Raw genomic sequence first — 72089 nt, forward strand, 5'->3', positions numbered from 1 at the left:
TGTGAATACTTCCTATAGCTCTTAAATATTTCAATAGTTGCAATCAATTAGGGAATCTATTAATATTTTCTATTGTCAACTCTATCACGTCATAAATATATATTGCTTCTCAAGGTGAAATAATAAAAAAGACCATTTAAGGAATGATACTTTCCTCTAAATCCTAGCCTTTTTAACAGTGGCATAAAACTAGTACATCTGCAATAACTTCACTAATATGGTCAAGCACTGACATCTATGGGCAAAAATAAGCAGACGAGGTTTGGTTAACTTATAAATGCACTTATGATTTTTTTTAGTGGCTCTAATTTGAATATTAACACTTATTTAGAAACCAATGTTAGGGATAGTTTGGTTAAGTTATGTACGGCCACAGGAGACTATTTAAAATCTTTAGCCCTAAAAACTGAAGTTAAGAGTTAAAAGAGGCCTAAATAGCTTTTATTATTTTCCTTCATAAGATTACAAATCAGAGAGAAAGCCAGTGTTGTTGTTCCAAAGAAACACATCTGGTTTCAGATTTGGAGAACTTTATTTACTAATTTGCCAAAAGGTTAGTGAAGCTTAGCAAATACGTGGTATTCTTAACTTTAAAAAAAAAGAAGAAAAGAAAAAGTGTCTTAAATTTTCAAGCATATTAGATCGCAGTTTCATATATTTTGTACACTTTCATGAGCTTTTCCTTGTCTTTACTCAATCCTTTTTTCTCCAAGCTCCTCCCCCACGAAGCATTACCTCCTTGACTCTTATCCAGAGACTTCTCCTCAGTATTTTGTAACTTTAAGACAATGATGAATTGTCAAGATGCCATTATACTAGCAAGAGTCTGGGTGTAACATCACTGATTTATGTATTCAACAAATACCTTTTAAATGTCGCTATATACTATAAACTGTTTTAGGTTCTGAGATTCAAAAGTAAACAATACAGACAAAAATCCCAGTCTACCTGGAGTTTTCCATTCAAGTAGTATGAGAAAATAAACAGAAAAAAAATGAAATAAATGGCATAATAGGCCAAGCGGTGATCAGTGCTATTTCACGTATGGAGAAAATAATACAGGGAAGGAAGACAATGGTAATTAGGTGGGAGACAGGCTTCAGTGTGCTCACCGTGCTAAATGTAGTTGTCAGGTTAAGGCCTCACTTGATATTTGAGCAAACCAGGTGAGGCAGTAAATCATGAAGATTGCTAGGGAAGGAATGTCCAGCAAGAAGGGAAAGCAAATGTAAAGAGGCTGAAGAAGAAGGGGGCTCGTAAAGTGGAAAAGCAGCAGAGAGGTGACGAATGTAGCTTGTGGGGGGGGTGGCAAGTGGAAAGTTGTGTAATAGGAGACAATGTCAGAGAGGTGACAGGGGGAGAAATTCTGTAGGGACCTTCAGCTCACTCTAGCACATAGCTTTAATTCTGAGTGAGATGGAAAGCCATGGGAAGGACTGACTAGAGGAGTGATATGGTTGACTTACTTTTTCAAAAGATCACCAGGAACCAGATTGAGAATAGACAGCAGAAGCAAGGGAGATCACACAAAGAAAACTGCGGGAATCTGTGGGGAGCTTCAAACAGGATGGTGGTGATGGAAATGAGGGAGTAAAAATAGGGGGGTGAGTATATCTTGGAAGGAGAATCTTGGACTTGGTAACTGAATGGAAGAGCGTTGTGAAAGAAAAAAAAAAGAGTCAAAGGAAAGTCTACAAAGCCAAAATTATTCCTTCTCCACAAGTACCAGAAAAAACCCTAATGAGAAAGCTAGGGATTGTTCTTTCCTTATTTGCACTTAAATATGTGATAGATTCACAGTCACAGAGTCTGATAACATTCTGAAATCAAGGGCATTGAATTACTTCTTTCATAAGATATCCTTGGTCATGGTTGCTGCCAATGAAAAATCTATTATTATCTTTCCAGGTATATATCAGACACATAACAAAACACATCATTTCAATTTATGGTAATACTGGAGTATTAAATTGTTCCCTGTGAGCATTTACTAAATCTGTTTTCCAAAGTTCCTTCCTCAAGTAACAAGACATTTATCATTAGAACTCCAGTTCCATTTGACTATAAAAATACAATTAATAATACTTCCAGCAAAACATAATATGACTGCTTAATTAATCAGAGTATCAGTGCTATACCCAGATTTAGATTATGAAAGGAGTATAGACATTCAATGGTGACACATTTTAATTCAATAATATCTGTAATTTGGACACTTGATTTGTTTCAAAGACATTCTGTTGGCCAAGTTACCTGATAGCCACCTCTGCAACAATTATGAGATCTGGATATGTAATCAGCAGCTCCACATGAAGAGACTCTGGGTGGCACACTCTAATTTCCTTGTATTTCCTACAACTCAATTTGTCTATCTAAAAGTGGCCGTAAATCCTCTTGCAAGCTATTATTCTCTCCACCACTATATCCAGAACTTTTTAGGAAAGTTCTAAAAAAATTCCATCCTTCAAAACATTTTCCTAAAGTTTTTGGCAAAAAAAATTTGCATTCAAATACCTATTTCTTTACTATCCCCCTTGTACGTTTTCTTTACAACATTGTTTCTTAAGTTCGCTCCTTGCACTTTTTGATCACTGTATTCATTTTAACTTCATGCACTTAAATTATTCAATTCCAAGTGCAGTTATCTTGGAAATAAAAGTCCTTTATAAATACAATCTATTACTGTGTAGCGTAACTCAAAATGTAGGTAGTTCCATTTAAAACTCTACTTTGTGTGTGCTTGTATGCGTGTGTGTGTGCACATGCATTCTTATCAGGAGCTTTAAAATTTTCTTCTTTTCTTGGTTCTGACCTTCCATTTTCAATATCCTTTGCTTCTCACTGGATTGTGAATGTGCCCTTTCCCTATGTCTGAAAATCTTTCAACCTTCACCATTCATTCTAAGAATCAGCAATATGTTATGTTTTTATAGAACCTTTCTTCCAGGGAACAGAGAGTGTTTCATATATATTACCACATTCATCCTTAAAATTTCTCTCACAACACCCATAGCCCCGGCTAAACTATGTCTCGGTTGAAACCTCAATCCGTATCTTTAGTTCTTCCTCCCTTGACTGCTTTTCCTATAAACTCTGTAAATCACATTTTCAGAATCTTGCATCTGTAGAAAATAAGCATAATTCTATCACTCAAATGACTTTTCTTTCTAACCTTGTTCTTAGGATTCACCATCTTTATTTCAAAACTTTACCATCATCTTCCCGGTAGGCATTAGGTTACTAAGGTCTCACTACTTCTCTCTGGAATTTCTCTCCTCCCTCAGGAAAGTGAAATACGCTGTTGATAACATGTTGTATCTGCTCTTTTCTCAACTATGTCACTTCTCTTTAAATTACAGTTGTGTCACTTTTAAATTTCTTTTTTTTTTTAAAAGATTTTATTTATTTATTTGACACAGAGAAAGCAAGAGAGCACAAGCAGGGGAAGCGGCAAGCAGACAGAGAGGGAGAAACAGGCTTCCTGCTGACCAGGGACCCAGATGCAGGGCTCGCTCCCAGGACCCCAGGATCATGACCTGAGCTAAAGGCAGACGCTTAACCAACTGAGCCACCTAGGCGTCCTTAAATTTATTTTCTACTCATGATTAGAAGTCATATTCTAAGTTTTATTTGGTTTTTAGGTATATACTGAATTCATGTTTTAAAACGCTGGTCCCTTGCTAGTAAGAGCTAGAATTTGTTAATGTTTACTGTGAAGTAGTCACTTTGCTAAATGCCCAGGCAGATTGCCTTGTTTAATCCTTAAGATAGGCATAAGAGCTCAGTACTACTTTCTATAGATTAATGATAGAAAAACTAAGGTTATATATATATATATATACACACACACGTGTGTGTGTGTGTGTGTGTGTGTACTCTAAGTGGCTGAACATACTGAAATAGCCAAAACATACCACCAATTATCTCTCTACATTGTCTCTGTACAATTAATTATCTTAGATTGAAAGTTTTAAAAAACAGCAATATTACTTTTCTCAGAATTCATCAATTATCTATAAAACCCTGTATTTGAGGACTAAGTCTGGGCTCAAACTGGTCCAGAAAACCAATCTAAAATCTGACTATTTACTTAGATAAGATTACCAGTACTCAAATGTAAACATTTTTTCAGACTTAAAATAAGCCATTATCTTTAATCAGGCTTAAAATAATTAATTACTTTTAACATGTATTTTTAAATGAGCAAAACCATTAGAACTTAAGAGGAAAGAAATATCCTATAGAAGGTATGTATTTTTATGTCCTGAGCTATCCAGTTCCCTGTTTTGTTTTGTTTTTCTTAGTGAAATTGTTTACTTATGTTAGTTAAAGCTAGTCTGTTACAAATGGTCTACTTCATTACATGGCATTGGCTTTTCCCTTTGACTTCTTAATTCTGAGGACTTAATCAGCATTTCATATGCACTGGTTTCTTTTCCTGCTCATTTCTCTTCAGTCATCTTAGGGACATCAGAACCATGTTAAGGACACAGACATTGAGACAAAAGCAAAAATTAATCTACCTTTAAGGATTGTTTGGGAAAAGCTAATGGTTGTGCTAAGTATTTTCTTTTACAGGTCTATCATATTTCAAATACTACACACATAAGTCATATTTAACAGAGTAAACAAAAATGCCAAACGAACTACCAAATAAAGGAATATGAATATATTCCCCCAGCAGTGTAATTCTTAAATAATATTACTTAATTTGAGGGTATCTGAGAAAGGAAAGAAAGAGCTAATTATTTGAACTAAAACACCAAAAGATCAAGACTAAAAATATGACAAACCAAACTAATCTGTTTAGTTTTTTGGGTTTTGTTTTGTTTTGTTTTGTTTTGAGAGAGAGAGACTGGGAGGGGACGGGGCAGGAGTAGAGGGAGAGAGACTCTCAAGCAGGTTCCACCCCACTGTGGAGCCCATTGCAGGGCTCGATCTCATGACCCTGAGTTCGTGACTCTGACTAAGATCATGACCTGAGCCGAAATCAAGAGTCGGACGCTTAACTGACTGAGCCACCCAGGCGCCCCCCTATTTAGTTTTTTGATGTAATGTTAGTGTTACAACAGATTCCACAGTATTACAACATCATCTTCCATAAATTAATCATCAGTGCCTCTAAATCCTTGAATAGGAGGGCATTAAAAATAATCTCACCACAATAGATATTTTATTGATACAAAAAAGATCCAAATGATTTGGCAGATGGTTATTTTTTCCTCTCTCTCACTTCAAGTGCATCTTTCCAATTTTAGGCTGATTTCTTTTAAAAAAAATTACTACGGTGTGACAATTTCCCTTCAAGTCTACTTGATTTGACAAAGATGGTATTTATGCATTAAAAATTATTTCCTGATTAGCTGGAATCATAAAAAGAGTATGTAGCTTTTAAGCTTTTAAATGTCCTTCGGATAAGCTTTGAATCATTGACACTAAAGACGAGCCATGCAGATGTCAAATAAAAGATAAATTTTCCATGCAAACATGTATACCATATGAAAGCCATGCAAATGCTGCTTTCAGAAGAAGAAAAAAGACTTGTTTTTGTTTTGTTTTCTCAAATTAAGTTCTTTCCTCAGAGCACAATTGCAAAGTAAAGATTTACATATTTTTGACTGAAAATATAATTTACATGTCACAAGGTAAGTGACTTCACAATGTGAAGATTTCAGGACACTGACAGTTTTAGGTACCAGGTTATTAAAAAAAGACACGCAGATAGCCAAGGTTATTGTTGAACTTGATTTACTATACACCGGATAGAAATATCACCCAAATCCTTCACACTAAAACTAACTAAAATCTAAATACCTTGAGTATGGAATGGATTCAATGGTGTTTAGATAGTAAACTTGACCTCAAAAATAATGCAGTTATATGAAGGTTGTGTAGGAAAAAAAAAAAAAAAAAAATATATATATATATATATATATATATATGATAAGGAATATGTCAATATAGAAAAGTTGAGAAAAAAATCATCTAAAAGAAGCACAGATTCTTCCCTCCATCCTGTCAACAAAAAAGGAATCAAGAGGACAAGAAGGAGAGCGTTTTCCTCTGCATTTCATTTATGTAAGTATAAAGAGATTTAACGTTTGTTACATAAATGAATGTTAAAGATTATAATGATGGCATTTAAAGAAAAAAATGCCAAATATTAGATCCTATTCATCAAACTCAGCAAGTTTAGAATCATAAAAAGAAAAACTTTTACTAGCTATTCATTTAGTAACATTTGCACAAAATAATGTATTGTCACAGATTGTCAGTGAACTGACACTGTGCCAAGTAGCCTTTGATTCAAACTTGTAAAAGAGTGAGATGAACAAAGGATATCAGACTCCACAGGGAGAAAAAAAAAGAGACAAGACATAGGATCATAGAACCCATAGAATTTTAAAGCTAGACAGAATGAAAAAACTATCTCATCCTTCTCCTATATCCTATATCTCTTTAGAAAAGCAAATAGAACAAGTAATAATAAGACTTTACTCAAGGGCTGATTACCATGCTCTAAAGTAATGATTATATAAATAAAGAAAATGTAAGATGTTATATATAGTACACAAAAGCATATTGAATATAAAAATTACTCCTTCTATAGTTGTATTTATAGAGTTGAAATAACTCAGGCAGAACTTGAAATATCCTTACAAGTACTACTTTTACAATGTCTAAAGTTTAAAGATATATTTAAATTATTTAAATATTTAAAGTATTTTCACTATTCTTCAACTATTTATTTTAAAAATAATTTTTTTTTAAAATGTATGCTCATACCATCTTGAATAAAATTATGTCTTATGAAATATTTCACTTTTTTCAAGATAGTTTACACATTTTTAATTTGGAATTTAGGGAGATTTTGGTAGTCAGTGTGCACTTTCCAAACTCAAGAAGTAGTGTCACTCTATTTGTACATTTGCTAGTGTATGATTCACACTAGTATATATATGCATGATAGTGGTTAGTAACACGCTCTAAAATTTATGACATCAAATGCCAACAGTTCTTTTCCTTTGTTTGTTTGTTTCCTTTGTCTATAATATTTATCATATTGTAAAATGTCAATAAATATTAATATTTCCACCATATATCTGCTTTTTAAAGAATTCAACACCTTAGTATTTATAGATATTGTCAAAATACAGTATTATCTATAAAGCATAGTCATTAAACTTAAAAATGTCAAGTATGCCTTTGGGTTATTAAGGGGACACTACAATTTTCCATTCGATTTGAAAATAAATCAAGCAGCCACAGCATTCTCAAAGTAACACTATTAATTACTTCTGCTAATTACCTCTGAGCCGAATGAATGCTTTTGGGGAAGGAGTAAAACAGTCTCCTACGTGGATTGATTTGAGAGACATCACAGAATCTCACCCTTTATCAGCCTGCCTCTAACTTTCCCCTCCTTGGGGCTAGACTCTGACCTTCCCAGAACAGCAAAATCTGTCAGAACTTTTGTGCTGAACTCAAGTCTCTTCTGGACCTTCTGCAACATTGTCCTCTCCCAAGATTAATCTTCTAGCAGAAATAAAGGAAGAAAGGTATTTCTTTTTTTTTTTTTTTAAAGATGTTGTTTATTTATTTGAGAGAGAGAGAATGAGAGAGAGAGCACATGAGAGGGGGGAGGGTCAGAGGGAGAAGCAGACTCCCTGCCGAGCAGGGGGCCCGATGCGGGACTCGATCCAGGGACTCCAGGATCATGACCTGAGCCGAAGGCAGTCGCTTAACCAACTGAGCCACCCAGGCGCCCCAAGAAAGGTATTTCTTAAAGAAGAGACACTCCTGTAGCAAACATAATTTATTTCCCAATTTTGACTAAGTTAGTGTTGTCTTTACTGGTGAGTTTTATCATTCAGGAGACATTCTCGGACATAAACTGATCGTGATTCATTACTATCTTAGCTGCTCAAGCTTAGAAGAAAAATTATATATTGAAAGAATAGGAATTTTTTGTTCAACAATTTTTTTGGAAAAGGAATTTTGAAAATGTTCCTCCCAAGAGCTAATACAGACCCTTAATTCCCTGTCATAATCACCAGAAAGAGGTGAAGGTCATTTTCACTTAAAGGTAAATGGAAGAGAGAAACAATGTTTTAACATAGTCATGGTGTCCATCTATACACCAATAAACTGGAGCGCCTGAGTGACTCAGTTGGGTAAGTGTCCAACTCTTGGTTTCAACTCAGGTTCGTGATCTCCAGTTGTGGGATTGAGCCCCACATCCAGCTCTGTGGTCAGTGAGGAGTCTGCTCCAGATTCTCTCCCCTTTCCCCTCCCCCATGCTCTCACTCTCTGTCTTTCAAATAAATAAATAAATAAATAAATAAATAAATAAATAAATAGTACAACAAACTTTTTAACATGAAAACTCATTTTCAACATTTTTATCAATTTAGTTTCAAAATGTTTTCTAGGAAAATGAGTCTCAATTTCATATATAAAACATACATATTTTACTTTTGCTGCCTCCTATAGATTATTTAAAAATAAGAAAGCCCAAGCATACAGAATTTGGTATTTGGAAAAAATTTCACACGATACTTTGCTGAGGCTGATTATGCGTGTGATTTGCCAAAATGAGATAAACACCTGGGTATTCACCAAAATTTGCCTCAATCTTTTTATTTTTATATTTTTAAGAATGGATTCATTAAAAGAAGACATTGTGGTTTAGTAAGAAAAGCATGAGATTTGGGGGCTGATCACTATTGAGTAAACGTCTCACTCTGCTGGTGATCAGTTATAAGAATTGAGACTACTTACCTGATCTATTGGAAAGGGGTCATCTTAGCTATTTCATAGGGCACCCACATGGATAAAACTGATTTTTGAACATAAAATTTCTGCTACAAAGCCTGACAAACAGCAGACAGTTAATAATTGGCAGTTTCCTTTCCATTTCATTTTTTACTAGAGCTTTATAAAGTAGTAGTTTTAACTCTTTGTTATACAATATATCCCTTATTATAATGCTAACAGGGTTTACATTCATGTATCGGTCACTGAATTATTCTGCTTAAGCTATGTACTAAGGTCAAAGTTGAGGCTAGTGTAGTCCTTATGGAGAGAGCCATCTGGTATATTCTTTACAAGAGCAGTAGATTGCTCTGATAACTGCAAAATCAAAACAGTGCACTGAGGACCTAAGCCTGCTAGGGAATCAGGTAGCAGACTGTGAGAGTTCTAATCCCAACTATGCCATCCTGGTAAGATTACTCAGCTCTCCATGCCTCAGTTTCCTTACCTAAAAAAAATGGTGATAAAGGGGAGCTGTTGGAGGATGCTCAATTGAACCACACCTGTGGTTGCTGGGAGGTGGGAAGCATTTGAGTATAGGGAAGATAGGGTGGACAAATAATGAGGTATATCACAGCAATTAGAAGCAAAGAACACATAGCAACCTGGATGTATCTTTTAAAAAAAGCACAATGCTGGATGAAAGGTATTAAGAAACAGAATTAATATATAACACAACACTATTTAAAATACATGCATACAAAATAGCAATATACATTTTGCTGGAATAGATGTACATGAAATGTTTCATATCACAATGGTTATATGGGAGGTTGAGCATCAGAGGAGAGTATATAGTAGAAACTCAGTAAATGCTAATTCTCTAGCCCAAACCATAAAATAAATGTAAAGAAAAATGTGTGTGTAAGAGAGTGTGTTGTAATAAAAGCTCTTTCTGATAAGAAAAACATTTGCAGTTTAAAACAAGGGCTACAAACAGAGGACTAAAAACTTCATCGGGACATATTTATGATTTACTACATTGTTAATTTAATTTCCTACTGCCACATTAGCAGTTTCAGAAAAAAATGAGAACGGGAAATAGCATGAGTGGAAACAAAGCAAATTTAGGATTAGCTAATTGACTAAAAATATTGAAAAAAGCTTTTTCAGCTTGGCTGATTTTAATTAATTATTTGTATGCTTTTAAATCTGGCTAGCAAAAAAAAAATCATAAAGGCTAATTACAATGCTCAAGGATTTACAAAGATTTTAATCTCTATGTCATTTATAAAGCCTGCAATTAGCATATTTTCAAAGAATAGACTTGTATAGCAGGTAATATTATGATGACTCCGTCTTTAATTCAGTTGATTAAATATCTAGTTTTAAACTGAAGTCTCACATAATGAAGAAAACTCCTAATATTTAAGTTTTAAGCTAAGGAGTCACATCTTTAAAACAGGTATATTAAATTTGGTTAATAAAATCAAGTTAATATTCATAACAAAATTATTGTATTCTGTTAGATTTAGATTTCTATTGAACCCATTTTTCTACCAAGCAGTTATTCAGAAGAGGAAAGAACAATACACCTTGATTTTCCAAAAGAAATAAACTCTTTAAAACTGTCTGTCAACATGAAACCACCAATTTAATTACTTTCCTCATTCTCAAGAATATAAAATGATCTAATTTATAATTAGTGTTGTTATGACAAGTGCCTAATAAACTTATAATGATTTGACATAAGGACTGAATTTTCATTGGAACTAGTGGAAAGTTTTATGAGTTGGGGCTTTTCTAATCCCCAAGCATATTGATGAAATCCAAGTCTAATAAAAAATCATCCTGATCTTTGCAGTTTTCTAATTATAACTTTGGGTACTAAACACTAAAAGTATAAATAAATAATGAAGTTATTGACTCTTTATCAAAAGGAGCAAATCCTTATTGATTTTATTTTTATGCCTTGTTACTGCTTTTTTATGAATTATAATATAAACATGAAAATAAATTGAGAGATGTACAGTATAGCTGTACAATTAGTATAAATCAAACTATTTTCTCATATACCCTACCTACACACACTGATATAATAACAAGAGCCCCGATCTGAGGATAAGAATATGCTTTTGAATGTAAATTCTTCGTTTTCAATACTTGGAACAAATCCTTCATTTTGAGTAGCACATTATATTACTTTAGAATGGAAAATTTGATTCCAAGAAACAACCAAAACACAAACCCACACCCACACATTCAGATTATAGCAAGTAAATGTTTTGTAAAGTCTCATTTTTGAAAAGGAATTGAATGCAGGTTTTTCTTACAATGTCCTTGTAATCACACAACATGTTCCCAGGAAATTAAAAGTGGAACAGCTAATCCAATATCCTGCCCCTTGCAGGGGTCTACAACTGATGCTTCCAGGGAAATTGACATTCCCCTCAGATTCCTATGTAGGTAACAGCCAGAACATTATATTTGCTTCCTTTAGAACCTGAGGTGATCCATTTGAATATAAAAACATGACATTCAAATACATTAGATCAATCATAAATTTTCTATCAGCTGAAGAAAACTCTCTCATGGCAAGACAGTAATCAAATAGTTATTCCAAATCTCAGAATATTTTTTCACGTCTCTAAACCAATATTTCCTTCAAATGCCACACAAAAGATCTCTTAAAAAGAAATTGGTAAAATTGCCATTCTAGTCAATAGTACATATGCTTTTAATTTTTTCGCCAAATATTTTTCTATTCTGAGTTTAAGTTCATAATGATTCAGGTACTATCTATGTAACCAATAAATATTATTTTCAAACAAACTTGCAATTGGAATTTTTTTTTGTAATGATTTTTTCTACTCCTTTATTCATTGTCCCCTCCATTTTGCATCTCTAAATCAAGTGTCTTCAGGGCATTTCCTGGTTTCCCAGGGTCTCCCACCAATGCCATACTCCCCGCCCAGGGTCCCCCACCAGAAGACACCACTCAGACCCCCAGCACACTCTCTAAATTTCACTACCTATTGTGCTGGTTGTTTCATCTTCTAGACCTACTGTCCCTCCATAGGGTATAAGGAATGATTGGCTAGTTGATCTAATAAGTCGTCTTAAACTAAGTTTTCAATAATTGCAGTAATTTTCTCTATCAAAATAAGTGTTGTCTAAATGCATTGTGGCATTGTGAATTGTATCCTGGATCAGAAAAAGGCAAGCAGTGGGAAACCAGATGAAATCTAAATAAACTTTGGAGTACAGTTAACACTAATACACCAATGCTGGTTTCTTAGTTTTGATAAACATACCAGCATAGTTTAATATGTTAAAGGAGAAAGAGCAGAATGGATGAGGAGTCTCTATGAAGTCTGTATTATCTTTGCAATGTCTCTGTAAAACTAAAATTAGTCCAAAATAAATTACTTAAAAAACAAGTGTTGCATTTTAAAATAAGACTTCAGTGGATGAACAAACATAAAGAATAAAGAAGATGGAAATTTCAGGTATAATGATGGCTGCTGCAAAGAGAGAAATGAAGGTGACTCACTCCTCACTTTACCTTTGCATAAGGGTTGGCTGTGAAGGAAACTGCATTCCTTTGCATGACATCTGGTCAGGACAAGGCATAATCTCAGATCTACTTTTCAGAAAGATGAATCTTGTTGCATATAGAGTGTGGCATTTAGGAAGGCGAGAGAGCACACAGGTGAACAGTTAAGGGGTTGTTGCAGAAATGTCAGGCAAAAGCTGTCCCAGACTAGAGCAAGCAAAGAGAAAGAGAAATGCTGAATCAGAAGATATTAAGAAACTATACTGGATATGGTGAGAGAGAGGGAAGAGTCAAAAATGATTCCTAGATTTTTTTTTTTTTTTTTTTTTTTGCTCAGGTCACTGAACAGATGACAAAAAAACTGACTGAAAAAGAAATTACAGGAGAAGGAGCCATTTGGTTAGAAGGAGGCAAAGATGATAAGCATGCACACACTTATAAGTTTGTGGAAATTCTAAGTAGAGATGAAAGGATAAGCTCAGGCGAAGGGTCTGAGCTGAGATGAAGATTTGAAAATCATCAGCCTGAAGGTGACATGGATGAATTTACTGAAGATTACCCAAATAGTTATTGAGATAACCCAAACAGAATGCATATTTAGAAGAGAAAAAGTCAAGTGCCATGCCATAAAAATACATAACCCAGAGATTACTAACCAGGTTATTTATTAAGGAGATTCACAGCCCTATGCTAAGGAATTTATACCAAAAAAAAAAAAAAAGTAGCTGGTAAGGAAAAAACTGATTGTTAAAAACTAATTTTGCTAATGTAAATATTTATATCATATATCATTATTTATTCCCGAGAAATACTGTAACTGATAAAGAAATTTAAATATACAGATAAATATAGATAGAAATGATCCACATGTAATACTTTTTAACTGTTTCCATAGACACACGTTTATTTCTCTATAGTCATAATGTTAAAATATCAGCATAGAGAGTTTTCTTTAATATTAAAAGATCAAAAAGTCCTATGAGCAACAATATGTATAGTTACATTTTGATTGAAATCAAGTTGATAAAAGCTAGGATGATGAAAAATTCTACAGGAATAATTCTATATTTATTCTACTTAAATAGTTTTCTTGCAAGGAGAGTTATCACTGCAGTGTAATTCTTGGTCTACACTTGGTATAATTCCCCCCTCATTTAGATTTCTCTGTAAAAGAGATTTATTTCACAGAAGTATAAGACATTAGTAGTTGCACTTAACAGAGATTTCATGTTGCACTGGTTGTGAAATTGAACTAAAAGTCAAAAACATGATTTGCTGTTCCCTTTGGAATAGTATTTCATTTTAATGAGAATTTCACATTGGGAAAATCGAAAATGATTACATTGCACTTGGAAATCTGCACATAAAAAAAAAGTATTCACAGAGGGATATATAGATAATATATACAATATATACATATATTTTAGACCTCCATCCACAGAAAAAATTATATTGGCTTTATCCATATTTGTTAAACACTACTTATCTCTTCTAACTTCAATGTTGAAAAATAAGTTATATTGAATCTCACCAAAAGTAAGCCTACAAAGTTTATCCTATACCAACAAATGTCTTAGTCACAATGTAATTATTCAGAAGCTGAATTGAAATAATAAAAAACTGATATTTCTAAGAGTAGACTAGAAAAGTGAGACTTCTTACACTATGAAAAATCATTTCCCAACAGAATAAAAAAAGAAGTCGCAAAGTAGGAGAAAATATTTGCAAAAGACACATCTGAAAAAGGATTGTTATCTGAAATATACAAAGAACTCTTAAAAATTAATAATAAGAAAACAAACTGGCTAATAAATAGGCCAAAGGTCTTAACAGATACCTCACCAAAGAAGATATAAAGATAACAAATAAGCATATGTAAAGATGCTCATCATATGTCACCAGGGAAATGAAAATTCAAACAACAATAAGATACCACTACACACCTCTTAGAAGGGCCAAAATCCAGAACACTGACAATATCAAATGCTGAGAAGGATGTGGTGCAGCAGGAACTCTCATTCATTGCTGGTGGGAATACAAAATGATACAGCTACTTTGGAAGACAATTTGGTGGTTTCTTACAAAACTGAACATATTCTTACCATACAATCAAAAAATTGGACTCTTTGATATTTACCCAAAAGAGTTGAAAATATATATGCGCACAAAAATCTGCACAGCTGTTTATATCAACTTTGTTCATAATTGCCAAAACCTGGACACACCATGATATCCTTCAGTGAGTAAATGGATAAACTGTGGCACATTCAAATCATGGAATATTTTCAGCCCTGAAAAAGAAACAAGCTATCAAGTCATGAAAAGACATGTAGGAAACTTAAATACATATTACTATGTATTGGAAGCAGCCAATTTGAAAAGTCTATCTACTACTATATGATTCCAAATATATGACATTCTGGAAAAGACAAAACTATGAAGATAGTGAAAAGATTAATGGTTGCTGGGGGTTAGGGACAGGGAGGGGGGTTGGTGAGGAATGAACAGTCAGAGTACAGATTTTCAGGGCAGTGAAAATACTCTGTGTGATACTATCATGGTGGATACATGTCATTATACATTTGTGCAAACCCATGGAGTACAACACCAGGAATGAACCCTAAGATAAATTATGAACTTTGAGTGATTATGATGTGTCACTGTAGATTAAATCAATTATCATTTGTAACAAATATAGCACTGTGGTGGGGGACGTTAATAAAGGCGGAGGCTATGCATATGTGGGGACAGGAAGTATACAGGAAATCTCTCCCTTCTTTTCAATTTTGCTGTAAACCTAAAATGCTCTAAAAAAATGAAGTTAAAAAAACTTTGTGATGACAGAGATGAATTTTGACTCTTCTCTCTGTCTTTAACTTGCACTGTCCATGAGAATGTAGGTATTCTGGCTTGAATATCTTACTATTTTAGTTTTAAATTGCCTTATAATACCAAGAAGAATTTTGCTCTGATTAACTGAAGACAGATCCTGCAGGAAGAATATTGATCTTTTTAGGTTATTTTGTGAAAAAGAAGTAAGGTGCTATGTGGAAGATTGTAATGAAATTATTGTATCATAGAGATAAAACATGGCTATTCTATAGCTAATAATTAATACTCAAAGGTATGTACAGTGTAGCTATTACAATTTAAGTACAATGAATATGGAATGGCTGTTGTCTACATGGACTGACAAATCTGGATAGGCTTTAGAGGACTGGATTTAAAAAAATGCTAAGCATGACTTTAAAATAATGATATTCTGGGACTCCTGGGTGGCTCAGTCAGTTAAGTGTCTGCCTTCAGCTCAGGTCATGATCTCAGGGTCCTGGGATTGAGTTCCACATCAGGCTCCTTGCTCACTGGGGAGCCTGCTTCTTCCTCTGCCTACCACTCCCCCTGCTTGTGCACTCTCTCTCTCTACGCAAATAAATAAATAAAATCTTTTTTAAAAAAAGATAAAATAATGATATTCCTTTTTATGTTATACCACCTTATGGAACAGAAGTGACTTTAAAATCCACCAACAAAGTTATGAGATAAGCAATGGAATTGTACCCAGGGTTATTGAACCAGATATGGAAAGGAAGAGACCATATTAGACTCCCCAAAAACGTTTAAGGGAACCTGGTTTCCAATTTTAACTCTGTAGCTTACTAGTTTTATGACCTAAGTGAATCATTTTCCACACCTAAAAAAATATAAATAAGAATATTTACCTCAAAGTTATTGTTAGTAATTTTGAAATTTATATGAGAAATAATTCTATAAATACTAAATATATTTGTATGCTTATTATTTTTAAGTTGTATTGCCTAATCAAAAAATCAACCAAAAATGTTGCCTCTACTTTGATGAGTAAAATCCAATAATTGGCAATGTGAACTATATCCCACATGCAAAATGAAATACAAACTTCCCAATTTTAGAAAATGAAGGCATACACAATGATATAGTCCTATTGAGATTAACAGGATTTCAGGAATCCTGAAATTAACAGGAATATCATATGCAGTTTATATTTGTAATATACATAACAACCACTTTTTCAAATACAGTATTCCTCCTAAGACTCAGAAGTGGCATCTAGATGTGCCTATACATCATACATCAATTAAGTCAAGAAGAGCATCAAGTGTGCCAGTCACTTGCTCAGAGCAAGTGAATGATGACAATAAATTGATATGCTTACTTGCATAATGATAGACAGTAATATGAAAGACAGTGAAGTCAAAAGAGCTCCCCACAAAGTTCTAGCAGACACAAGGCTCTAGTACCCCCTTGGTTCTGTTTTAGAGTATTGTCAAGGATGGTAGGAGAACCAAAACTTGCTTTGTTTTCTGGGGAAATGATTTTTACAATAACTCTTTCCAGAAAAGTTTTACAATGATTCTTTTTAACAATGATTCTTTCAACCATTTCCTTGAAAAAATAATAAGAGAATCTCTGGGAACACATAAACTCCCCTTTCAATCTGCATCAAATCATAGAGATGTTGTTAAACATTTTAAAATAACTGGCCCAAGGAGCTGTTAAGAGTCAGCCAAAAACCTTGCAACCTTAATAAGGAGATGGATGTGCATTACCAAATGGTAAATGGCAATGTGTATAAAGAAACTAAGTGCAATATAAAATAAGCAGAGCCTGGGAAAATGACTGGAGCTTTACAGAAAAGTTTAGGAGACTAACTCTTTTAGCAACAAGTAGATCATATAAATTCTAGAAAGCAGGAAATTGAAATATAAATAAAAATCCTGAGTTTCAAAAATGTATGAAATAAGGAATATTGTATTTTTTAAGGGTAAGTGAAAGCATCTTTTTTTTCATTTTTTTATTATGTTATGTTAATCACCATACATTACATCATTAGTTTTTGATGTAGTGTTCCATGATCCATTGTTTGAGTATAACACCCAGTGCTCCATGCAGAGCGTGCCCTCTTTAATACCCATCACCAGGCTAACCCATCCCCCCACCCCTCTCCCCTCTAGAACCCTCAGTTTGTTTCTCAGGGTCCATAGTCTCTCATGGTTCATCTCCCCCTCCAATTTACCCCCCTTCATTCTTTCCTTCCTGCTATCTTCTTTTTTTTTTTTTTTAACATATAATGTATTATTTGTTTCAGAGGTACAGGTCTGTGATAAGTGAAAGCATCTTAAAAAAGATTTGCTATATGGAAAACAAAATCCTATTAAATAATTAACTGTTCATTTGGGGAATATAGAAAATCAGTTATATCCTTAAAATGATGACATGAAGAAAAACTATCTTGGCAGAAAATTGAGATTGACTTCATCATCTGTAGCAATAGAGTATTTATAATTTCTTATGAAATGCTTATTATTTTTAAGTTGTATTGCCTAATCAAATGAAAACCATGAAGATTGTCTTTACTTTAGCAAAATCCAAGTAATTGGCAATGTGATTATATCTCATATACAAAATAAAAATGCAATATTCTCAATTTTTAAAAATAAAGACATACACAATGATGTAGACCTATTGAAATTAACACTGATTTCATATAATGTATACATATTATGTAATAGTGTATTATTTAGTAATTTAATTTATCAGATTAGAGATATAGAAATTAAAGATAAAAGTTAAACACGGATGGTTATGATTTACCTGTAATTAGTTGATTTTATTATTGGTAATGTGCTTAGTAAATTCCATTAATAATTTGTCTCTCTAGTTTTTTTTTTTTATCTAAATCAAATATATTTACAGATTCCAGGTAGGAGTTCCAACAAAACAGAACAGTTTCATTACCTATGCTATGACATTTTATCACTTTGTTCAATCGGAAAAGGCAAATGCTTCAACTCATCTCAACAATGAGTTGAAAAGTGTGTGTAAATGCGAATTAGTAAAAACTTTCTAATGGGTAGTTTGACAATAAGAATAAAAATGTGTATTGTGCATAAAATTTGACCTAGCAATCTTATTTCTAGGATTTTACACTGATATAACTACATAGTAAATCATGTGACCACAGGAATGTCCATCACAGTATTTTTTACAATAGTGAAAGAAGGGAAACAACCCAAACTTTAGTAGAGGATTGACTAAATACATCATGACATCATTTGCAGACGCAAGTTATTATGTTCAAGAAATATATTTACTGATACAAAAAAATTAAAGGTTAATATTAATGGGATCTCATACTGACACATTATAAATGTGATTAAACTTAATTTATTTGTAAATCATTCTGTAGTTTAGAATTATTTCAAATAGATCAATTCATGAAACAATTCCATGAGTCACTGTTTTTCCTAAAGGACAAAAAGAGGTTGAGAGACATTAATCTCAATCAGAGTAACATAGGTAATAAGTTATTTGATCCAATAAATCACAAATTTAATATTAACAAGTTTTGTTTGTGCATCTAGTGGCTTTGTACTAGCAGGTTTAACTGGAAACAAACTGACAGCACTGCACTAAATTCAGTGAAAAAAGTAGATATTGGCTGCCTAAATACATACAGAACTGATCTCACTAGTGTGAGCACAAAATCCAATTACCTATTCTTTTTTCCTTTGAATATATGTTAGCATCATGATGAGCATAAATTTGTATCCCATCATTAATTTTGTTACTCAGAGCCATTACCCTAAGATTAACCAGGTCTCCTGTTTATCAAAGTAATGTTTTGAATACTTCTGACTCTGCGCACCTATTTTTAAAAAGTGAAATGTGAAAAGGTCTTTTAATTTATCTGCTTGTTTTTATTAAAGAAAAAAGGTATCTATGCAAACTGCAGCTAACATAAGAAAAATAAAATTGTATGAGCACCTGTTACTCTGACTTAAGTATTTGTAACTGAGGAATTAAAGTATTAAGACAATTTCTTAGACTATGAAAGAGAGAGATGTTTCTCAAATGAGGTGTGTCATGAAATTAAAGTAAAACTATAGCCAAATCTTTGCACCATAGTCTTGCTGCCTGAGGCAATAATACAAATGAGGACTGGAGGTCAACATAGACAGGAAAGAGTAAAAAAAAATGGAATCATGCTTCAAACCCAAAAAATCTACATATACAGATTTCCACATTATGAGTAGGATTAGGTATGGGAACTTATTTATTTAAATAGCAATACTCTAACTCAAAGACAAATTCCATCTTGCAGGTATGTTCATGGCAAGTTAAAGCCATGTTGCCATGAAAAGCTATTGAAGGGGGACATAGAATTTTAAAGTTATTTTTAATTCCAATTTCATTATTTTTATACCTGATGTTATTAATATTATATGTCAATCAATTTTGTTGTTACATATGAAGTAATGTGTTAAGTATTGAGAAGGAATTCAAAGCTGACTAAAAACTTATCTTCGTGGATAAGAAATCTATAAGGGGAAAGAAGACATACTCATACACCAGCAGTACACAAGTTAAAAAGTGATTAAGCATCATATAGATGTGATGGAAGTTCAGAGCAATAAGAGACCACTGTCAGCTCTGTGGATGAGAAATGAGAAAGCATGCAAGCCAAATTTTAATTTATGGGCAGAATTTAGAAAATTAAACATGATGAGGTTAAAGCAATTCCAGAGGGGATTTAGAGTATGGACAAAGGTACAGAATAGATTAATGGAATTTACATGGGAACAAAAATAGTTTTCCTAAAGTACAACCTACTTTGAGACAATAAACCTTGGAAGAAAAATCTAGAAAATTGGGTCGGAAGCAGATTTTAGAAGATGTCAAAAGTCATCTGAAGAGGTTCACACATAATTTAGTAAGTAACAGAGGGATAGGAAACACGACAGAAAATAATGAAATCATACGTGTTTTCAGTAAGGCTCTTCTACGATATATAGGATGATTTGGAGAGAGAACAATCTGGAGACAGCACAATCAGTTAAGACAGGTTAGTCTCACTAAAAAGTGAGGGCATGGACTAGAGTAATATTGGCAGACCTGGGGAACTATAGATAAATGTGAGAGTTATCTAAATGAGACCTGGCAATATATTATCTTTGTGTGAGGTAACATTAATGATAACTGTGAAGTTTACACCTGAGTGGCTGAGAGTATAGTTTAGTAATAAGCAACATATGAGGAATGAATGATAAAGGATAGAAAATGAGGAAATCAGTTTTGACACATTGAATTTGATGAGCTGAGGGATAACCAGTTTGAGGTGTTTAATAACTGGTGATGTGGCACTGAGGCTTATTTTGATAATTAATAGGGTAATTGCAATATAGCAGATTATATAGTATTGATGCCTGTGTATATATTGTAATAGCCCGTACTTATGGTTGATGTATACTGTTTGGTCATGCCAATCTCTTTAATGAAGATTTACTGGTAGAGTACGTGTAGCCTGGGTAAAGAGGAGCTCTGCAGAGACTATGGACTATGAGACACAAACTGAGGGTTCTAGAGGGGAGGGGGGTGGGAGGATGGGTTAGCCTGGTGATGGGTAATAAAGAGGGCACGTTCTGCATGGACAGTGGGTGTTATGCACAAACAACGAATCATGGAACACTACATCAAAAACTAATGATGTACTGTATGGTGATTAACATAACAATAAAAATTTTTTAAAAAAGAGGAGCTCTGCATTCTCGTTTAGATCTAGCTGCACTGTAGCAATACAAATTTTTCACAACTTACTTTCTTCCCTTTTACTGGATCAAGAAGCTGTAGGTGACCTGATAAAAAAATTTGTTTTAAATAAACTGATTTCTCAGCTTCATTGAGTCATAATTGATGAATAGGAATTATATACATTGAAGGTATATATGTGATGTTTTGATATATGTATATATTATGAAATAATCACCACAATCAAGCTCATTAACATAACCACCACCTCACATAATTGCCATTTTCTTTCTTAGTGAGTGTGTGTGGTAGGAATCTTTAAGTTCTACCCTTTTAGCAAACTTCAAGTACAAAATACAGGCTATAGTCACCATGCTGTATATTAGATCTCTAGAATTAATTCATCTTGATTAACTGAAACTTTGTACCTTTTACCTAATATGATTCCATTTTCCCCTTGAGTCCACCCCTGGTAACCACCATTCTATTCTCCTTCCATAAATTTGACTATTTTAGATTCCATATATAAAATAGATCATGCAGTATGTGTCTTTCCGTGTCTGCCTTATTTCACTTAGCGTAATGCCCTCAAGGTTCACCCGTGTTGTCATAAATGGTAGGATTTCCTTCCTTTTTAAGACTAAATAATATTCCAAGTGTATGTGTGTATGTACGGATATAGATACAGATATCACCATTGTCTTTTTTCATTCACCCACCGATGGACACTTAGTATTAAAAATAATATTTGTAAGTTACATATCTGACAAAGAACTTATATGATGTACTATATATAAAGACTTCTCAAAACTCAACAATTTAAAAAAAATAACTAATGGTCTAATTAGAAATTGAGCAAAACTCATGACGAGATACTTCACCGAGAGGATATCTACAAGGAAAATAAATACATGAAAAGATGTTCCCCATCACTAGCCATAAGGGAACTAAAATAAGACCATGACGAGCTATCACTACATACCTATTAGAACATATAAAATACAAAACAGTGACAAAACTAAAGCTGGTGAGAATGTAGAAATGCTGGATCTCTCATACATTGCAGATAGAAATATAAAATGGTAGTCTCTCTGGAAATATTTCATCAGTTTCTTAAAAAATATATATGTGTGTGTATGTATATACATATATACATACATGTACATATATGTGCAGTTACCAAATGACCCAGCAATTACAACCCTCACTATATATTCCAGATAAATGAAAACATGTCTACATAAATAACCTACACACAATTGTTCATGGCAGCTCTATTTGTAATAGACCAACAACTCTAAACAACCAAAATGTGCCTCAATAGATGAACAGTTAAACAAACAGTGGTACATCCATACTCTGGAATACTACTCAGAAACAAGAAGGAATAGGCTATTCATACACACAACTTGGATAGTTCTGAAGGATACTACGCTAAGTGAAAACAGCCAATCTCTACAGGTTACATCCTGCCTGACTTCATTTACATAGAACTATCAAAAGACAAAAAATAGAGAGGTGAGAACAGATTAGTAATTTCCAGGGATGAAGAGATGATGCAGAGGGGGAGACTGTAAAGGAGAGGGATCACTGACATGATGGAATAGTCCTGTATCTTGTTGCAGTGGTGGTTACATGAATCTACACACGTGATAAAAGGACAGAACTATGTACATGTATAAAAATGTCAATTTTCTCATTTTAAAATATATTTGTTTATTTATTTATTTATTTTTAGAGTGGGGATGAGCAGAGGGAGAGGGAGAATCTTAAACAGTCTCACCTCCCAGCACAGAGCTCAATACGGGGCTCAATCTCACCACCCTGAGATCATGAAAATGAAGAGTCAGATGCTTAACTGACTGAGCCACCCAGGTGTCCCTCAGTTTTCTCATTTTGATATCATGCTATAATTTTGTAAGATGCAACCACTGAGAAAAACTTAGTGAGAAATATATGGGACCTTTCAGTCCTATTTTTATGATTTCCTGTGAATTTATAATTATGTCAATATAAAAATGCTTTAAAAAAGGTAAATAAAGCATATTGTATGGCTTAAAATATAAGTCAAAATTATATCATTAATTCTGTGATAAAAATGAATTACTTTGACATATGGCTCTTTAAACACATTGTGGTTATAAAAAGATGGACTCCCTGTATATATAACACTGTCTTTGGGTCCGCATGTCCTTTGCTAAGCTAGGAAATATTTTAAGATTCATCAAAATGTAGTAGAAAGCATATTTGGATTTAGAGAGATCTGAGCTTCACTCCAAGGTCCAGAAGTTGTTAATTTAAGAAATTTACTAGCTATGTAATCATAAGTAAAAATCTTAATGCATTTTCTGAGCTTCAGTTTATCATCTTTAAAGTGAAGATAATAAATAGCAATTGTAGGGGCGCCTGGGTGGCTCAGTCATTAAGCGTCTGCCTTCGGCTCAGGTCATGATGCCAGGGTCCTGGGATCGAGCCCCACATCGGGCTCCCTGCTGTGCGGGAAGCCTGCTTCTCCCTCTCCCACTCCCCCTGCTTGTGTTCCCTCTCTCGCTGTCTCTCTCTCTCTGTCAAATAAATAAATAAAAAATCTTTAAAAAAAAAATAAATAAATAGCGATTGTATAGTTTTGTGGTCAAGATAAAAGACAATTTATAAAGTGATTTCTACCAACATTCTTCCATTTTAGTTTTAGAATTGAATTTGTCTATATTGGAAGGAACTTACATCCCTTCACAGAACAATGAGTATAACCTACTTTTATAATTGTATCATGACAGGCCACTTAACATATGTTTATTTCTAATTTAGAAACTTCATTAAATAAAGAGAATAAGCAACGTCTAAACTCTGCTGAAATATTTGTAGGAAACTGAGGATCCCCCCAAAAATTCAGGGAAAGACAAATGCTGAAGAAGAGGAGATGGAATAAAAACGGAGTTGCAAACAGATACTAGGGAATAATAATGTGATGCTTATGTGTGCGCATTTAGCCTGCAAAGAGACCCCATGCAATAAAGGGCATGAAGTATGTGAAATCATACTGTAAAATTTGCAAAAGAAAAAAATTTGCAAAAGAATATGTGCTCTATCCACCCTCTCTTCACTTCCTTTCCCTTCTCCCACCAAGATTGGGTTGATACTAGGGTAGCTCTTCTTTTAAAATAAGTTATAATGCATAAGCTACTTACATCATTACAAAACTTGAAAAGCTGCCTAATGAGTTTGCACAAATCTTATTTTTAAGTTGCCTTTCATATACTTTGCCAAATAAATATTTAAGACCATATTAGGACCTATAAATAACAGCATTAAGATGGGATCCTGAACAAATCTGTTCATTATGTTATTCTCACAGACATGTCTTCTATTAAAAAAGTTAATTTCATAGGTCATCAGAACAATGCTTGATGCATTTGTTCTTTTAAACTTAAACCAAATATCTTCACATTGAAGGATGTACATAACTTGAAATTTTAAATTATATGCAAGGAAAGAACATAGGTTTTGGAATCAGTTAAGCCCATGTTTGAGTCCTTACATGAATCTACACATGTGATAAAAGGACAGAACTATGTACATGTGTAAAAATGTCAATTTTCTCATTTTTAAAATATTTTGTTTATTTATTTATTTATTTATTTATTTATTTATTTATTTATAGAGTGGGGAGGGGCAGAGGGAGAGAGAATCATAAGCAGGCTCAACGCCCAGCACGCAGCTCAATTCAGGGCTCAATCTCACCACCCTGAGATCATGACCTGAGCCAAAATGAAGAGTCACTTAAGCCAAGTGACTTTTGGGAAGAAGAAACTGACTTTTTCAACTTGTTTCCTCACATATATAATGAGAATCTTAGAATTATTGAAGAATGAAATTAAAAATTCTATATAAAGCTCTCTGCAGGATATGGCCTATAATAGAGACTTGCTGCTGACAATCACTCTCATTCATTAGATTACCTATAAATCTCTTCTCACTGTTGTTTATTTTTGTTTTCTTTTAATACTGCCAGTATGTCCCTTAGTTTTACATATGCTTTCATACCATATCCATCTCATTTTATTCCTTCTGTAAATATTCACTGGGCATCTTTACAGTGCAAGGTACTATGCTATGTGCTTTGAGATACACAAGACTCTGTCTCTGCTCCGGACAAGAAAATAAGACCGGCACACAGTATTACCTTAGGAAACAGGTGATTAATAACATTGCAGTGCTACTCGCTGAAGGTTATTGGTAGGATGGTCCTTTGGAGAACACCAAGGATTCCTAAGAAGTAACTTTTAAGCTATGCTTTCAAGGTATTTCAGACAAAATTGAAGACAAAAAAAACAGGTAGAGAATTCCAAGCAGAAAAAAAAATCCGTGAATAAGATAGTTCAAATCGTTTCCATACTGTCATGCTAAGGATTTTGGACACACCGAGTAAACAATGGGAAACCAGTGAAGACTTGTGTTGTTCAGGAAAGTACACACTGTAAGAGTACCTACGTTAACAGCTCTATATAATATCCTTCTGCGAAAAGCATATTGTCTAAAAATCAATTGATTGAAAATTAATGTATATAAGACATTTCTGAATTTCCTGTGGCCAGTCTATAAGTCAAACCTAAGCACCGCAGATCAGAAGATTAAAAGGCTCAAATAGTCAAAGAATGATAAATGATAAATTCAATGGAAGACAGTGCTTCTGTCTGCTTCCCGGCAATGCACATATTTGATGATTTCCCGCCTTCTTTATAAACGTTGAAAAGAGAGTTCTTAAAGCAATAATCCACAAATTAAGAGAAACTCATTCAGCCTGTCAAAAAATTAAATGGTTGAATGTCCCTAAGTATCTAGCCAGATATTTTACTAATACTTGCTATAAAGAGTGAAGAGTTTGTCATTGCCTTTTTTCCTCCTCCATTCTAGAAAAGTAATTTTGCAAGTTTAAAAGTTACATATGTATTTATTTATTTATAATATATATTTTCATATCTATGAAAACAAAATTATTGAGCAAGGGTAAATGCCTTGTTATGAAGAAAAGAAATGAAACTAATCTTGTCATGTGTTAAGGAAGAAAGGTAATTGGCTTGGTGAAAATTTTATTTGCCTTTTTCGTTTTCCATTCTGGATAACTAAAAAGTAGAGAGGGCCAAGTTGTCCCTAGCTGGAGTTTGGATTTGGTTGAAATAATATAATTAATATTTTTTTAATTTGTGTCATGGCTTGGATAATTGATTCTAGTAATACATAATAAAATAAATAGAGCTATTGTTTATAAAATAGTAAAGAATACCGTATGCTATGCTTGAAATATATTTGGATGTAACAGAGAACTTCAATCTAGACACACATATGTGAATTGTGTTTCATCCATTCTTCTTAGGGATTAGTGTCCTCAGATACATGTAGTGCCTTAGCATCTTCTCTCTGTTGTATGTTTTAAAAAGCTCCAATGTCCAGAGAACTATTCAACTCAATATTTCAAAATTCCACTCCTCAGACTGTGGTATTTATTCCCTATGAAAATGTCTTGAATATTCTCCTGGGCCACAAAAAGTGAACAAAATATTTTTGGCCAAAGAGGTATATAGATTCCAGTTGCAACTGTGTTCTATAAATCATATTACTAATTTTATTAATATCTCTCATGACAGCTATGTTACCCTACATCTTTTTGCACTGAACAGGGAACGCTACCAGATAGTAGAGCAAAGTTTAGCTCCGGAAAAAAGTCAAATAGTTGCCGTGTGTACAAGATGGAAACACAGAAATTTGAACGATGGGGGAGGAAAGTCAATTAAATGGTTATTTACCTCTATGTTGTTAAAAATCTCAGCTGGAGTAAAGAAAAACTGCAAAGAATCAATGAACAGATATTATGAAGACTATGAGATTATAATGTGGAGTTAAATATTCTTTACTGAAAAAAAAAAAGAGAGAAAAGCTGATCTTTTGATTTAGATAACACTTTTAGCTCCAGTCATTTCAAACTATCCAAATTTAATCCTAATTAATTAAGTATATAAATCCATTAAAATGTAAAATGGCATTTAATTTTTAAACATAGGAAAAACATTTTTGCTTGCATCGGAAAGCTTGTTAAACTTCTAAACTACTTCACTTTACTGAAGCAGATGTTTCTTTGACTATCAGTGACTTGGTATTCTAAGATAACACAAAGAAAGTACATTCAGGACATACAACATGAGATGTGACTAGCAAGTAATGTGACTGATTTGTCAACAAGCATACAAAGAACTAAACATCCAAATGAACATTATATTTCTAAGCAGACACTTTGGGAGATCAGACACATTTCAGTGGTGTTGCCATTGCTCAAAACATTTCCAACTTCTCCTTTAGAATGCTCTCAGAAATAATTTATGAACCATACAAACTCAGGCTCATTGTTTTATAAATTGCACCTCATATAGCCGTAACTTGAAGCAAAGCAGAATTGAAAAATATAATTTTCTCTTTTGTTTAAAAAAAGAAACTTACATTTTAAAGTAGTCTCCAAAGAAACTGTTTTTATACAAATCCAGAAAAACAATTGGAAAAGTAATAATAATAATAATAATAAAATTCTTCCTTTTTCCTTATAATTTGAATAGAAACATAATGTGGACTAAGAATCAAAGCAACTTGGGGCGCCTGGGTGGCTCTGTTGGTTAAGCGGCTGCCTTCAGCTCAGGTTATGATCTCAGGGTCCTGGGGGTCGGGCTCCTTGCTCAGCTGGGTGTCTGCTTCTCCCTCTGCCCCTCCCCCTGCTCGTGTTCTCTCTCTCTTTCTCGCTTTCAAATAAATAAATAAAATTTATTTTATTTTAAAAAAAAGAATCAATGCAACTTTGTTGTGAAGTATCATCCATCTAATCTCAACTTTGTTGATCCTGTTTGTTTTTTCAATGACCACCTTGGCAAATTTTCTCTTTCCTCATTCTTCTTAACCTCCCTTAGCTATCTGACACTCCTGATCATCCTTTCTTTTTCCCAAAATGCTATGAACAGTGTTCTTAAAGGAAATTCCACACCACTCTATATCCTTAGCCTTTTCTGAACTTACTGTGCTGTCCTCTTCCCCCATTCAGGTAAGCATTACTCTACGTACGAAGTTATTAAAGTATTTAAATACTTATTGAATAAATAAATAGGCAAGCCCTTGGTTCTCTGCTCTATTTTCCTGTGCTATTTCTCTTGTTAAACTAAATATCACAGGTGTGACTATCACCAATGCTCAAATATCAAGTCCCCCCACTCTACCTCTCTCTCTCCCTACCACTCTCCAACTGTGCAAATGTAAGCAAGTTATTTAAACTCTCTGAGTCTTAGTTTCCTCATATGTAAAATGGGGACAAAATTATTGTCGCTCTTATAAAATAATGTCCAGGGAGATAGTGCTTAAGAAGTTCCTGATACATTTTAAATGTTCAATTATTGGGTTTTGGGGGGTTTTTTTTGATAAAGATTTTATTTATTTGAGAGAAGAGAAAGAGCACAAGCGGGGGAGAGGGGAAAGGGAGAAGCAGTGTACATTACACAAATAATGAGTGGGTGTTATGTGGAAGGATGTATGAGAAAGAGCATGCTTGCAACGGCATTGAACTCAAAATAGAAATTTACAATTTTTGTTTTAAAGTTTTAATATAAAATAAGCCTATTCTTGGCTTGTATTTCTTACAGACTTAGTATGGCTTTTACCAAGAGGGTCTTTAAATTTTGACAGTTAATTTTTCTAAAATGTACATGTTCAAATATATATTTTAAAGTTAGTACTTCATTATACCCCCCCAGTGAAACAAAAAGTCTAAATATGCTTAATGATTCAGTTTTTGCATAACATAAGAACATTGCTTAATGGTGCTTGAATTAACAAAATGAATTGAGCTAATTGATGACATCCCTTCTTAATGATACACTGACTTTCTGAGTCATCTCTTCTACTTCTGTCAGTCTCATTAGCCCAGGGCCACTTGCCTAGTAGGTGCCCTTTGGCATTTCTATAGATCAACTAAATGGGCCTGTTTCAGTGCTAAATCAGGGAGAAGCAGATTTCTGTGGTCTTCTGACTCCTTTCTTTCTCCCACCCTGAAAATCATCAATCTTTCAGGAGTGTTAAATTTACTTTGAGGGTCATAAATATATACTGGTGGAATTTTACTACTGAAGAACTCTGTTATATTGAGATAAAAGCTTGATGAAGCATGGGGTTACCTGTACAAAACTTTGACTCCAAATAAAAACACCAATATATGGACTTTATTTCAATAAATATATTCAAGCATTATTACCTTCAACATCAGCATTGCAAAAAGAAATATTGCCATGAGATTCATGGTTAAAAGAAATAGAGAAATATGTGTTATTAAGCTATAAAAAGTGCATACATTTTGAAAAAATATAATGTCTTGTACTAGAACATTTTTGTCCCCGAGTAAAATTGTGAAAATAATTAAACGCACATAGTTGTTGAAGATAAGTGTATTCAAAGTAGAGTTTTCCTTAGACTTTCTGAAAAATCAAAGAACAAAGGGGAAAAAAATGATCTTTTAAACAGAAGAAAGACCTAAAGGTGAATATTAAATTTTATATACTTTTCTTTCTGAGTTGATTTAACCTCATGTGAACAATAGTTGTCTGGTAAATGGATGTATATGAACTTTAGAAACCAAACTTTCTAAAGGAATTCATTTCAGTTATGCCACAGACTCCGAGAAGTGTCACATTTATTCCAAGAGTTATTTTGTTACTTAGCAGTTTAAGTGTTTTGACCAGTGAAAAGTTAACAACAAAACGAAAAAAGCTGAGCATAGCATGATTTAAAGAGTGCCAATTTGTAACCCAGGGGATAGGTATTTGCATACTAATTGTAATGTTCCTGCTGTCACATTACCCTCAGCTTGAAGATCAGTCAGAAAAAGAAATTCAGCATCATCTGTGACAGACAGTGGAAAGAAAAATGCCAGTGAAGTGAGTTGCGGTTTAAAGCTATTTTTAATCTCAGAAGATGTACAAATGAAACACTTGAGCCTTCATTAGTCTCAATGTTTTGTTTCCTTCATTTATGATAAATATGCTAATTTTTGTCTTTCTTGCTGATTTATTTTTTTCCCCTTTCTCTATTGATTTCTTCTTCTTTTCTAAAATATGTCAACAATTCATGACTTGCTTTTGCAGTTAATTCTTTATATTTGCCAAGATAAAGAAAGGTTATGCAGGGGAGAAAAAAAGTGAGTTTTTTTTTTTTTTATGTGAAGCTTTTCAAAATTATTAAGTGTTAGAGTTTGAGACAAAAGATACATATGATCCTTTTTTTTAAGATTTTTTTTATTATGTTATGTTAATCACCATACATTACATCATTAGTTTTTGATGTAGTGTTCCATGATTCACTGTTTGCATATAACACCCAGTGCTCCATTCAGTACATGCCCTCTTTAATACCCATCACCAGGCTAACCCATCCCCCCACCCCTTCCCCTCTAGAACCCTCAGTTTGTTTCTCAGAGTTCTAGTCTCTCATGGTTCGTCTCCCCCTCTGATTCCCCCCCTTCATTTCTCCTTGCAAAAATTACTCACTATTGCGATATTTATTAAGAAATTTGAAAACAGATATTAAATGCTGGGTAAGGAAGCAGCTATCATTTCCTGGGGCACATGGACCCCTTGCTTGAATTTCCCATTCTCCAGCACACTGCTAATTGAGTGTGAACAGCTAAGTTGTTGGATTCCACATTTCTTAATGCAGTACAACTGGTTCTAGCTGGCACAATTAGCAAGATCACTGGTAGCTTTCACGCAGTTCCCATCTGGCCTGGCTCTTCTCCGGACACATAATGGGACTGCTGGCCTTGATGGCGCTCGCTTAATGAAGGAAACAGAAAGGAAATCAGCCAAAACCCCATGAAACACTAAGTGCAATTTTGGCTCCAGATAGATGGTGAATTTTCATGGCAAATATGAAAAGTTACTCTGATTATGCCTCACAATTATACAGGAAATGCACACACAGTCACAGATGAGAAGAGTCAGACAAAACCTTTGTCAGAGTTACAACTAAAATCAAACTAAAAGAAAGAGAAAGAAATGATAGAGTGGTACATTATCCATTTACTTAAGGTAAAACATACCAAGTAAAATTTAACCAAATCAGTACATTTTTAAATCAGCCACCTTCTTTTTCCCCCCCAATTTGAATTCAGTAGTTTCTTTCTTAACATTTGTATAGTTGCATTTTTTAAAACATAAAACATATTTCTCACATCTGACATGAGAAATGTCCTATTTTCACTTGACAACGTATGAGATTTAAGAATCTCTCTTCTGAAAACTTTCTGTTGAGTACTTGATTACTGCAATTTAGCTATTATTTACAGGAAATATTTGTATGAAATGCAATAAACTCTATTACAGAAAAAGCATTTTCAAAGTATTTATTTTAAATGTTCCAAAACATGAGCAAAGTATGAGCATATGTGTGTTGCCTCATTCATCCTAGGAAGGATTGTAAGAAGAGTTTGGGTTATAAGGAGACACACCTGGGTTTGAATTCTAACTGTCCATTAGTACTTGCAAGATATTGCACCGGTCATTAGCATCTCTGAGGCTCCTTATCCACTGGTAATGTAGAATTAAAACAGACTGTCATTTACAAGACTAAATAAGGCAAAGTAGATGACATGCCTAGCACAGTGTGGTATAGATTGTGAACATTCAATGCATTGTTGAACATTTTGATGCTGGTAAAAATATTATTTCAGTTCATTCATATATAACAATAATTTACTCTTCCACAGAATTCTAAATATACAATCAACCCAGAATTTAAAAATTTAAACAGCAAATTAAGAACATTATTCCTTTAAATAGTTGCATCTTGCCTAGCTCCAGAAAAGGGAATACTGCATTTCCACTGACCTCCCATCATATTAGGTAGTCAAAATTGAACCTTTCAAGTCAAACTTGAAATTGGTTAGAAAATAGTGAGCCGAAAGTATCCCGGGATTTGTCACACACCAGCAGGGATATTTCTTCAGAGAGCTGAAAGGCAGATTTTCCTTTTATAATAATGAGGCATTTGGTGGGCCTTAAGTAATACTGGAATATCCAAGTATCTCTAATTCTATTACCTATAATATTCTCTATCCTTAGAAAATAATATTCTAGTATATCTCTCTAATTCAAAACATTAAAATTTTTCTTTTGTCCTTGGTTTTACACCATTCCTCAGACTTTGTTTTCTTCCTTTGTTTGTACAGTTTTCCTACATTAATGAAGGTAACAAGAATAGCTACCATTTATTTAAATACTTCCATTCCTCAAAGGCCCCTTTACATCTGATAAGGTTTTCACTGAATATTCCCTTTTGCTTTTGGCGTAAGCAAAATCTGGCTCTCCCTAAATGACATGACTAACCTTGATGCCTTCTAGAATGGATGTTATCCATTTTCTCCAATTTCATATCCCTCAGGGATGAGAGTGAGGACAGTGGTCTGTCGCTCCCCGGTGATGTTTTCACATCATGTCTCCTCTTCCTTCAACCATTAATTACACCCTTTGAAGCTAATGCAATTCAGTTCTCACTCTCAATAGCCTTCTTATCACTATCACCTGCCAGCATCTTGAAAGCCATTGATCTGCTTCCATTGAAGGTTTTTTAATACCTGCCACTATTTAGGGTTTGGTCATTCATTCATTATTTGATTATATGTTCAACAAACATTTTTGGACCAGAAATACTGTTCTTGGTAGTGGAAAATAACAGTATTTATTCCTATCATCAGAGACCTTACACAACAGGGAAATGTATGTTCATCCCTGAATGCTTTTTGCCTAGATTGTTTCTCAGGGGTTTTTGCTTTGTTTGGTTTTCTGTGTGGTTTTTTTGGTGGCTATTCCTCATTCAAGAGGGTTGTAGTGTGTGGCCAGGCTTGGGCTCACAATTCCTCACTGCCCTGTTCATTAACATATATTTCACTCGTACTAACTGGTTTGCTTTGCAATCTGAATACTCTATTAACCACCAAATACCAATCTTCAAATAGAGACAGTTATTTAAATGTCCGTTTGAATGAAAAACCACTATTTCAAAATGATTTCACAGAAAATCTTACATCCCTAAGATTTAGTAAATCAAGGGAGAAAGGAAAATCAGCTGTCCACCATCAGGGAAGAAAGTTTCAGACAGGAAATGTAAGTAATGGAAGAGAGTAAAATGAATCTCCAGTCACAGAGCCCCCTCTATGTACCCTCTATAAGGAGAACTATTATTATCTGAAAACACAATCACATCTGCAACAGCAGAAGGGAGCACAATCAATCCCAACACAAATAATAAAAACAGCAGCAAATTACAAGAAGTAATACAATATAAAAGCATAGAGATCGCTTCACATAGCACATTTAAGATCAATCACCTTGATATGCAAAGGTAAAATTTTATAAGAATGACTAAATATGAGACTCTATCTTATCATCATTTTAATAAAAAAATTTAAATTAGCTCATCCCTTTCCATAAGTAAGTCATTTGCACACAACAGCTACATAATCTAAGATTTTTTTTCTGGGTAGCAGATGCTTTCTATGGATGGGAGCTTATCTCGTCAGGATCTTAGTTTATTAAGGGGAATGATGCATGATATATTTGCATCTCAGAAACTTTATATCTTAAACCTGATTTACTATTTCTACATCACATCCCCAAAAGTATACCTTCTTCAGAAGACTTAAGTCTATAAATTTATGACTGCTTTGGAAAAGATATTACTCTGTCCTGACAGATTCCTAGATTTAAATAAATCATCCCAGAACTGGAAGCATACCAGTCTAAGGAGAAATAAAGGCTGATTCAGAGTGGGGCAAAGCCTTCTCAAAATACTATAAATAAACACTTTTAAGATCATCACATGTTAGAAATCCTTAATTGAAACTTTTTTTAAAACTTTTTTGAGGTACCTAATTATGACATGGATAATTTTATATGCTGTGAAAACTTAGAAAATAGTTCATTCATCACTATTGCTATCATGACAACTTTTTGGGAATAGACCAGAGTAATGCCACATAAATTAACAATCAATATATTTATAGTTGAGAAGAAATCCACTATACTTCATAGAACCATGAGCAATATCTCTCTTGTGCCTTTATTAGAATGTAAGAATTTGCAAATATTAATAACATTGTAAGCTAGATTAATAAATAATTGCTGATGTCAAATTATATCCCAGTCTATGTTGCTATTGCTGTGCAGTGTGGAAAACATTATACAATTTTTGTTGACCTTTTGCAGTTTGATTAATGGTGCAAAACTCTTTTAAATTATGTAATTCAACAAATACGCATAACTCAAATATTACTATAGGTCATAGAAGAAAAAGATCACATGCTATTGTCAAGCGTAGATGTTGTTTTTACAGGTCACCAACGACAGAAACAATGGTGTGGTCTGAAAATATGGACACACTTTTAACCAACCAAGGTAAGATCTGACTAAGTTTAAAAATATAATGATTAAAAGTAAATCGTTAAATTCTGAAAGTTGTAGTTATTATAAAATATGAGTTTGATCAATATTTGAAGCATAAGATTCCCAACAGTCACACAAATCTAAATGGAATATAGGTCCCAAATCTCAACGGAATTAGGTTAGACCTAAAATACGACATGATTATAGCAATCCAAACATTAGCACAAAAAGAAAATCCCAAACAGGAACTAAGAAATTTGTCATTTTCTTAGACTCATTATCATTTGATGTATATATATTGGCTATTCTTATTACAAGTTGAAAGAAACATACAAATTATTGAAAAGTTGAAAATTTAAATAAATCACTTGTTTTGTCAGGTCTCAGAGGCTAAAAACAGTTTTAAGTATTTATTTCAACTGAAATTCTAATTTTTAGTGAAAACAAAAACATATTTAAATGTATTAATATGTACATGTGTAGATATGTATTTATATTATTTAATATTGGCTCAATAAGGTAATTTGATTTTCAATAAATAAAATACCCCATAATTTGATTCAAAGTAGTCATTTGGAACTTCTGTTTCTGTTATAGACAATTCTGTTTTGCAGCAGTTTTATTTCAGTTGTATCTCATACAGGAAAAAAAATGGCTCTACAGAGACCTGTATTAAAATATGTTTAATAATTAATATTGCTGGTACTAATCAAATGGAATTTCTACTTTAAATTTGTAAAATAAATATCAGAAGATTAGAAAAGTTTAAAACATAATAAAGTTGGGGGAATTCTTCATAGCTGTTTATTCATATGAAAAATTAGATTGAATTAGACAAAATTATTCTGATTTTATGATTCTTAAATAATTAATTCCTAAAGCATAGACATAAAATAATCCACATCACTCCTAGAATCCAACTAAGGACATATACTAAAGACATCAAAGACATGGAATTGCATTTTTGTAAGTTTTGAATGGCATGTTTCTTTTTTACTTAAGTGTATAACCAGTGGGACAGATCAGGTTTACTAGAAGCCTCGAGAAAGTATCTCTGCAGGTGGTGAGTTGGCTGGCTGGAGTATGGGAGTTCTAGGGGACAGCACCACAGAACAGAGGCATGGAAGATGTTGAGCTGAAGGCAAATGCTTTCATCTGCATATCTGCTGAGATTTTCTATTTCATGCCCACATAAAGTAGAAGAGTTGTAGATTCATTTGAGCAGATGTTTGGTTTTTGCCTTTTATAATACCAGAGAAATAGCTTGGAAATAGAAAATGGTTTTTAATGTTTTAAACAGCTAAATGACTCACCAAATTATCTGTTTTGTCAACTTGGGGATATGTCTTGCAGGTACTGTGCATTGGCTCTCATGTAAGTTTCAACACCTAGTGTTTATTCCATTTGTCAGCCCCTGTTAAGCCTAACCAGTAGCCATTCCATTCTGTAGAGAGTGCCCTCAGAGAATATCATTTTAATTGCATGTAACATATTATTCCAAAGTCACATAACATCTTTTGATCATTCAAATTGTATGTAGAGAATAGAAGCGTATTTCAATAAAATAGTGTGTCCAAGACAGAGATAACTAGCTCATTTTAGCTGTTTATTCTGTTTCATTGTGTCCCGAACTGAGTGTTGGGAGAGGGAGAAAAGACAATAGTTATTATCTCCGAGTAGTCCTTCATTAAAATTGCAGGATGTGAGAAAATAATAAGTTTCATCTCTAACTTCCCATCTCTCAGGGATACATTTAGGTAATCCTCAGTGGGAGGAAGCCTCATATGCCTTAATGACACATATATAAAATATTGCCAGACAGGAATCTATAACTTATGGTAGAATAATGGTATTCTTTCAATACCATTAAAGTATACTTTATCCTCTCTATAAAATAGATTTTAGCATAAATTCTGTTTTGAACCCTCAAATTCATCATTGTTCAGACAAAACTCATGGACATTTTAATTGAATGTTACTAAGAAGATTTTTATAACCTAAATTTGTGTCACAGAAGCTTCTTGGATGTATTTTTAAATGCAATAAATGTGCAGTTAATTGAATTTTTTATAGTGCTCACATATTAACGACATCCACATTCTCCAATATTTCTACTGAGAATTTTAATTGGTACCTGATAACCTTTTGCAATGACTTGTTATTTCAACTGTATTTCGAATAATAAAAAAATATTAAATCTATTTTTAATTTCCCAATGTTTTTAGATGCTTTTATCTTGCTCCCTGAAGCCTTTTCTATTTTCTCTCCCTGAAATCACTTTGCTTCCCACCTGCAGCAACCTGCAAATAGCTGATTTTGGTCCCTTTTCCATAAACTTTCTCTTACATTTTCTTTTCCACTAGTTTATTTTCCCTTTCCCCTGATTCTCCACAAGCTCTTTCGTCCCTACTTTGGCACTAGAAGGATCAGATCTCTAAGTATGCAGTCAGGGAAGAGCTGCTTTGAGCAAATGCAAAGGGTTCCTCGTGGCAGATGGAAGAGAAAGTCACCAATGTTTTGGAAGGCAAATCCCTCCTGAGGCAAAAGTGCTGATGTACATTTTCCTGCTCAGAGAGATCCACAGTCTCATTTATAAACAGATACTGACCTCAGGCAGGTACAATCTGTGAAACCAAATAATACGAACTCAAGGTACTACCTTAGTCCATTCAGCTGTGGGGATGTGAAATTGACCTTTCTAACCTGCTATCTAACTAGAAGCACAATCCTTTTTTTTAAGATATATATATTTATTGCAGGCAACACTAACTATTTATGCTACCAATCCCCTCAAAATTACACTATTTTAAAAATTCCTGATGTTAAGCTTAAATTTTCATTAGTCAAACAAAGACTGATATATTTTTCTTTCTCAATTCTCCCCAATACCTTTTGTGTTATAAAAATAATTAGATAACCAAATCTTTTTTTTTTTTTTTGTCCTTTTTTGTTGGTTTGATTTTCTTTTTTTATTTAAATCCAATTAGCCAACCCTACTCATCCCTAACTCATTTAGCAAGAATTACCTTCTTCAGTGAGCTCTAGATATACTAAAGAAGAATATTTCAGGGCACATTTTGATGAGGAAAATAAAGAAAGGAACAATCTTAATCTCAAATAGGAATAATACACATGTAAATTTGGCTGAAAGTTGGGGCGCCTGGGTGGCTCAGTCGTTAAGCGTCTGCCTTCGGCTCAGGTCATGATCCCAGGGTCCTGGGATCGAGCCCCCAATCGGGCTCCCTGCTCAGCGGGAAGCCTGCTTCTCCCTCTCCCACTCCCCCTGCTTGTGTTCCCTCTCTCGCTGTGTCTCCCTCTGTCAAATAAATAAATAAAACCTTAAAAAAAAAATTGGCTGAAAGTCAAGTAATGGGGAGAAGTGGGACCTATGGGAATCACAGGCTGCAAGCGCTACCTGTTGTTATTAAATTTAAAAGAAATAACATACTAATTGAGGCAAAGTAAACAAGCCTGCAAGTAAGTGGCCTAAAGTTTCTGGAGAAACGCATGCTCAGGAGAATACCTGGGAGCAGGAGAAAAATACCATGCACAGGCTAAGTAAGAGCAGGTACCATGAGGGAGAATGGGGACATCAATGTTTTACTTAAGGCAACACTGGGGAAAAGCTCATTCATTTGCTTTATTGACTTAAAATTGCCTAATACCACATAAAGCGAAGAAACACCAAGTCACACCAAATATCTTGCTGGTTACTTTCTTGGTTTAGAGATTTGAATTGGCCAATATATTCACTCAAGATTAACAAATGCCAGTCCTTCCTTCTTTGCCTTGAGCCCAAACCCACACAATCTAACTCCTCAGCATCAAATTGTTTCCTCACCAACTCATAGCAACAAAGATATTCTTACTCTGAAGTTAGTATAACATAATTACTTGATTTGGGTTTAGTTTATTAAGTGTAGAAAACTAAGCCCATGGATTTCCCATGAAGTAACTGCCATCAAGACTTTCCTCTAAACACAACTCCTTGATGTTTCAGATCTAGAAAGAAAAAGTACAGGTTAATGTGTTAATGGACCTAATTGGAGAAATAGAGACAAGAATATCTTATGTTTATGATTACTGATCCAAAATAAGGTTTCTAAACCTAAAACCAAAAACATATAACTATATAGAGAGGGATGATAAATATTTACACTGAATACTCAGTGAATGCTTATATATATATATATATATATATATATATATCATTATATATATAGCAATTTTATTTGACAGAGAGGGAACACAAGCAGGGGGAGTGGGAGAGGGAGAAGCAGGCTTCCCGCAGAGCAGGGAGCCTGATGCGGGGCTCCATCCCACTACCCTGGGACCATGACCTGAGCTGAAGGCAGATGCTTAATGACTGAGCCACCCAGGTGCCCCAGTAAATGCTTTATTATACAATGTATTCATTTTGGTTATTTATACTGCACTGTATGATATACAAAAGTTTTTCTTTTATATTTAATAGCTGGTTTGGATGCTTTTCGAACATTTCTAAAATCAGAGTTTAGTGAAGAAAATGTTGAGTTCTGGCTTGCCTGTGAAGACTTCAAAAAAACAGAAAGTGCAGAAAAAATTGCTTCTAAAGCCAAGATGATTTATTCTGAATTCATTGAAGCTGATGCCCCTAAAGAGGTGAGTAAAATATTCCAGGATAGTGAATATTCATCTCCTAGCAAATTTGCTCCCAATTATAAGACACTTAATCCATCTAAAGGGAAATTAAATTGTCGCTATGTATTCAAATAGAAATGTCTGTAAACTCCAATAGAAGTGCCTTAAGATGATCCTATTTTTTATTGACTCAACAAATCTTTTCAACACCTACTAAGTGCCAGATATGACCAATATTTTTGTTTCCTTAGCACAACATGCAGACTCTTGAAAAATAGTGTCCGTTATCTTAGATTAAATCACTCTAAAATTTACCCTATAGAAATGTTACTTAAATGTGTTCTTGCATTTCAAGTTCACTTTTGTTTTCCCTTTTATAAATCATGGTGGTCAAGATGGAATAGAATTCTAGAATAGAATAATTTATTTAAAAATTAAGGATAATATGTGGGGGGAAATAGGACTACTAACCAACAGCATGAATTCTTCATTTTTAATATTTTGGATGTCCACATTATGGCATGTAATGTCTTAACTTTCCAAAGAAAGAGTTTGCTTACCTTTATTTCTTTGAGGGTAAAAATAGCCAAAGGTGTGAGACAATGTTTCAGGTAATCAGGATCCGCCTATGTTGCTTTAAGATCAGGAAAGGAGAAAGGGCCTTAGAAAGAAACCTGGAATGACTGATAATAGTCCACCCCCCCAAAAAAAGGGTTCAATGTGTGTAACAATTCATTTATATTTGATTTCATTTCCAGAACCAAAACCATGATCATCTCCATATACCCTTTACTATTAAAAGTTTGAGCAATTTATAATTTAAAACGATTTCAGCCATGAGAGATTGTGGACTCTGAAAAACAAACTGAGGGTTTTAGAGGGGAGGGGCTGGGGGGATGGGTTAGCCCGGTGATGGATATCAAGGAGGGCACGTATTGCATGGAGCACTGGGTGTTATACATACACAGTGAATCATGGAACACCACATCAAAAACTAATGATGTAATGTATGGTGACTAACATAACATAATAAAATAAAATTTAAAAATAAATAAATAAATAAAATGATTTCAGCTCCTCACTGAATATATCATATAAGCAAAGAATTTTAATGCATAAGTAATAAACAGAAAGCTACATTGAATTACTAGTACCAAACATAAACTACTAGTACAAGTCATCTTTCCTACAGAGGCAAAACACCAATTTCCTCCTAGGGGATAGTTATCATATTTTCTGATCCAAAATTAGGATTCATGGTGTGAGAAGGGTTATTACACTTATGGGGGTAAAGAACAGAATAGGTGAAATGAAAACACTTTTAGAAAATCCAGGACATAAAGTGGCTGTATTAATAGTTCAAGTTTTAATTGGACATTACTTACTACAGCATACATTGGCTAGTATAAATTTACACACATATGAGCTACTAAAGCATAGCCTGGAATTCATGGGGGGACAGTGAAGAGGGTGAAGAATTTTAACTGCTGTGGAGCTATTTCAACATTCATTTCCCAGTCACCGTCTAAGAATCAATAAATAATTCTGGAAAATTGAAAATATAGTATATGAGATTTGTCAAGTTGATTAATGTGTCATTCCCTAAAAGGGCTTGAAATCAGCTCTAAAGATATCCTATTTATTGTGATATTGATTTGAAAGCCAGATTTTTTTCTTCTTTATGAATTCAGCTAATTAACAGTGATTGTTTTAGAATAGCATTCTCAAACATTTTGCATGAGAAGTATTCTAATAAGAAATGTCATCTTTTAATTATAGCTGAATTCAATCTTACAATATATAATAAATTATCAATTTTGACAAATTAGTTTTGTTTACTTTCCTAATCTTTTCTTCTAAAATAAATTTATATGGTAATAATTTAAATAAATAGCACAGTTAACCATATAAAACTTGTATGACTTTTTATACTTTGTCCATCTAATTAATTTGACTAAATAAAATATAATTAAGTTTATGGCTGCTTTTCAAGTAATAATTATATTTTCTCCTTGAAGTATCTAAAAATGTTATCATCAAATATGACAAAATTCACTGAAAACAAAAAACTATATAGATATACATTTGAAAGTCATTATCTTTCTTATTATTTGCCATTAGTTGTTTCCAGTTCAACGGATTACTAAATTTCACTTCCCAAATTACTAAAGGGCATTTGCCTTTTATATTATGTATCAGTTACAGTTTTCAAGGTATTTCTCTGTTGTCCATTGGTTGTATGTTAAATATAATACAACTGTGAGTATGTTGACTCATTAAACTGATTTTTTGAGTGCCTGCCCCCACAATGAAGTCACAAAGCAGGAGAGACTGACATGTAATAAAACCAGTCAAATACACAATAAACAATATAATAATAAAGCCACATTTAAAGTTCATTATTAGCACACTGGAAAAGTGATTAAATCTGGAGAGTTAAGGGACGCATTTTCAGGGTGATTCACACATGAAAAACGTATGTCATGAAAAGAGTAATATCAAGACGCAAATGAAGAAAGAATATTTCAGACTGAGGGCACAGTGATATAACATGGAGGCACAAAGCTGCCTAGTGTTTCCTGAAAATTACAAACATTTTGATATTGCTAATGAGAAGTGGGGGATGAGGTTGGATAGGCAGTAGTAAAGATAAAAAAGGGTGGGAAGTATTCTAGATTTATCTAGTAGGCAGACTTAATAAGACAAGGTCATATCTTTGATATGGAAGCTGGAAAACATGATTTTCACAAGTAAAAAAATTAATCCAAGAATGAGATTTATATGAGAATATTCTCTATTTTTCCATATTCAATTATAGTTGTATAAGTGACTCATAAAGAATCAAAATTACAACTAATTTTCTTGATAGAAAATCCTAAAGTAAAGAACAATGGCAAAGTCATGCTATGTAGAGGTCTATTAACTCATATTTATTTTCTTTTCAATTTCTCATGTCTCTATTTCCTCATCTATAAAATTGCTAATATAACTTAATTTTTAATTGATGCAATTAGACAATTTATAATTAGACTATACTAAATTTCCTAAACAATCCCTTTTTATAAGTTGACATTACTAATGGTTCTCCGTTTCCTGTTCTAACAGGCAAAGACAGCACACTGAACAAAACAACAAAAATTGAACTTTTAGGTCTCAATGAGAAATGATAATAATTGTAACTAGACTTTATGCCCTCTCCCTTACAGGATTATCTTTTCTCTGGTTTCTACACTAATAGAGAGTTAGTGTGATATGGTAGATAATTGGAAATTTAGAGATACCTAGACCTAAATTCAAATGCTGTAGTAATCTTGTGGTAAGCTGTTTTATCTCTCTGAGCCTCAGTTTCCCTCTAATAATTTATCTAAAAAGCAAGCACATAACACACAGGACACATGAGAATGATGAATGAGATCACATGTCTGTGGTTTATATCATGCAGAACAGCTTTTAGGAAATTGTAATCCTTTTTGTTTTTTTTAAACAAGTCACTATAAGGGCTATAGTTTCAACCTGAAAACAACCACTATAAAAAACGTTAGCAAAGCACTAGTTTCAGATAAAAAGAGCTATTCATTGAATGGACTATACCTAGGTAGTTTCAGAAGAAAATACTGAGGGAAAAAAAAAGTATATATATAGCCAGGTATTTTAACTAAGTGATTTGAAAAAGAAAATTATTAGACAAGCCATATTTTTTCTTTTTATTTTTTTTAATTTTTTAAAATATTTTATTTATCAGCAAAAGAGAGAGATAGAACACAAGCAGAGGGAGCAGCAGGATGAGGGAGAAGCAGGCTACCTGCTGAGCAAGGAGCCTGATGTGGGGCTCAATCCCAGGACCCTGGGATCATGACCTGAGCCGAAGGCAGACGCTTAACGACTGAGCCCCCCCCAGGCATGCCGACAAGCAATATTTTTTAAAGTGCCTCTACTTTGCACACAATAGGAACCTATAAGTGTAAAAGAAATTCATAAACTTTTATTTATTCGTCCTTCAATTTGGACCACTCATTTCATAATATTTGGAATTTTAAGAAAATAATATTACTTGGTTTCAACAGAATGGAACTCTTCAAACACTTCAAATAATATTTTCATATTACTGAAAACACTGACAGATTTTAAATATTCATGTTTTATTTATATCATTTATCTATATTATATTTCTGTCATTCTTTTTATTGAAAAGGAAATTACTCAGGATGGAAAATATGTGATTAGAGAGAAAAATGTTTATGTTTGTGTTGATTGTCATTCTGAGATAGTAGAAAATGTTCCAAATCATACAACAGTGTAATGTTTAAAATTATATAAATTCAACTGCATATTATCACACTGGCAGTTTTTTAAGTCAAAGAATATTAGTATGAAATATTTAATTCTTAAATGTATTTATTAAATGGGGCACCTGGGTGGCTCAGTCAGTTAAGCATCTGCCATCTGCTCAGGTCATGATCCCAGGGTCCTGGGATGGAGTCCAACATTGCTGTCATTTGGCTCCCTGCTCAGCAGGAAGTCTGCTTCTCCCTCTTCTTTTGCCTCTCCCCCCAGGCTTGTGCGTGCTCTATGTACTCAAATAGGTAAATAAAATCTTTAAAAATAAAATAAAATAAAAAAGTATTTATTAAATGTGAAGACACCATAACTCATAAAACAAAGAAGAAACTATAGTCATAGAGGAGAAGGTATCTTAATGGGTGTGTGCAGGACACTTTTTAAAATATCTATGTCTGTTTTTTTGCTTTTATTTTTAAGTCAGTATAATGTTATTTATTGACATATTTTATTTCACATCAGCAAATGCTTATTCTGTGCCTACTATTCACCTCCTTATAAGATAAAGTACCTCTGTGAAAGGGCAGCTCAGTTTAGGCAGGAGAACAGATTAAAAAAACACTGAAGTATAATGCAATATGTTGTGTGAACTAGGCAGCTTGATAAGGAAATGCAAGAAAGTAAAATAGGTTGAAACTATGGTTTGGCTCGAAAGAAACTTTGAAGCTAGTTGGGTTAAAAAAAATGAAATTTATGGAACTAAGGAAAAAGAGCAAAACAACAAATGATTAAGTGCAAAAAAAAAAAATTTACAGAGGAAACTTTGCATTATACCTAGAAGGATATAATGATTGGATAGTAGTGAGACAAGATATTGAGATAAGGTCTTTATTTTAAATAAGGTTAGCTTTAAATGGAATCTCAAGGAAAGGAAATAGATATATGAATTATTGGTAGAAAGAGGCCCATGAAAATGGGCATTTGGAAGCATGTCTTGATATTACTCTCCTGCCAATTTTGTATTCTCCATCTTAGATTCAAATGTTTTCTTTGCATTTTTAATGCCACTTTCCCAACATGTGGATGTTTTTATCCGACCCCACAAATTGCTGCTTATCAACAGTGTCCCCCAACTCTAGTATCATCTCCAGATATAATGAGTTTGCTTATTTATTAATTTCCTAACTTTTGGTTCACTGATCACGAAGTGTCTAGTATATGCCAGGAAGTATGCTGGTGCAGATAAGAAAAAACACAGAGTCCCTGGGTGGGTAAAGCTAACCATTTTGAGGGGAAGACTCCAGTTAAAAAGTAATCCAATAAACTTTCATGAGAGTCATGGTAGGGAACACAGGTGATGTGTAGCATGCAACAGGAAAATCCAATTCTAGGGGGATGAGAAAATGTATCTCAAAAGAAGTAATTTGTGAGCTTTGACCGGAAATGGGAGTATAGAGGGAATTAGACATAATGGGAGAGAAGGATAGGAAAGGAAGACAAAGAGGAAGTCAAGTAAAGGACCAGCCAGTGCCTAGGAGGCTAGTCCCGTAGTGAAGGAAGCCTAGCACGGTATGTCTCAGAGGGGAAACTGAGGCAACTGCACTTCCTGGATCCCAATAATTTCCTCCTCCTTATTTATTTCATCTTAAAATAAAGGGCCTCTGAAAACGTAAGAGAGAGAGAGAGGAGAAAAAGGAGGAGATCAAGGAGGACGAGAAGGGGTAGGAGGAAGGGAGGTAAAGGAAGGAAAACAGAGTTAAAGAAACTGTAAGTGACATCTCTGCACGATGCTTTTACGTGGACTATCTCATCTGATCATCATGACCACTGTCTTGGGGAGGTATTGCAATCATCCACATTGCACAGGGGAAAATGAAACTGAGCCCTAGAGAAAAAATAATGAGTCCTGCATTCATAAAGATACAACGGGTCATGAGAGGAGAGACCCACAGCCCATGCTCTCAGGTTTCAAATTCCTTTCTCCAGATCTACTATTTATTTTAAATGTTTGTAATATAGCCTGGGAACCTTGATGTTTATGCTAAAGGCAAAAGCACAAAATTATCTTAGCACATAGAGTCTATCTTCCTTTCTATCAAAAGCTTTATTTCTCTTCTCACATTCTCTTTGTATAACTTCTTAAACCACGAAGTTTAGATTCAACTATGGCATTAAGAGGGGAAAGAGTTGCAGGAGTACTTCTTCTAAATAATCTGCAGTAGCATTTTCGCCCTCTGAAAAACTGGGGGCTGCATTTTAACTTGAAAAGAAAACACTCAGGTGTTTTTTGAACTTCTGTGGGTCTCTGTGCTACTGAAATTAATCTTGGATTAGCATGTTTGGGCTGGTAAATGAAACCAGTCGATCGGACTCCTTCTCAGCTATTCCAGATAGCTTTTGCTCACATACATCTATTTTTAGCAATCCATATACATTATCCATCTACATTATGTACATCTATTTTTGTCAACTTATGTGATTGCATGTGTTATAATTTCTTCTGTTTCTTTTGCCCAATTTGAGATGTTAAAACTACCCCCCAACAAGTGTCACTGATTTCTGTCTCTAAAACCAGTAAGAGCAAAAGGATGAAGTCCTGTGCAGGGATGGATTCCTTCAAGATGTTACAGACTTTGCCATTCTCAATTTTAATAGCCACCCTTGAGAAGATATTTCAGGATATTCGTTTTCCTTTAATGATGCCAAAAATGAAGTAATACAAGAGGTGTTGGTGGTGATTAAATAGAATTATGCAACCAAAAACATGATTATAGGCGGCTTTAATTTGAATAGTAATTTTTAAGTTTTGTTGTGAATGAGGTCTAAGAGGCTGCCTGCTCCATTTTAGCAAGGTGTTTTACATATGCATGCACACAACGTGTGCATAATGACAGTCTCTTGCTCCACTATACGTTCTAGATGAGGAAAATGCTATCTAATTTGAATGCGAGAACACAATTGAAAACGTTTCATTCAAATTATGTAAAAATATAGAAAGCAGAGTGGAGGGTCACGGGAAAACCAGCAGGTACCCTTTAAAATGTATTCTTCCTGATAAAATAATTTGTTGGAAACCAAAAGGATTTAAAACTGCTGGTGAAGTAAAGAGGAATTTGACTGCCATACCTTGTAGTTAACAATATCCCATGAGTATTAAAATATTCTGGGTCTTTAGAATAAAATTGTTTTTAAACAACTACCCCAAACATCATTCGGAAGGCAGTCATTTTAATGCAATGGATTGCTGTCAATGTTACCTGTGTCAAGGTCTTTTCAAAACTGACAGAATTTAAAAGCCTCTAGATGGTTGTGATGACATCTCCACTGTCAGAGATTCGATAAGAATCACAATTCTTTTCTGAGCCTGACAGTGCAGTGGGCTCAGATATCCAAGATAATTCATAATCTTTTGAAAAAATAAGCAAAGGAAATACTATATTTCTCAGAATCCTTGAAACTAAAGTGTGTATCCATACAAATAAAATGCAAGTAGCTATCATATTAGTAAGTAATGTAACTCTGTTTATTTCATTAACCGATACACTGTTCAGCCCAGGCTCTGGACCTAAGAGTTTGACCACTCAGTGAAGTCTAAGCTTCCCTGTAACTCCCAAGACTCAACATCATACCACTGGAAAGGTTGCATATTTAGAAGGTCACTTCCTGATGAGATCTTAACCTTTGGTCTACTCCAAGCTCAACATCTCTTGTCTTACTTTTTGAGATAGAAATTTATCCATGTATCTTCTGGTAGAATCCAGCCAAAAATCATAGTTGAGATTTACGCAAAGTTGAAGATGTAGCTCACAGACATGGCCCCAGGAGTGATTCTTTTAAAGATATCTAACTATCTCTCTACATATATTAGGTCTAACATTTTCACTTTTTTTCCAGTTACTGAAATTTCAAGGGATTTGAGAAGAAAAGAGAAGACACTTTTGATAGCCTAATTCTAATACCTCACCCAAATTGACTTCTCAGTGGGCATTTAACAAACTTGATCACTCTCTCTTAATTGAAATACTATCTTCAATTGATTCCTAGTACTTGATTTCCTCCTTCCTTACTGACTGCTATTTAGCAATTTCTTTTACTGTTGTGACTCATAACCCAACAGACACTATAATGAGGGAAAGCAATCCCCTTCATTTTCTGCCTACATTCATTCTCCCAGTGATTTTCTCTGGTCCCATATTTTTATTTTTTAATTTTTTTAAAGGTTGTATTTATTTATTTGAGAGAGAGAGAGAGAGCACGTATGAGTGGGGCAGGGTCGGGGGGAAAAGCAGGCTCCCTGCAGAGCAGGGGATCATGACCTGAGCCAAAGGAAGACTTATAACCAACTGAGCCACCCAGGTGCCCAAGGTCCCGTATTTTTAAAAGGGCAGCTCAAACTTAACAAATTCAAATATGAGTCCTGATTTTCTGTTCAAAACTTTCTTCTACCTGAGTCTCCCCATCTCAGTTAATGGCAGTTCTGTTCTTCTATTTGCTCTGGATAAATAATTGGTAGTCATCCTTGATTTTCTTCCACTTACGTCCCATGTCCAATCCATCAGCATTTTCTATCATCTCATTCTTCAGAATATTGCTAAAAGCCAGCCATTCCTCAAGATTTTGTCCCTCATCCTAGTGCACTATTCAATCACAAGTTCTACGCATTCTACTTTCTAGTATCTTTAAAATCTATGCACTTCCCATAATTCCCTGTGACATTTCACAGCCAAATTCACCATCACTGTCCACCTGAACTTTTGGTAAGGTTTTCTCATTTTTCTTCCTTTTATCCACACCTGCTATGATACCCATGGCATCCAGTGATAGGATTTTTTTTCAAACATGTGTTTACAATATGCCCTTACTAAAAATTCTTCCCATTGCTCTCAGGTTAAGTAAAAATTCCTTAACAAGAACTACACAAGGTCCCACATGACCTGGTACCTTGATTCCTTTCCAGGTTCTTGCCTTTCCTTCTCTCAAAACCCACTGGGCTTCTTTTGGTTTACCTGCCCATGTGCAAGTTCCATTCTTAATCTATCTCTTCATGATAATAATTCAAAGATCTGCTTAAGATCTCATTTCCTTCAGAAAGCCTATTTTTTCTTTTGGATTACTTTTCCAAAATCTGTCTTCTTGATTAATTTTGCACTTTAATCACCTTTGTATTTTTCACACAATCAGATCCTTCACACAATTCCTAAGCATCTACTCAATATGATATTTCAAATAAATAAATTCTAGGAATGACTACAAATAAAATGCCTACTTTCTCAGATATGTGTTAGTTTTTTTTCCCAGAAAAATGGGAATAATAATACTGTATATCATATAGTTGTGTATAGGTGACATAAAGTAACCATAGAAAGACAGTGTATCAGTACTAATAGTTAATAAATAATAACGATTATTATTTTCAGTTAAAATAATCATACCTAAATATCATTATGATTATTTTAGAGATAATACCAATGTTCAGATATTTAGCCAGGGAAGAAGACAGGGTAACCAATGGAAAAAAATCTAGGATGAGACTTGGGATAGAACTGAGAGAATGCATAGCTGCTTTGCTCATATTTGAGGGGCATGCAGAGAAAAAGGGAATTAGCAAAAGAAATAGGGAAAAGACAACAGATTAAAAACAAGTTAATTCCATGTCATGAACTATTAAATTCCCTTTGCAGTGACAAATCTTCCTTCTCTGATAATCAGATTGAGTAATTAATGCTAGCAGCAGCCTTTGTATCTAAATTTATTTAAGCAAGAAATCAAATTTCTTGATTTCTAAATCAAAATAATGTATAATGATAAGGAAATTATAGTGACTTTCCTTCTGTGGCCAAGGAAGGCTTCTCAGAGGATATTCAACTTAAGCTAAATGATAAAGGATAAGGAAAATCTGTACAGAATGAAACTGTGGGGGTGAAAGGGATTTTAGATGGTGAAAACAACATAAACAAGCTTTAGGTACAAGATTTGCTTTGGGAACAGAGAGTAGACTAGTTTTATATATACTGCTAAGGAAAGTAGAAGATTTTGAAACAACACATTGAAGTCTGAGTGCGAGGAAGCTCAAATGCCAAGGTAAGATATTTACAGTTTATGTTATAAAGAATGATGGATTTTCAGCTGAATATTCATATGCTGAAAGTGATATTTTGGTGAAATTGATATAGTTATACTTTCACATATGCAGAAGGGAAAGACATTGTAAGAAGAGATATCAAACTAGAGGTAAATTTCAGAATTTGGGATAGAGATTCCATTATAAAAGGCTGAACTGGAGAAATAGGAGTGAGAATGAAAAAAGCCATTGTGAAATTACAAAATAAAAGGCAAATGAGGGAAAAAATAAGGAGAGAGAGATCAGAGGAAAAAGAGGTGTCAAAGATGTTTCCTATGATTCGAGCTTGAAGAACTTGGAGAAAAATAATGACATTTATACAAACATGTGGGTGTGATGTTTTGTCACTGACATTAAGCTGAATTGCCAAGACACAGCCTCATAAGACTACAAATTATCTCCTGAGATTAGTATATCTGCTCATCACTCAGCTATCATGGCTGATGTTGGCAGTTCCTTGGTCGGAAAACAGACAAGTCAGAAAAATGAGAGGGATAAGTCAGAAATACAAGCATCATCTATTTTAATAAATAACATTGATTACCAGTACATGTTGAAATGGAATAGTTCCCTTTAAAATTTAAACATCATTTTTAACAAATATAGAAACGTTTTTTCACTTCATTTATGCAGTCTATATTTGTTGAGTCCTTACATGGCACAAGGCATAGAGAAGGAGGCACAAAATGTAAATATGGTCTAAGTAACACAAAATCCTTTGACAGATCCAAAAAGGAAAGAATCCATGAGTAAACTTCACAGGGTAAATATTACTTGAACGTAGCCTCAGGGCATCAAAGATGTGTGTGAAAGACTTGGTGAGAGGAGTGACTTTCAGGTAGACAAGGATGGTATGAAAAAGATGTTCATAGGTGGGAAAATACAAGGAACTTGAGGGGAAGTGTCTAGCTTGGTAAAAATACAGGGCACACATAGAGGAGAAAACAAAATGTGTAAGTTAGGACTCTGTTGTAAAGGCCATGAATGCCAAAATCAAGGCTTTGGACTTTTTAAATAGGAAATGGGGAGTTATTGCAGGTGTTCAGTTCTGATTAAAATAATAATAAGCCAAACCATGGACTAGGCACACACCAGCCCTGCTGTCAGTGAATACTCCCCCGATGAATGAATGCCTCAATGAGATAAATTGCTATATTTACTATTACGGGGGATACAAATTTAAGCAAATTGCAGATGATGCCACTTAGTAATTAATGGCACAGCTAAAGAAGAAAACAGGCAACATTTATTCTCATATCCCCACAACATAGGATAGGATTTATGAAACAGACTACCCTAGATGTTTAAAAAACTCTTCAAGGGCTTGACAACAACCACTATTCACTGATCCCCACTACAAGTCAGGCAGTATTCTAGGTCCATACCATGTCATCATGCCACTTCCCTCCTCAAAAACCCTTCAGGGTCTTCCTATTGCTTCTAGTAGAAAAATAAGAACTCCTTACACTGCACATAAGCCCTACAAGACTTGTAGGCAAATTTCATTACAGGAACTTTCTCACACTCTATATTCCAGCCATCCAGGCATAGTGGCTTTTCAGAACATAACGAATTCTTTCTTGCATCTTTGCATTTGTTGTTTTTTCTGCTAGAAATGTTTTCCCCCAGAGTCTTAGAGGACCAGCTTCTTCTCATCCTTCAAGTTTATTTCTAAAATAATGCTATTTATTTAGTTGTTGGTTATCATTTCCCAAGTATAGAAGGCATTTGGTACATAATAGATCATCATAAATATTTGTGGAATCCATGAATGCAAGGATCATTTTATTTTAATTCTTATAAAAACTCAGTCAGGAACTACCTAGCTTAATGATGAGGAAGGATTGCTCAGAAATATTAAACTAATTCAAGCCAGGTCACCAAGGTACTAAGGGTTAGAGCACAGGTTAGAAAATTATCCCAAAGTCTTTCCACTGCCCTCCACCATCTTCCTTTATAAAGAAGGAGAAATTGATTCCAGATTTTGAGGCCTTCAGAGAGTTGTAGCATTTGGCCTGGAACTTTGATGGAGGACGTAAGAGGATGATCAGAGAAATAAAGGTGCAGATGTGGGATCACTGAATAGCTGAAATCCCTTAAGAAGGAAAACATCTGTGAACAAAGAGTGGCCTTTTTCTGATTCTTTTCTAATTAAAAGTTTTTTCTTCTTCTCTTCTTCCTAGAATAATAATATTAAAATACTTTGATATTAAACTTATCTCATTTAGTCCTTGAAACACTTTAAGATAGATGCTATTACTCTTCTCTATTATACCGTGGAAATCAAAGATTAAAAGAAATTATAGAACTTGTTTCACCCATATGAATAGCAAGTAAATAGCTGAGGAAAAGCTTGATTATAGGTCTGCCTGTCTCTTTTAACCTCAATTCAATAAGTATGAATTGTCATTTATAGTCTTTCTTTTACCAGACCCCCAAATTATGGCATTTTTACAATTTCCCCATTTTGTCAAGAGACATTTTAATTCTCTTCAACAAATATTTATTGATTGCCTATTATGTGGCAGATACTCTGCTAAGTGCCAGAAAATAGAAGGATGAATAAGACGGATATAGCACCTGCTTTTCTTGATTTTTTAATTCTAAGATTCAAATCTCTTTTGCACTTCATGAATATTTTCAATTTAAATTAGACAACTTGGATGTGAAATTTTCTGCTTCGCAGAATATATCCTGGAATATGTATAGAGTTAGACAAGCATCTTCCCAAGGTTTGGGGCATTTTACAGATTTGCAGATGAATGGTGTGTTCCAATGTAATAGATCTCTCTTAGACCCTGATGAGGATATTCGTGTATGGTAGTGGTTTGGGGACAAGGATATACACACACACATGCACACACATATAGGTATATTCTGTGGAAGGCATGGGAGTCAGTGAAGAGGGGGATGTTATTTGGTTTATTTTGGCAAACAAAAAGAAATACAAATTAGAACAAAAAGCAATGTTGTGTGGGAAACAACATGGGGAAGTATGGGAGAATGGGAATGTGTTGGTAGAATCCAACCTACTGAATTCTAGTTTTTGTTCTGACTTTGGAAAATATACTATTGGTATTAGGGTTAAAGTACTAGAAAAAAAGGATTTATGGGAAAATAAATTTAAAATCATGAAATATCTTGTTTTTCACCTTTGCCATTTTTTTATAATCTCAAAATAAGGCTTTGCCTCTGTTTTCTGCCAATGCCAACCCTCTCTACCTAGGAAAAATAATTATTTTTTAAAGAAGTTATTTATTTATTTGAGAAAGAGAGGGAACACACGAGAGAGATAGAGATAGATAGAGCAAGGACCAGCGAGGGGAGGGGCAGAGGGAGAGGGAGAAGCAGGCTCCGCTCTGAGCAGGGAGCCCAATGTGGGACTTGATCTCAGGACCCTGGGATCATGACCTGAGCGAAAAGCAGACACTTAACCTACTGAGCCACCCAGGTTAATTTTTAGTCTCTGGTAGGTCTCTTCACATCCAGCATGCCTTAGTTTGCTGTTGGCTGCTTCCCCAAATGAGCATCTTTTTACTGTCCTCCCATTAAAAATATGAAAAGATCACACAAAGAAAAAAGAAAAGAAAAGAAAAGAAAAATAATTAAACCAAATATGTGTTCTACATTCCAGGAAAAAAATGTATGACTTTTTCTGCTGTTGTGCATCAGATTGACTTTGTGTTTAGAAAAAAAATTCAAATAATATGTGTATCTACCAACTGTATAAACCATGTATTCCTTGACTAAACTAATGTAATGATATGCAAACTTATTTCCACAGATCAACATTGACTTCAGTACCAGGGACCTCATCTCAAAGAATATTGCTGAACCAACTCTCAAATGTTTTGATGAGGCTCAGAAGTTAATCTATAGTCTTATGGCCGAGGATTCTTTTCCTCGATTTCTAAAGTCAGAGAGTTATAAGAAACTGGTGAATAGCAAACAGGTTGGAAATCATAAGAAATGGCTCCCTTTTTTGTAAGAAGGTAAATGATAAACTAATAATCAGGTTGTAATTTGGGGAAAAACAAGTGACAGAAGAAATCAACTTTTAATCACTATACTCAAGGCTAAAATGTTTTAAATATACAAAAACAATATAATTTTTTTTAAGGTTTAGAAAACATTTTTTTTACTCCAGCAGAAGAATACTTTTTTTATATATATGAAGTTTGAATTTTTAAGTCTTTTGTTTAGAATTATTCCTTTTATCTTTTTAAGAGAATTTTGAGCATATATATATTATATATATAATATATATTTTTCTTATTTTTTTATTTTATTTTATTATGTTAATCACCATACTTTACATCATTAGTTTTGATGTAGTGTTCCATGATTCATTGTTTGCATATAACACCCAGTGCTCCATTCAATACGTGCCCTCTTTACAAATCACCAGGCTAACCCATCCCCCCACCCCCCTCCCCTCTAGAACCCTCAGTTTGTTTCTCAGAGTCCATAGTTTATCAAGTACTTAGAAATCTCCTACTGGGAGAGTACAAGGGAGTTCATAGAGATGTAATACACTCTTAAATCGTAAGTGGATATTCTCATGACATTATGAATTCAAGAACTATATATCTTCATGTTGCTGAGTGGGAGCCTGTTTAGCACTATATACATGATTTTAAATGCCATTTACATTATTCAAATCTTACTTCTGTAAAAAAAAGAAATTCTGAACCAAAACACAGCCCTCCTTTTAGTGTATTTCAGCTATGTCCTTTTAATCAGGATCTGCCACATAATAATGTGGTGATTATCTAAATTGCCATGGCCCTCAGATTAATTAAAAAGAAAATTGCAAGAATGTGTGTGTGTATATATATATATATATATATATATATATATATAATAACACCATGGATCAAAGTTTGTCAAAATATATCACTTGGTTCAATTCAATGGCATTCAATTCTAGGCATATGCGTAGAAAGGGCTCTGAGGGTACAGAGGACTGATTTTCTTGGATTTATAAGAATGTAAGGAAAGAGGAGGAATAAAATGGATAAATGAATGGATAAGTCCTTATATAATGAACTGCATAGCAGTAATTGTCCCACAAAATAAAAAATTATTGCAGCATATCTACTTGAATTGGGGAGTTAAGTATCAATTCACTCATTCAGTACTGGAACTTGTTTATGGAACTCAAAGAAATTTTCAAAATGCATTTTTGAGATGTTCCTAAAATTGTTTATTTCTATATATAAGTATGAATAATTCCATGTCAATATGAAAAGCTATAAAGATTCAACAGATCTTCCATGTTTTCATTTTATTTGTAAACATTTATTTATTTTTCTTAGTATCTCCAATTTGGGGATTAATTCAATATTTAAAAATAGAGGACAAATAGCATGGCTTGCTTTGTGTTTCCACAAAGTGTTCATTTGATAGGCAAAATTTTGTCTCCTCTTTGTCATGAAAAATAAACACTTAAGCACATGCAAATGGAATATTCCCTATACATTTGCAAATTCTTTAAAGGAAGGCATCACACACACTGATTGTGAAGTATTCAGTGCCACCTTAAAGGGGCACATAGTGAGAAATAGCTACATACTTTTCACCATTTACTCTAAAGGTTCCAACCTTAAGTTAGTCTCTCTTTCAATATGAAATTTAAAAATTATTCCCAGGGGGAAAAAAAGATGATTCCCAGAGATGAAAAAGAATGAAAAAGACTTTACAAGTTAGAAGGAGACTTAGAAATTAAAATTACATCCCTCCTCTTAGACACACAACACATGAGCTCTCAGTTCTTCCCTCCAGTCTCACAGCTGGTAAGCGGCTTCCCAAGGTGCCACACTACCAAGAACCTGGTAACCTTCTCCCAGGGTGCCACACTGCCTCTTCCCACAGCTGCTGTGTAGACTCCTTCCCAGCTAGAACCGGGCTGGACGCCTGGCGAGCTCAAGTCCTACTGATCCTCAAATACCCAGGCACTGCTCCTTTCATTGAGTATTCCAATTGATTTTTTAATACTCTGTGTGCAGCTTTCTTCTTGTTATCCCAGAGTAAGACTTGATGTTTAATGCCTGTCTCTCAAGTTTTCTCTAACAATGCAGGGGAAGCCACAAGTCAAACTTACACTACCTAGGAGTAGGAGATGGTTGATAATGAGTAAAAATATGGTAGGTGTCAAAACAACTTGTTGAAAAATTGGAAGCTGAATGACCCCTAATTAAATAGCCATGCTTTCCTCCCACTTCCCTGACTCCTTCCCCCTCCCAAGCTATAGTTGTAGGTTTTCTGATTTAATAGGACAGAAAAAGGAACAATTGCGATTTTTGGAATAAAAAAAAATCAGGTTTTTGGAATACTTGGTAGTAAGGATTTTCAGTAAAATACCAGATGTATAACATACACATGTGGCTCTATTTATGTCTCTTTCACTCCATATGCTATTTGATTTTATCAGTTATCACTGATGAGCAATCTTATGAATGGAATTTTTAAATAAAAGAGATTAGCTTGCACAAAAATGAATAACAACATTAACATCCCTGGTAAAATATTTAAATATTCAATGAGTGTATAATGGCATTTTCTAAAAATATGTCATTGGCTTTAAGAAATGAAGTGCTTATATTAAAAGCTAAGCTAAGCAGTAGAAGAGTAATAAAATTACAAGATATTGTTATAGATATAACCTTCAAATTATGAGTGTTTTTCAAACATGATGTTTTCTGTTTTCTGATGGTTCCTACAGAATATATTTTAAAGCAATTTATGTTTGACCTCCGTTAGATCAGACCTAAGCAAATTAAATTATATATTCCTTAAAAAATCTTAGCTTTTTTAACCATCCAATGCGGAACTAGGATCCATGAATTTATTCAAAACCCTTTTGAATTTATTTGAATATCAAATAGCAATAATTCATCAGTAATGATTACTTATTCTTATAAATTTATGCAAATATGGTTTCTTGTATTTGCCTAGAAAGGATCTATTTCGGCCTCAAAATAAAATCAACATATTTTCTTTTTTACTAATACTATATTGTAAAACTCTAAGACCTTTAGGGCATTGCAAACATGAGCTAGTGTCAAACTTTACCTTCCCAAAACTTTTTTTTTAGTTTGTCTATATATAGAATTCACTCTTCTCACCTTCAGTGCTTTACTTTTCTCTAGAGTTTTCCTAATTTTTTGTGGTGCAGTAACTATGTGTGTCTGATGAGAGTACCATTGATCCAGTAAAGGCAGAGAAAATTTTTTTCCGTTTCCTTTCTTATATCCTTTCTTAGAAACAGTATCATCTTGGCTTTTAAACAATAGTAGCACTCTAGCCCATAACTTTGGAGAACAGGCTAGATTTCTTTCCTGAATTTCAAGAAAAGTTCAAATCTATTATCTTGAACTTGAAATTCAGCTTGAATTGACTTTCCTTTTGTTTAAGTGGATGTTGGTCAGCTCATCTTCCCAATCATATATTTCCTAACATAAGCAATCAATATGAATCGTTGCAAAACCTTTAAAAAAAAAAAAAAGCATTCTAAAAAAAAGATTCTTTTTGTCTTGAAAGACAAAAACAGACTATTTGGTCTCAGTATCACTAGCACGTTTGTGTGCTATGCAAAAATTCTATCTCTAGCTTTCCCCCACACAATTTCTATATAACAGTTTCACCCCAATTATATCTAATGTGGGCCTGAGTTGCTTCCCAACCACACGGTCATGTAATTTATTTCATGGTGATGCCAATTAATTTAAAGTGAACCCTTTTCACCACTATGTGAAAAAGGTTGGATGTTGTCTACAATAGGCAATCAATTATTATATGACTAAAGAGTCGCTCATTCTATGTTCCTCTTATTGTTTTGTCAGATCTGCCATTTCATTTTAATGGGACATCATCAGGAAGGAATATCAAATGACAACTATTTACTTTAGCTATGTCATTTCAGAAGAATTTTTATAGTTATATACAATTACTATTTATAGTGTATGTTCGACTATAAATTGCATATATGTAATTAACTCTAACAATAAATGAACAGACATTGGTGTGTTTCCAAGTATAACAGAGGTGGAAAAATAACATTTTTTAAATGACTTCATTTCTTTAAGAAACCACATTATTTTTTCTCCTTATTTTAAGACACAAAAACAGGATTGGATGTCTGGTAGAAGAAGAAAGAAAAACAACAAAGTTTAACCAGGTTATTGTTTAGCCATTAAATATTTATGCCTTGTGTTATGTGCTATATCTAGATTAAAACCAGCTATGAATATTTCTGAGAAAAGAAAACTGTCTTGTTCGATTCATATTCTTTTCTTGAGTAATGATTGTGTAATTAACTATTCCTGGATATCTCACATAAAACCTTATTGCGTTGACTTATATTTTTACAAATGAGAATTTTGAAGCAGTTAGTTCCTTACAAATATGATGTATTTTTTTGTTCTAATACTTTTAACTTTTTATGTATTTAGGATAATAAATTGTAATATTTGGATCATTAATTTTGCAAATAATGATGGCTCAGATACAAAATATAATAAATATCTGGCTCTGTTTAAAAACTGATTTAAAAAGTTAAAGTTTTCATAATGTAGATATATTAAATATTCTTGCATTTATTTCATATAGATTTTCATTACTATGTCTTATTTTTAAATTATCCTCTTAGGACTTTAAAAAGTAAATATTTTTGTTCATGATGCCTTTGAATTATTGTTTTTGGTCTACTTTCCAAATATGTCATGTTTACCATGAAGACATTATCATGAATTCAAAATCATAAGACTCACTTTCCTTACTTCTTATAAACAGAAAACACAGGGGGAATTCTTATTATTTAGTATGAAAAGTGTATTTTAAAATTAATCATTCAAAACAGCATTTGTTTCATATCTGAACATAAATCTTTCATGGGATCATAACAAAATCCGTAATTAAAAACCAAGAGCACTTCAAGGGAGATTTAAATGTGGAATTTATGATTGATTAATTACAAATTTGCTTTTAAAGTATTGTTTATTGTCCAACAATTCTATAGATTTTTTTAAAGGATTTTCTTTTTGCTAGAAGCTGTCTTTTAAAATGAGTAAATAAACCCTAACACTGGAAGGTTAAAGATTGATTGGAAACTTCAAACCGTGAGCCCTAACTGTGTTTTAAGCCAGATAAAAAGCCATTTTCCCAAATGTTGTTCATATATTAAGTGGTAGAAGCCAATGGAGAGTAAAAAGTATCACTAGGTAGTGATTTTAAGTGCATTTAGAATGTCATTGAGAAATCGAAGGTTATATGAATATGTGAACATATGCATATATCCACTAAAGGAACTCTCTTTAAGTTTCTGTCCTTTGAAAGCATTAATTGCTTATTTCAATTGGTTATTTTTAAGTCCATATAAATTGTGTTTCATAATACCTCCATTTCAAATAGGAGTAAAGACTTGAAAAAAGAAAATGAAAGCAAGTGTTAATCAATTTAGAAGATTTATTTTCAAAATCAATTACTTGGAAAAAAGGCTAAATATAAGCAAAATACATTCACTTTCTCATTCTGTAATCAATTAAAATGAAATCACTAGCCCTGAAACATGGATGAACATTTCTTAAGTCAATGTTGAAAAACTATAATTGTAAATTCAAGTGTTTTAATAACTATCATCTGATCGGTTGAGTTTTAAGAATTTCTCACTGAGTTAAAAATTTTGAAGTGAGCAGTGTAGAAGACAAAAAAAAATTTAAGTCTTCAAAAAATGTGCCATAAACTGGAAAGACAGCAGATTTGTACAGCGACTCACAAAGTATTTTCACAGAGAAAAGTAATTTTTACCTTGTGTAAAATATACAATTAAAGAACTACAGCATACATGATAATTGCAGGATAATATATGTGTCTATAAATTTTGATAATTAATATCATTACATATAAAATATATACAGACAAGGCTAGTTAAAATGGGGTCAGCCAAGACTTAGAAATTGAGAATCAATGTGGGAGAAATGCAGTGGCCATCCACCAGAGAAGAGCCAGAGAAAACATGAACAAAGCATGCAACAGCATATCAAAACCAGAGGTAGAGGGCCCAGTCTGACAGGGAAAGAAACTGCAAAAGAACTCCTTGTAGTGGTTCTTTGGGCCTTGGAAGAATGGAAGAATAATGCTAAAACTAATAGAAATATCTTGTTAAAAAATCAGAATGACTGAAGGAAGATCACGACTTGGGTTCACGTTAAAGGTATTCAATGTAACAATAAAGTTGTAGGGCTGCCTATGTATGTCCTGTGGTTTTGAGGAATATAAAAGAGGTCCATGTTCCTCCTCAAGTAGCTAAAACCTCTTCCTCCCAGCTTCCAGGAACAGTTATAAATGCTCAGGTCTTCCACTTTTAATGAAAAAGCTGTCTCCACACTTAGTCCCTGCTCTATTTCTCCCGTGGTGTATCCTCTTCACAACCAAGCATCAGGAAAATTTTATCTGCACTTCGTCTTCACCCATCCTAAATTCATTATTTAACTTAGTACAAGTGGGGCTTTTCTCTTTGGCTCTCACTTTTCACTGAAACTGCCATGGCTGTTTGAGACTAAATCTAGTGACCAATTTTCAGGGCTCTCATTATGGTCATTCTGAGGTTTTGAACACCCTTAACTGCTTCCTTCTTAAAATCAACTCATGTGGTCTCTGTGATGCCCTTCTTCATTCCGTGGCTGCTCTTTTTCCATCAGCTTCATGGACTCCTCTTTCTCTGCCTGCTTCTTTATTTTCCAAACTTAGGTTTCTGTTCTTGTTCTTGTTCTCCTGTCCCTCAGTACACTCTTCCAGGGGTGTCCACACTCCCCAGTCTCCACCACGATGAGTATTTTGACTCCTGGAGTGATTCAAGACCCATGGGGTCTGAAGCTTAGACAATATAGAAGGAACACAGAATTCTGAATACAAAATTGGGTTTAAAAAAGTAAATACATACTTAAACAAAAAAATCATGTTTGAGAAGTTGAAAAAGACCACAGTACTATAGAAACCAAAAAACTAATACATTTTCCTTAATCAGCTGTCTGGCATGACTCTATAATTTACTCCATTTCCATTATTTTGTAACATTATAGAAAGAATGGAAAGATACATCAGTCTTTCATCTAGCATGGTTCATCAGATGTAGTTTTTTATTACTGATATATGGAATGCAAAATACTTGAGACTTCTCACACAGATAAACTCGTTCTATGTGGTGTTCTATAAATTTATGTCTGACAAAAGAATTTTTTTTGTTTTGTTTTTAAAGATTTGATTGATTTATTTGAGAGAGAGAGAGTGTGTGTGAGAAGGAACAGAGGGGGAGTAGAGAGGGAGCAGAGGGAGAGGGACAAGCAGACTCCATGCTGAGCGCAGAGCCTGGCACAAGCCTCGATCCCAAGACCCCAAGACCATGACCTGAGCCAAAACCAAGAGTCGGATGCTTAACCGACTGAGCCACCCAGGCGCCCCTCAGACAAAGTTTATTTCTTGCAATTCCCTTCAAAAAAAAAATGAGGCATTTATAATTCTGTATTTCATTATCAAATACAACCATGAAAGAAAAGAACTTCTGTTTGACCAACCATTGTAAGAGCCAAATTCTCCACTGAAAGTTTTATACATCTGGATGATTAGGAGAATTTCCCAAAGAACAACTTGCAGTTCCAGACATTCAGACTTTGTTTCTCTTCCATGACCCACATTATTCTATACCAGGCCCCTTGGGACACTTGGCCCTGTCTCTTCACATTATATCAGACAAGTCAGTACATGGGGAGTAGACGTGTTTCTAAAAACCTTTCCTGATTCAGGATGGCTAGCAATAACTCAGTTGTGTGGGGATATGATTATAAACATCCTAACTACTTTATCCTCAACCTAAACTATTGTATCATCATCACTTCTCAGTTAGATCCCCAAAACTCACCCAGCCATTGTCGAGAGGGAGAATGTGTGTGTGGGAGGGGGGAGGAAGCCAGAGTGGAAAGGAACATTAGTCTTAGAAAATTGTGGTTAAAATACCTCATTTTTGCAAATTTTACAAAAGCATATGACCATGTGAGCATGTTAGTAGGGTCCTTCCCAGAGCCATGCTAGTGAAAGCCTTAAAGTTTATCTAATCCAGATGGACCTCTCCTCCTAGCTGTTACACAAATATCTCAAGTTGTACACACTCAAAAATGATTTGGCAATCTTACCTCCAGACAACAGCCCCTCTCGTATCGTGTGCTATTCCTTCAGTTATCAGTCACCCATTACCTAGGTGCCTGAGTTGAACATCAGGGAATCTTTTTTACAATTCTCCTTCAACCTCGTATCTAAATATTTGCTAACTGGGCGCCTGGCTGGCTCAGTCGGAGGAACATACGACTCTTGATCTCAGGGTCTTGAGTTCGAGCCCTATATTGGGTGTAGAGATTACTTAACTACATAAAATACAAAAACTTTAGACAATAAATAAATAATTGTTAACTGCAACTGATCCAACTTATGTCCATCCACGCTGCCGTAGTTATGCCACTAGCCTAGTTCAGAGCCTCACCATTTCTTCTGCTTTTCCGACAGCCACCTAATGGGCGCCCTCTGTGCTGGCCTTACCACACTGTGATTCACTTTTATATTTTGCCAGACAGAAAAAGCTTTCTGAACTGAAAATCGTATGAAGTCGCGCTCTTGCCTAAGCCCTTAACAGATACTCATTATGCTCAACACAATTTCCAAACTTCTTAGTCTGGCATATAAAACCCTTCATAGCATAGTTTCTGCTTTTTTTTTTTTTTTGAACCACACCTCTCATCTATTCTCTACCCCTTGTCTCTGCACCATCCTATAGTCCGATAATATTAAAATATTGTCGTTGGCTACACCATTGTCAAGTATTTACATCCGTTGCTCCTTCTGCCTAAAATATCACCACCTAAAGAACTGCTTAAATTCCTCTGGTCTTTTGGAACTCTTTCCATGATGTCTTCTTTGACCACTGCTGCTCCTTCCCAGGTAAACCCATTCTGAGCCTTTATTAGGGTAAGAACAGGTATTATAACTGATGTCATTTTCATACTAAAAAATGCATTAATTGGGGCACCAGGCTGGCTCAGTTGGTAGAGTATGCAAATCTTAATCTCAGGGTCCGAAGTTCAAGCCCCACCCTGGGTGTGGAGCCTGCTTAAAATAAACAGACAAATAAAAATGTCAAAGGCTTCATGATCACAGGGGAAGTGCTTTAAGTGAAAAACACAGGATACAAACATTACATATAGAATTATCTCTGCTATTAAAAAAAATGCATTAATTTGAGGGACAAGACTCTGACACCTGGAGGGTACTGTAGTGGTTTTTAGGTTTGCCATATTTGTATATGACATGTTGATATCCCGTTAAATGTTCCATGAGAGTTGAAAATAATTTAAATTTCCCACTAAGGCAGAAGCTATTAACTGTCATAAAAGCTGAGATTTTTTACTCTCAGGAATCATCAAAATATCTACTCTAATATCTTTATGGGTTTGAAGTAGTACACTCCTTATTTGATCATAAATCATCTTGTTCAACATGATCAAGACCAATTAAGGTGAAGAATCATAAAAATAAGTAAATATATAAGAAAATAAGTATTAACTAAGATATTTTTACTCTGAATGAATCTATTTTTTGGTTTCAGCTTTTTTACCTTTGTCTTTTGACTCCATACCCACAATCCAAATTCTTCAATTTATAGTTCCAGTTTCTTTAAAGTGAATAAGAACTTAAAGAAATAATCTGAGTGCAGATATTCTTCCAGATTTTTATTTTCCAAATGTGGGAGCCCAGTGTAATTGTGGGGTCAGCAGTCAGATTATTTATAGTAGTTCCTTACATTTTCTTAACTTGGGCAAAGAGAAGAAAGTTCAGCTATTCAGAACAAAATGTATACCTGCTGCTCCAGGCCTTCCACATGTCTCACCAAGGGCATGCTGGGTTATAAGGGAAGAGTCTCTCTGTGACTGGGCTTTTAACCTCAATTAGCCCCAACCCACACCTAAGAAAACATGACTACCCTGTTATCATATTAAAAGGTAATAAACTTTCAAGTTGTTACTGTGCCATGAGGCATAAAGCTATAAGAGAGAGGCTTTACATATAGCATAGAAATTTTCAAAACTAGGCACTTCCCAACAGAGGCCTGATCATAGTCAAGCACACCAAACTTTTGCTGCTGATTCACTTACACTTAATTGCATGGCAATTATTTAGCAATTCACCCTTGTCTAGGCTTTTCAAAGCATTCAGTTTGGACTTCATTGAATCAACTCTCTCTTTCTGCACTGATTTTATTTCTGTATTATTTAATTAAATCATGTATTAACAATAATGAGTAAAACTTGCGTAAAGAGAAAAAGAAAAAAAATTTCCCTGTCTTTTGATAAACATACAATTCTACTGGTAGGAGGAGATGAGCACTAGCTACGAGGATTCAATGTTGCAGAACTCAAACAGTATGTTAATAAAACATGGAGGGGGCACCTGGGTGGCTCAGTCAGTTAAGCATCTGCCTTCAGCTCAAGTCATGATCCCAGGGTCCTGGGATCGAGTCCCACACTGGGCTCCTTGCTCAGCAGGGAGCCTGCTTCTCCCTCAGCTTGTGAGCTCTCTCTTGCTCTCTCTCTCTCTTTCTCTCTCTCTCTCTGTCTCTCTGACAAATAAATAAATCTTAAAAAAAAAAGAAAAGAAAAGAAACTGGTTAATGTCCTAGAGAGTAATATAGCCATAATCTTAGGATATCTTTTCTGCCAGACATAAATCTATTGCTTCTCAAATGGACAAAAGTCATTTACAACTTATCAATTTATAAGTTATCATCTACCTTCATGGAGTCTGAATCCTGATCAATAGTAAATAGTAAATCAAACAATGGTTCATTCCCCTAGAGCAAGAGTTGGCAAATATTTTCTATAAAGTGCCAGGTAGTAAATATTTTAGTATTTATGGGCCACATAAAGTCTCTGTCACATACTAATCTTTGTTTCATTTCTTAATAACTCTTTAAAAATGTAAAATCCATACTTAGCTCAAGGACTGAACAAACACAGGCCTCGGGCCAGATGTTACCTGTGGGCCATAATTTGCCGAAGCACTGCCCTAGACAATAAAATAATCCTTGGATGAGCCTTTTGCACTAGGTCCTAGCATGACACTGAAAAAACTTGCAGTCTTCCCTTTTCTCCAGGCTTGGGGTAACTTTTTAGCCATACAAATGAAGAAGCAGAAACAAAGAGAGTAAATTGGCTCAAAATTCTAAAGCAAGATCTGTAACTGGGACTTGAGTTTGATTTCAATGCCTTGTTCTCTCATCTCTTTTAATCACATATATGCATCCAGACAGACACAGACACACATGCACAGTTGTTACACAGTTTTCATGAACTATTTTAAAAAGAATTTATTGGGCTGCCTGGGTGACTCCGTCGGTTACATGTCAGACCCTTGATTTTAACTCGGGACATGATCTCTGGGTCAAGAGATCGAGCCCCAGTCGGGTTCCACACTCAGTGTGGAATCTGTTTGGGATTTTCGTCCTGCACTCTCACTCAGGTGCTCTCTCTCGCTCGCTCTCACTCTCTCTCTCTCAAATAAATGAATAAAATCTTTTTAAAAAGAATTTATTTTACTTACGTATTCCTTTTATATTGTGATACATAAGATGTGTAATAAGAAATCCAGTCAACATTGTTTTCCATATTGTTATGTTGGGTAGTTGTAATCATAGCCTGTTCTATCTGCAAAAAAGTCAATGTCAGTTGAGGAGTAAAAAGTTAAAAGAGGAGAGAGAAGAACCTAGAAGGAAGGAGTAAAAGAAAATGAAGAAACTCTGACTAGTAAGGGCCATAAAGATCTTTATCACTTTAAGAGAGTTGTCAGGGTCCAGTAGGGAAAACAAAACCATTCTGGGTATGTTAAAGAGAGCACATTTAATACATGGAATTAGTTATAAGAGTGATGGGTGTGGGGTGCCTGGGTGGCTCAGTTGTTAAGCGTCTGCCTTTGGCTCAGGTTATGATCCCAGGGTCCTGGGATCGAGCCCCACATCGGGCTCCCTGCTCCACGGGAAGCCTGCTTCTCCCTCTCCCTCTCCCTGCTTGTGTTCCCTCTCTCGCTGTGTCTCTCTCTGTCAAATTAATAAAATAAAATCTTTAAAAAAAAAAAAAAGAGTGATGGGTGAGCTGAAAAGCTAAGAAAAGGATGGTGATGAAATGCAGAGATTAACATCAGCAGGAAGCCACTTTTGCTTTTCAGGCTCGAAGCACACCAAAAGGAAGGGGTGTTAGTGGCCTTCAAAAGCCAGAAGTGCCTGTTCTGGCCAGAACACCATGGTGGTGGTTGACTGGCAGAAGTTGGAACCACAGAAGGAGGGCTATGTTTAGAGCACTGGAGAAGACACAGTCACTGTTGGAGGGACTACCCAAGACAGAAAGGAGGGAAAATACTGTGGATTCTCCCTTCCCCACGCCATTCACCAATTCTTGTCTATTCTCAAGACTAAGCTTTCATTTCTGCACAATAAAAGTTGCCAGTCCCTGGTAAAGCACCCAAGTTAATTTATGAAAGGTAACATGTTAAAAAAGGGGGGGGGAAAAACCCCTATGAAATATATATAACTCCTTAATCTCAAACATATTTATCACTATTATCATTATAATTATCAAACATTGACTATTTTAAAAACCTGCTAAATTTACATAATGAAAAAAGGACACTATTATCTCTCTGAATTTGCATTTTTCAGATAATTCTAAATCTTAAATATAATAACATAGTTATTACGCTGAATTATTTTTATTACCTCTGCAGTATGAAATTAAAAATGTATTTAAATCTTTCTGTAAGTGCTTAATGAAAATTTCTATCTTATGAAATATATGTATTATGAAGCTATATTTTGAGTTATTTAAAACTGTTGTTTAAATTAGGCTTTTTAAAATTTTTGAAAGTGCTACCAAACTTATAAACAATTATAATGTACCATGAATTTAGGATAGTATTTAGTAGTAATTAAATATTTGCAAGTTTTAAAATACAACCATATTTGAATGTGAACAAACATAAACATTTTTATTAAGCCTGAATATTTCAGAAACATGCCTTGAGAAAAATAAGATTTCTTGGGGACATGAAATGTGAGAAAATAATTGAAGAACCTTATGGTAGAAACTATTTGAAATTTTTTAAATGTAAAACTTTTAATTTAAGATTATTTTTCTCCCAAGAATAAAATGTTAAGCTTAGAAAGTTGCAACTTTTCAACAAAACATGCAGTGTACGGGCTGTCAAAAGGCAACACAATACATTATGCAAATGCAGTTTTGCCCTCACTGTAACACTGAATAAATACACATACTGTATCATAATGAAACATGTCTTCTTAGTACTCTTCTAAACTTACCACACAACAATTTAGCTATCAGTGAAGGGTTAGTTAGCATGTTACAAGTATTTGTTAAAACCTAAGCTATAATTAATTCTATATCACAATGCTTAAAATAATATATCTTACCTTACTAGTCTCACTTACTGTGAAGGGTATGAGATGTTATCTCATTTTTAAGCTAACAAGTTAGCCTGCTAAAATTCCATAAATGCTAGCAGAAGACACAAGAGTCCTGAATCTGAGACTAAAAAATGTTATTACTCATAGCAATAGTAGTAGCCAGACTATCAGAATCCTTGAGTCTTACTTCCCACAGGGCAGTATGCAAAGGAACAGGGGAAGCTGCTTGCTCAGTGGTTTGTTATAAGAGAGAAAGCCTGAGTTTAGCGATCTGAATCTTTTATAATGAGCAGTAAACACGGCTATCCTTTGTTCTGAAGAGAGACAATATTTCCTAAGGCTGTTTGCTACAAAAACATCCTTGAAAAATTAGACCGCAACAAAAATGGTCAGTGCCTCTGTATTGTATGGATGGAGGTTTTTTGTTTTTTTTTAAAGATTTTATTTATTTATTTGACAGAGAGAGACACAGCGAGAGAGGGAACACCAGGGGGAGTAGAAGAGGGAGAAGCAGGCTTCCCGCGGAGCAGGGAGCCTGATGCGGGGCTCCATTCCAGGATCCTGGGATCATGACCTGAGCCGAAGGCAGACGCTTAACGACTGAGCCACCCAGGCGCCCCTGGATGGAGGTTTCTGTGATTTGTCCTGTATAACTGACAACCTGGACCTGCATGGACGCAGGCAGGCTAAAGAATGTTGTGTGCAGGACACCTGGGTGGCTCAGCCGTATAAGTGTCTGCCTTCAGCTGAGGTCATGATCTTGGGGTCCTGGAATCTAGTCCTGAGTTGGTGAGCAGGGAGTCTGCTTCTCCTTCTCCCTCCGCCCCTCCTCCCTCCTTGTGCACATGCTCTCTCTCAAATAAATAAATAAAATCTTTAAAAAAAAAAAAAAAAAAAGAATGTTGTTTGTGAGATTTGTGTGCCTGAGTGATCTCGGGAGCCTGATTAGTTGACATTAGCTGGCCTCCAGGTCAGAATTGGCCCTTCTGGTATGGATGCTAAGAGATATAAATTTTGCCTTACATCCTCTCTGGCTCCAGGCTGGCTGCTCCCCCCGCCCCCAATGGAATGGGCGGGGGGTGGGGGGGGAAGGAGGCAAGCACACCTAGCCCAGGCTCCTCGAAGATGTAAAGACACTGGGAGGAAAAAAAAAAAAGATGTAAAGACATAATAACATAGGAATGCAGTTTGCTCCAAACTACACATAGGTTTAACTTCAGACCCCCATCATTTGCCCTATCGGGATGGCCAGTTGGAAGTCTCAGCTGAGACGAGTTTGCTCCGCCCAGGCCTCTCAACTGGGACTCCAGCCTGGCTGTCTCCACAGGGCTTCCCCAGCTGATGAGGTTGGATGTTTTAAGTACCCGATGTGATGTAACTCTGTCTTACTCTCCTTTACTACTTACTATTGCCCTCATCTATGCATAGATTTCCCTTTTCTTCTTTCTCTTTCTATTAGATTTTTATAATAGCGATAAAGTGGTTTTTCCCCTTGGAAACTGAGAGTACAGCTGCCGTGAATCTTTTCTTCAAAACAGCCTCTACTGGGCGCCTGGGTGGCTCAGTTGGTTAAGCGACTGCCTTCGGTTCAGGTCATGATCCTGGAGTCCCTGGATCGAGTCCCGCATAGGGCTCCCTGCTCGGCAGGGAGTCTGCTTCTCCCTCTGACCCTAACCCCTCTCATGTGCTCTCTCATTCTCTCTCTCTCAAATAAATAAATAAAATCTTAAAAAAATAAAAAAAATAAAAACCAGCCTCTACTTCCAACATGGGCAGAAATGTGAGGGGTTCGTGGAAAACTGTCTCCCAACAACCACCCAAAGACTAGAAAAAATTAGTCTTATTATAAGGAATATGGGGGAAATACTCAGACATCTTTGTTCCATTGACCATGACTATAGAGTTACATCTGAACTTGCAGGAAACCATTCCCTGAGAGAAGGAGGGAAAAAGCAAGAGAAGAGGTAAGAGTCATCCTTTGCCAGAGAAGCACAGTATGTCAAAGTACATTACTTAGTAAGAGATGGGATTTTTCTCTTCGGAAACTCTTCCACAAGCTGCCTACAGATGGATAAGAGAAATGCCTGGGAAAAGAGGCCTATATTTTTTTAAAGATGGTAATACTTTGAGTTAACAGATTGCATTTAAAATAAGTGTCACAAGTGAGATGACTCAACTGAAACTTCACTGCTCCCAGATCTGCTGTTTGCCGTCTTCTAAAAAGAAGTCATCATTTCAAATCCTAAATTAACCATATATAGATTTCGTTGTGTCACACCTTGTGGCTCCATGTTACGGTTATGCAATATTGCAGCTGAGCAATGTTGCCCACTTGAAAGTCAGCTTCATTTACTGTGTTGCTTTAGTTTGGAAAGCCCTCTGCAGTAGACATCAATCCATTCCCATTTCTGCTTAAATCAATTTGTGTGTATTGGGAGGGATACTAAATTCTGGTGTTACAGAAGTTTTTAAAATAATTAAACACAATTCCCACTCTGAGTGGCACAGGACAACTCCTTATCAACTCACTGTTCATCAAGTACATAGATACAATTTATGCATGCATTAAATCAACTATAGTAAAAAATTTCAAGGAAAGGCGTAATCAAAACAATGGTTTAAAATCACTGTGTTTTCTTTTCTTTTTTGGAGTGGTGGTGGTCTATTTTGTAAAACTTATGCTCTCTCTATGCCAACCCTAACACAAATCTCCACAAAATAGGGAAATGTCTTAAGTAACTTGATGTACTGTTGTATAATATAAATGTCTAAGACTGTGCACCAGACTGCTTGCAGTATGTTCTTTAATGTATTTTATTTTGTTTATTATTTTGCTATTAATTTCTTCCTGCAGAGTTTTTACACTCATCTACCTAATTTATTATTGGAACATAATAATAATTCAAGTTGACAGGATAATGGAACAAAGCAGTTACTGCTCCAATTCCTCTTTCCATCATCCATCCATCTATCCATCTGTCCTCCATCCATTTGTTCAGTCATCTGTGTAATCCTCTCAATCATTAATACAACAAATAATTAAGTGTTGAGCTGCTTCATAATTGTGGTTGATAGAAAAGTGAATGAAGAAGCAGGGACTTCTCTCAATGGGTTAAATAATATGTTATTTTCACCAATCAAGTGATAGGACAATTGTTATAAGAATACAATGATACAAGGCCCTGTTTTAAGTCAGATCAGATGGAGTAGAGAGCTTAAGAAAGAGTATATGTGCGTGAGTGTGTGTCTGTTTGCCTGTTTGGAACAGAGGCTCAAGAGAAATCTGAGGAATAAGTTAGGTTTAAACCAGTCCTCAAAACCTACCAGATAGGGTGAGAGGATATGGAGAAAAAGAGAGAGAGAACCATGAGTTAAGGAAACCTCAATGCCCAGCCAGCTTCATGCTTGTCCTATGTCAATTAGCATTCATTGATCTCCTCCTTTCTGTAGCTGAATGTGAAAGTGGAGACATGTGGCACCCCTAGAAATTCTACCACTCCTCTCCCCAACCAAAACCTAATAAACCAAGATTGTAGGTGTCCAAACAAAAGAGGAATGAACTTCTCTTGGCTTTGCTTTGTTTCCTGCTGATGTGCCACAAATTAAAGGTGTTAATTCACACATTCCAGAAATCTTTATTGAATACTTACTATGAGGTATGCAATGTGCCAGTTTCTAGAGATACAAAAATGAATAGAAGAGATAGGATACCTGCCTCTATGGGAAGTACAATTTAGCAGCAAAATTAAACAAACCCAATGATATTTTATATTCAAGAGAAAGGACAGGGTTCATGGAAGAATATATCAAAGTCTGACAGGGACGGAAAGCTCAGGTAAGGTGTCTTTTCGAAATGCACCTTAGATTCTGTGTGTTGGAGTGAGAAGCAAACTATGGTAGAAGTGTAAGCAACGAAGTAACAACCAAAATTTTGTTTTAGAAAGATAAATGTCTGTAGTGTTGAAAAGCCTTGGAAATGAATAAAATTTCTGCTTCTAAATGTTAAATGTTTATGTATCATCTTGTAAACATAGGAATGTTTATCAAAATAGTCTATTTCCTCTACCTCCTTTCCACATACAAGTTACAGGCAACTTCAGGGCAAGAAGCTTCCTTTCACAAAGCAGTGGGACAGTGCTTCATTCTGTGTTTAGGAAATCAGTAAACACATTTTACATACTCTTGTAATATCTGATCTAGAACCAGAAAATACAACGAACTGAAGCTGGCAGTGTTTGCTTTCTGTAAACTATAAACAAGTTGTAACCTCAATGGTGGGTACAAATACAGTAGACATGATTATAAACACCGTGATTTTGTAAGCTTTTCATGTTCTGCACACCACTGAATTAAAAAATTATGTCAAAGTTTGCCTAAAGTTCTGTAACCAGTTCTTTAAAAATATCAACTAGCTCCTCTCTTGCCTATTCCCTTGGTCTACACCCTAGAAGTGTGGGGTCCTGGGTGGGGAAACAACAGAAACTTTTCAATGACTGAACTCTTCCCTGAATCCCTCCAGCTAATCTTCAGAGGAAATTCCCAGTGGGACCCACATATGTATTTCAGAATGAGATCACCCTCCTACCTGATCATTTCACATCAAAATTCATACCACTGGGGGAAAAATTCACCACTAAACTTTCATCCAGTTCAAAGTCTAAATATGGGAGGAAGTGAAAGACCACCCTGGTGGAAAAATTAACTGCTTGTTGCTAATTAGGTGCTTCCACAATCCCCCAAGGAAGGCCAGCTAGCGAATTAAGCTTAATTGCTGAGCGCCAGGGCCTAGGTGTCTAGGCCCTGCAGAACTCACGGCTGGAGCTGCAGGGACTTCTTCACCCAGAGCAGGGTTTCAGCCCCATGCTTCCCAAACTAATCTCAGTGACACTTTACCCTAATGCCAAGTCAAGAAAGAGAACATATCTCAAATTTACAATGTTGCCGTATTATTTAAGATGGACTTCCAGTTTTCTTTTTATGAGCTTCAACATATTCCCCAGTCTTTGCCACTTACTTAGTTTATGATAATCCAGAGAAGTGCTGCAGACAAATACACTTGTGGGAAAAGATTGCAAAATTATCATTATAAAACTCAAGACACACAATTTAATAAAAATCAGAACTCACTAGACATATATTTCTTTAATTTCACACACACAAAATTATTCATTGCCTCTAATTTAGAAACTATTCCAAAAATTGTAGTTCTAGGAATCTCAA

The 72089-nt window shown here is 34.6% G+C and overlaps 1 protein-coding gene across 1 annotated transcript; it reads left to right on the forward strand.

Annotated features, from left to right (window-relative positions):
• Nucleotides 1–29824: 29824 nt before the first annotated feature.
• On the forward strand, nt 29825–53342 carry RGS21 (regulator of G protein signaling 21). Its single transcript, XM_032422109.1, has 4 exons — nt 29825–29835; nt 34271–34347; nt 38810–38976; nt 53139–53342. Exons 1-4 carry the CDS (start codon nt 29825–29827, stop codon nt 53340–53342), a joined length of 459 nt encoding a protein of 152 aa, XP_032278000.1.
• Nucleotides 53343–72089: the final 18747 nt, after the last annotated feature.

Source organism: Phoca vitulina, unplaced genomic scaffold (genome assembly GCF_004348235.1).
Source record: "Phoca vitulina isolate PV1807 unplaced genomic scaffold, GSC_HSeal_1.0 scaffold26, whole genome shotgun sequence".
Taxonomy (NCBI): domain Eukaryota; kingdom Metazoa; phylum Chordata; class Mammalia; order Carnivora; family Phocidae; genus Phoca; species Phoca vitulina.

Coding starts and splice junctions, on each gene's coding strand:
- RGS21 (XM_032422109.1), top strand. Junction 34,348..38,809: donor CACACTTTTAACCAACCAAG/GTAAGATCTGAC, acceptor TATATTTAATAG/CTGGTTTGGATGCTTTTCGA. Junction 38,977..53,138: donor AAGCTGATGCCCCTAAAGAG/GTGAGTAAAATA, acceptor TTATTTCCACAG/ATCAACATTGACTTCAGTAC.